We start from the raw sequence: 72,089 nt of genomic DNA, 5'->3' as shown, positions 1-72,089 counted from the left end.
AGAGGAACATTACCTGAAGAAATTTGTAAAATATTTTCCACTTATTAACTAAAGAGAAACAAATGACTGGACAGGTAATAACAGGTAATTTTGCAGTTCATGAAGAATGTAATATTACAATTCCTGTACCTGGAAATTGGTTTACTAAAGCCTAGCACTGGTGACACCATTAGAAAAAGTATCAGAAAAAATTTCTTTGCAGCCCAAAGTGATTAAAAATAATGGATAAAAAGAGATTTTTCAAGAGATATGAACTAAGCCGTTTTATTATGCCTGCAGCTAAGGGTGAGGCACTCTTCCAGTGAGAATGTATTTAAAGTAAAATGCAAATTTATGTCTTTGTGTGATTTCATTTTCCAAATAAATATAAAAATAAGCCAACAAATGGCCAGCTCAGGCTATCTCAGGGTGCTGCTCATCAGGCTCTTTTCTTAGAGTGCTCACCTACAATTTCCCCTCCTTTTCAAGGGCAGCAACACCTCACTAAGTCACCAGGACATCTGTTTTATTCCAGAGCAGGATCAACATCCACCAGCAGAGAGTGGAGGGGAGGGGAGCCGGGGGGCCAAGCAAACCTGGGCATGTTACGGAGCGGGATTCTGCGCCGGGATCGCGTGGGGATAAATGAATGCTGTATTTTCAGGGCTGCCCAAAACCCATTTACTTTGCTTTCAAAAGGAACAGTAGTTGGTAAGTGAAGATATTGTAAAGTACTTTAATTTGACCCCACTCTGAGTTTAAAAAGAAAAACTGATTCTTAAAGGTCTTCTTAAAGTGTTGTCTGATACTATGCAAAAAGCAAGTGCCGTGGCCTGAACACCTCAACTTAGGGTCTTACAAATGCCTTTACAAAGGCATGTGTTGAACCACAAAGCTCAGCTGGAAATGCATATCTCCCCCAGGTTTCAGTGGAGGACAGAGGCTTGGTTAGACCCAGTTAAAGGCTGGGTTAGACGCAGGCTAACTAGCTAATCCAGAAAGTACTTCATATGCTAACCACCCCTCTCCAGGGGCTGCGCGGTGTCGGGTTATATTGGACACTGTCTCTCACAGTAAAAATACAGCTATTTTTTATTGCACCTAGATATTTTTGGTTGCGACGTGTTCTCTTCCAGCTGCACCACCTTCTGCTGCTCAGAGACCTGCTGGTCATTGCCACTCCTTTGGGTCTGCAGGCTCAGCTGCTTGTGTGAGTCTAAAGGAGGTGAGCTCGCTGCACTGCTGTAAGCCCTAGGGCTTTGCCAATGCGGTTGTTTTCTCTAAAAAGAGCGTTACGGGGTTGCAAAGGATGTGTGGGAAATCCACCAGGAACACGAGCGTGTTTGCGAGATGAAACACGGGTCCTGTTAGCTCTGCGGGCTCAGAAAATCTCAGCACCGGCAGTGACAAACCTAGCTGCTTCCTTTGCTGACTGGAAATGTTCCTCATCATCACATCAAAGTCTGCAGTAGGTTTCCCGGGCTTTTTTCTTTTAGTGTCCTGTGAAAATGTCTCTTTTCCGCACGTGCCAGGCAGTGTTTCGATGTCACCTAAATCAGTACAACTCTATGAAGTCACATATTTTTTCAGACAGAACTCCCACCAGTTTCAGGCATAAAGAACCGGGTCCTTTGTCTTCAAACTGTGGATAACAGCAAAGATTAAATAAATGGGGCAGAAGGGATAAACCCTGCTGTCTTCTTAAAAGACTGACCACAACGGATGATATATTTGCCTATTAAAGTAGAAGAGAGGCTATTTTAGAAACAAATCAGCCACAGTATGTGGTTTGGTGTTTTATTAATTGAATTCTGCCCATATTAACAAATGTTACTACTTTTTTCCTTCAAATTATGCCAATTATGATTTATCTTATGAAAATAATGATTCATGTTTTAGATTGAGTTGTGTGAACATGAAACAAAAGCAGTATGGAGTAAAACTGAAAATAATTTTGAATTATTTCCCTCCAGTTTATCAGTACTTCAGGTCACAGTCCACTCACCAATTATCCAAATGGTACTCGGTCTCAAAAGAGCTAATAACTACTTAGTCATCAAAGAAAAGCTTCTGGTATTCACAAAACCTCCATAGCCACATCCTTACTTTAATCTGCCACGAGCTGTATCGTGGTACTGCAGTGTCACAGGCTGAGCATCACAAAAAAGCCCTTCCCTCAAAATAAAGGGATACATAAATACCATTATTCTTTCCTCTCCCTTGTGGAAATTTATCTCTTTCATCCTAGCTGCCCTTTCTCCTTTTGCCTTTACGTATTTGGCTGTTGTGGTATCTGCTACTCTGATCTCCCTGCCTTGCTCAGTTTCTTCCACTGAAACTTATTTCATCCCAACATTCATGCCGTCTGCCTCAGGTGTAATTCAGGGCTCCAGGTCTCCTTCCTCTAGGCATCTCTCCCTTTTCTCTAGGCTTCTAATTTTGGCTCTCCAATACTTGCCTAACTCATATGCCCAAAGCAGCCCCTGCCTGGGGACACCCCCAGCGAGTTAGGTGGTCCTGGTGGGAGAGCTGCAGCCTATTTAATGCTCTAGGAATGCTGTACTGTGGAACATACAAGGTTCAAGTCCCCTGCTCTCAAAACATTGGAAATGACAGGATTTTGTGCCGTACTGCCAGAACAGGCTATGGTCCCACCATCGGCTCCTGAAGAACCAAATACAAGCTCCATCCAGAACAGTAAAAAAATACTCTGTTTGCACCCAACAGAGGAAAGAAATGGAGTTACCCTCCAGGTCAATTTTACACAAGGGTGCTGGATCAACTTGGACTTGTGATCCTAAGTCTAGAAGTGTTTTAGCCCAAGGTAGAAGTGTCATATGGTAGCATCTAATGCATAAATTTTTTACACCTTGGGCTGTAGCTACGTGCATGCCTGTGATTTTGGATTGATTTTGGATCCAAGAGTTGAAAGTTCAGGCCTCCAGACTAAAAAGAAAGCCTTGTGGTTATGCTATAGCATCATGTGCAGCTTTAAAGTTATAAAAAATGGAAATATTTTTCACTTCATAGATTAAACAGCTGCTTCATGAGTTAAAAGTGACCTTGAACACCACTGTTGACTGCAGCTCAGTGCATTGTCTGCTCTTGGCTCCTTTTCAATGGTTTGGACAGCAATTTAGTGCCAGAAACTTCATCTCACATTTTCCAGTCAGGCAACAAGTAGATCAACAATAAAGCACGTTTACTTTCCCTTTTGGCTATCTTGAGAAACACACATCATCATTTCGCCATCTTTGACCTCTGGCAAGAATGCACAGTGGCCAGGTAATTTACTCCTTGGTATTGTTTACTACTCGAATTAAAAAAAAAAAAAAAGCCCTTGTGAATTTTACAGAAACATCAAAAATATTATGACTTGACTTCAAAATAAATTGTGTTCTTTCAGCTTGCCTAAATATTCAGCTTTATTTCCAGTGAAAGGGCTAATACCTGTATTTTACCCTTTTTGGATCAAGTTGTTGAAAGAGGCAGAGCTTCATGCACCATAGGAACCTGCAGCAGTACCCTAATGACGGCATAATTAGAAGTATCATTGTGGTAATGATTCTTTTCATCTGGCAAAAGGCTTTAACAGAAAAGATCTCTTATTCAGTAAGTTTCACCTGCCCAGCTCTTACCTCTGCACTGCTCCTTTTCTAGGGCAGCATCAGAAGTTAATACTGGGTGTCTGACAAGGCTTCAGACTTTGTGCTCATCAAACTAATTAAAGAGAAACACATCCAAAGCCTAGTGAATTATTTTACTTTTTAAAAATGCTGCCCATTCATCTTGTTTAAAGATTTACCTGGCTCAGTGGGTTTGATTAATGAAAAGGACAATGGGGCTCTTGTCAGTGCGACCTACAGTCACTTGGTTCAGGGTCAGCAGGTTGAGCAAGAGGCCTCCATGTCTATATTTAGTGTCTCTCTACTTTAAAAATCCAAAGGATTGAAACGTTACTGATTTTATCAGCATGCTGCAGTTTGGAGGAAAAGACAAGAACTCTCTTGAACTCAAACTTCATTCAACTCTTTTTGGTTTGTTTAAGTTAAGTAGCACACAGCTGATTCCCCTGTGGCTGTCCTGGATATATATATAGCTAGAATGGCTTTACATTAACACCAAAACCGAGTCTGAATGTTTTGGAAGTGGAGTATAGACTCTAAGTAAGCTTCAAATGTTGACCCTTATAAATTGCTACTGGGGAAAAGTTACAGTAATATTTGCGTAAACTCTGAAAAGACAAAAAAAAAAGGGGGATACGAGGTTAAATACTACTGAGCTTATCATAAATGCCTTGATCCTGCAAACATTTTTGCATACAATTAGCTATACTATCACAAGTGCTCTTATTATTGAACCGGAACATTGACTCTGCCAGAAATCTGAAACAAGGTAAAGACCCACATTCATGTAATTCCAGTTTTCTTCTAAAAGTCAGTGTGGTCCGTGGCTCCCCTTTGTTTCAACAGAAGGACGCAACGTCCAGCAGGCTTGCTGAGCTCAGACTACTCTGTGTCCTCTCAGCTCTGCTGCTGGTTGCGTTGGGAAGGGCTGAGCGTTGGCTCCCTCCGCTCCCCACCCTGCCTGCCTCCACCTGCCTGCACGCCAGCCAGCGAGCTGCTGAGAGCTGTTGCCTCCTTGTGACACAGGCAGCATGCAGGGATATACCCAGCGCGGATTATAATCTGCCCTCTAGTGATTAATACAGTTAAAATTTGGCAGCGTCATTAACATCATTTATTCATTACATAATTACATATTCATTACATAATTATTTCATTATGCAACAGTGATAATGCTCATGCTTTACACCTTTCTAAGAGGTTCTTGAATATAATAAATGGACTGAGCATCTAGCAGTTTGCTGATAATTATGGGTTATGATCATTAATAACTCCTTCTACTGATATGTTTACAGCCCTATCAGACACAAATCACGCCTACCATCCTAGGACAGCGACTGTTGCACAAAGCCATCTGCAAGCACACACTGAGGTTGTGCAAAACAACCATCCAGTTGCTTCACTTCAGTGCCTACGGCCAATGCTTTCAGTTGTGTGAGTTATTAAGCAATAACGCCCAGATCCTCTCCTGTGAGGCTGAATAAGATTTTCTTACTGATTTAAGCAACATAGAAACGGGGCTGAAACACATATCTTTGGCCAAAGCAGCAGCACGCCAAAAAAAGTGTTTGTGATTTGGAGGGCAGGGCATAGTCCCTCATGTTTAGCCTCGTAAGCAGTCTTTGACAAGTAGAAGGCTTTGTTGTGTGTTAATATACTTTGATTTTAGACAACCCTTGAGGACCTTCATCAAGAATTAATTGCATCATACCAAAATAACTCAATGGTGCCTCATGGCAGTGCTCCACTCCTCCGTGACGAGCTCTGCTTCAGGAGTCCAGAAGAGTTTCCATAGCTGCCCCAAATGCCAAGTCTTCTTAGGGCAGGCACCAAAACCCCACTGTTATCCTGCTAATTCAGGCAAAAACCGGAGAGAAGGCATCATGAGAGCCTTAGTCCTGGGTTTGTTGGTGATGTACACTAGTCCCCGTGTAGAAACGGAGGAACAAGTTCTACAACGATTGACCATGCCTGCAGGAGCGTTGGGGCACGATCAAAAGGAAGGTGTCTCCCTCTTATCTGCACCCAGCTCTTGTGTGCACACTCCAGCCTCAAGTTTCACCCAACCCTACTCAGCACCGACTGCAGCTGCTGGCTAGTACAGCTGTGGAAACCCACTCTCGTTCAACAGTCACTTTATTCTTGCAAATAAAACACTTATGGGCTTGATCATTTTATCTACCCTATCATCTAGGAAATGCATTTGGATAAAGGGACATTTATTGAACAGCCTTTTTATCACACAAGTATTTCTACTAAAGAAAGATTTCCAGGATTCAACTCCGTGTATTTAAAATGCAAAATTCAAAGAAGTTTTATTGCCAGACTTTCACTTCTCAATAATTATGTCTTAATTGTTCTACAAGTGTGCACTACAATTTGTCATACATTCAACGAATTAGCATAGAGGAAAATCCACCTTTCTGCTTAATAAATCAAGAAGTTGTATTTTTAATGCTGCTTTTTAAATGCAGCCATGTACTAGTGTTCTCCCTAGATTTTTAAATAGGTAAATACTACACTGTGATGTTTACAAGAAAAAACAAAAAGATAAAGAGAGATGTGATCACTGGGGGAAGAGAAGTGTCATCTTTTCCACATAGCAAGTTAGATAGCAAATAGAGTCAGCTACAAAAGAGAAGATCAGAAACTGAACTCAATTTTTATTGTATTAAATTTGAAATACCACATCTCGTCATTCCTGCGAGAGAACTTTATGTAATTTCACACCATATTTCTGCAAGAGCCATTTGCAACCATGCTGCCTATGGTTTCTTAAGGCCTAAATTTCTAATGTAGGGAAGTAAATTTTTTTAGTATGCCATCAGCCATAGTGCACCCACCCACTGAAGGTCTGAACACTTCCTGCAGCGGCGTGGAGATAAAGATTTCCTGATACCTGCAAGCCCTGTAAGAAAAATATTGTTTACAAATGAGAAATTCTGATGCCTGATATTCCAGGCAGCAGTAGGTGTTAGATCTTCTTTCTTGACATCATTACACGTTTCCAGGTGTTAGGTATTTCATTATTTAAGAGTAGGTAGAAAAACCAGACAATAAGTATTCATAAAATGTCAGACATTCTCCAAAGGGCTGTTTGAGTTAATATAGACCATAAAGCTCTCACTTTTATTGGGCTTGAAAGTGATAGTTATTTGAAGGAAATTATGTCACTACTTAAAATATTTTACCAGAAGAAACTGCTTAGTGCTATTTCTTTAAAACACCAAGAAAGAAACTCCAGAGAGTTTCCACTACATTACAGCTTTCCAACAGCTCTTGCTAGCTTTGCAAAGCTATACAGGTGAAATAAGAAACAACCTTCCTATCCGGGGTCAAGAATACCAAGGCCATCGACACCGTTGTGTTGCCCTGCTTGGTGACTAGCCATGCTACTAGCCCTCTAAGTGAAGTCCTTTGCAACCCTTCACCTGCATCTTGGTTTCTTCGGGGTACACGAGTTGGCATAGGGTCAGCTGAAGGCCAGCTCACTTCCAAAACACATAGGTAGTTGGGTGCACGCAAAAAGTCGGTTGAAGAGCAGAATCAAGAGCTCACAGGCAATACAAAATGGCTCCTGACACTACCCTGCGGCTGAAACAGTCCTTGAGTTGTTGCCTTCCAGCTACAGCACGCGCTTGCCTGAGTGCTAGCCGGAGCAGAGAGGCAGCAAGCAAAGAGGTTTGCTATAACAAGACATACCTGCAGCGTGGTTCTCTTCAGTTTCCTATTCAACCCCGTATGGGACTGGAGCAGCCAACTGGTTCAGGTGGGGCAGGTCCAGGAGTCAGCCACGGGCACTTCACCTCTGTCCTGTTACAGCAAAGGGCTTAGGGCGGCTCTGAGAGGGGAAGAGCCAAGATGCAAGGAGACGATGCACGTGAAGGGCGACTTAAGATCAAACAAACGGTGAGGACTGGGGAAGCAGAAACCATGTTAAACAGGTTCCTGCTATTGGTAAGGTGTGGCTGTAAAAACAGAAGCAAAATATCTGGGTTTGGACATAGAATGGGTTCCAGCTCCTGCTAGACTTTTGGGGCCGTGACAAATGCTTGCAGAGCGTATTTGCTTGAAGTCTGCAGATCAAAGTCAGTGCATAAACCATGCTGTTGCTTATATGCCTTCACAAAACTCCCAAGATACTGAAAAACCTGAATGGCTAATGCAAGAAGAGGAGTAGTAATTCTCTGAGACAGCTGAAAACTGTGATTGTATTTAAGGATTTCACACTGACATAAGTAGATACATTTTACCTGAACAGCTTTACAACACTATCAAGAGCTGTTCACCTCTTGGTGAAGGATTCTTGTTATTTGTACCCACACATTTTAAAATAGGGTGAACAAATAAAAAGCACCAAAGTATCCCATTGCTATCCATGTCTCTGACCTCCCAGGACAGGGTCAGAAATCAACTACGCTGCATTAGCACACTAGCTCATTAAGAGGGGTGCAAAGGGACATTCACATTATACAATATATATTTTCTGAACAGGGGCAATCTAACAGAACTTCTTTATCTGTTATTATAAAATACTCTGAATTAGCAAATAAATTCTGCAGCAGAGAACCTTTTCATCATGTCTGTTCAAGTATGCCATCAAAATCGTTGGTGTCACACTGGTTGTGATACAGCTGCCGGCTTGCCTTTGTGACTTTTGCTGGATCCTTCAATACAGGCATTCTGAAGGTCCCAGATGTTCAGTCTAACAAGTCGCAAGCCTTATTTGTGTTGCAAGCCCCTCACTCTTCAGTACGGCTGTGCTTATTCCTGTAACGACAAAGTCGGTATTTCTTTCAATAACATTCACTTGTCATTAGAAAAATATCCTAATTATGAATTCAAAAGTGACAGATTGTGAGATTCAGTTTGCAAAGATGATGTCACTGGTGGGGAATTGGTGGGTAACCTGCAATTACCTCTTTGAATAAAGACATCAGTGTTGTATCTCGAGAAATAATGGCTAATGATATGTCTTCCAAAAGGAAATAGCATTATTAATTACCTTACTGTGAACACACCACTTATTGACAGCTTTGAAGGCCATTCATCCAATTAAGTGTAATGACTAAAAGCTTCATTTGGCCTTCATGGTTATACAGATGGGCTAAGAACAGAGAGCAAGATCCTGATTTCATTTACAACCTTCATAAATATTCAGAGAAAGTCACAAACACCCATGGAGCTATCCTGGTTTCTATTGCTGCGATTAGAGTCAGACTGTGGCAGGTAATGATGGTATAGAAAGCGCTGTAAATTGATACCTCTAATACCTTGAAGACTTATTGTTGTGCAATAATACAATCTGTCGTCTCCTCTGATTGTTACTAAGCACTTTGCTTCCAAGCACTTTCCTATCAACATTTAGGGAGTTTCTCTTTCCCCAACTATCTTCCAGGCCTGCATACATTTCAGTGATAGATGACTTAGCAGCAAGCACAACCCTGAGTTACTTCTTACTAACAAAACTAATTTTTGCAATAGTTCACAGTTTTCATAAGTTTTTTCCTCCCTCAAATGAATCTAACAATAATTCTAAAAATCATTTGTTCGTATTATACTTTGCCTCAGTTTTATGGATCTGATTCTACTTTGTTCTGATTTTATTCACACGCTGCTGCAAGAATAATGCAACCAAAGCCAACAGAATTTCTTTGGATTTTCCTTTTTGTAAGTGAGAACAGAATCTGGCCTCGGGCATAAAGGATTGTTTTTCTGGGCCCATCTAGGCATCTCTACAGTCCTCTAACACGCCTTTTGCTGATTAATTATTTTAATGGATGGCAAGACAAATCCTAGTGTATGGCACAGCTCAGCTGGCATGTCTCTAAGATACGGCGTGGCTATTAACATGGCTTCTGCCATCACTGGCTTTTATCTTTGAAGAGCAACAGGTTGCTAATGATATGTGGTGATCGCTTTCAATTTTGGAACATCAAAAATGCTGACAGACTAAAGTGGCAACAGTTTGTAAGCGCTCAGGTAGAACATCAAAGACCTTACTAAAGGTTTAGTACACACCAGCAGTAGCAACAGTTTTAGATCTACCTGTACCACTGGTCTAATCACTCAGAAATCTGATAGTGATGCTCATGTGACACCCACAAAATGCTTTTTTTGTTAAATGGAAAGAACATTACAGCCAAATGGCAAAGCGTCTGCAAGCGCTTTGTTTCTATGCAACACTGAAGAGCCAAGAAACTCACAACCTTGTAACAGCTGACATTGTAGAATAACTTAATGCTGCCAACAGGTCTTGAGAGAATGCAGAATTATATGTAAATATATCAAGTAAATGTTTTTAAGTGATAGGTCTTCACCCTGTGCAAACAAGTTGCAACAGCAGTATTTATCAAAAGGGTGCCTGATGCAAAGGAGTCAGATTAATTGTTTATGCAGAGGCATTCGGTCTGCATTGCAATGAGTGCAAGCACAGGAAAGAAATGTTTCTAGAAACCACCTCCTCCATGGGAGTGACTGCGAATGAACTGAATATGGTGGCAGCAATTTTAAGCATGATTTTAATACCTTCTGCCACTCTGCATCGGCTGTGCTCGTAACGCTGGTGTACATTTAGAGTTGACACGAAGCAGGCCAGAAATATGACTGCTTTGTAGATGAGCCTCACACACGAGGGTATCAGACTGTGGAAAAACACACTCTTGCCTGAGGATGCCTGGGAACTCATCATCCCAGGGACAAAGTGATTTTTTTGAACTTAAAGCTAGTAGATATTGATCTCTTCTTCCTGCATTACTGTGTTTCTATTACTGTAATTAAGGTCTGACACTGGGACAGACTGTAAGACAGGCAGGGATCCTAAGGATCGGTCTACTTTGCTTTTCCTGGCTATTCTTCAGAAGTGACATCTGGCCCCATAGTTTCCAAGGAAGGGCAACCACTTCTGCTACTAGGAAAGCATATGTGGGGATAGTCAACGTACACATAAACCACAAACGGAGCAGATGGATCCAAGTGAGAGTCCGGACTTTGTGCAGAGTTACTCGGCACATGTGTTGGAGCTGTGCAGCGTTGCAGGGTCAGCTCCACAGCACGGCTTTGCAACCTGGTCAGCCTGGGTGGAGATTCAGACTCGGCTGTAGCGCTGGAATTCAGTGTGTTTTTTGTTCGAGACACCTTCCTTTTGTTTATGGAAGCAAGAGTGAAAGTCCACCCTGAAACATTCTCCGCAGCTTTGAAACTAATTAGGCAACGGGACTGTCAAGTGCGTTCACTTCTATCACGTCATGTGCCAAACGGCAACGAAGCACAGTGACTGCAGATCCCCTACGGGGATCTCCATAATGGATCTTACATACCAAAACCAGACAAGACGAAGAAGACATTGCATTTTCTTAGGGTTACAGCTGGTTGAAACTGAAAGCTGAAAAATGAGTCTAAAGAGCACGACTGGCCCCCCAAGGCAAACAGAAACACCACGACCTGCCTGTGTGTTATCCTGCTGCCCTCAACTCTTTCCATTCAAGGACATCACAGGAAACACGGTTTCTTTGGGTCGCTTCACTAAGGCTTTGCCACCTTCAGTGGCACACTTCTCTGGTTGTCTGTTTAGCCCATAGCCAATCAAAAACAATCCCCCCATTCCCCCCCATTTTTTGTATTAAATACCACTGGAGGGCAAAGTTCACACTGGAACTGGCACAAGTTGGGAGATGCAGATTCTAAGCATCTCGGAGAAAAGTTGAAGAGGACAAGGTGGCTGTGCTTCATAACATATACCACAAGCAAAACTATCTTTTGATCTTGCAATTGGTTACATGTCAGTAACTACAGATAACAGGGAAAAAGGTTCAAAAGCCTCATAAAATCATTAGAGGAACTGTTTTAAATTGATCCTGTAATTTTGTAATGAAGCTCAAGTAAAAGTCATACAAAAAAAAATCAAAACTTATTCTCAAGAAGTAAACAAAAAATATTTTCCAATTAAAGCATTTAATTATGACAGCTACCATGATGAGTAAAATAAAAGAACATTATCAATGAAAATCTAATTTCTCTATAGCATCCTAATTTGGGACCTCATTTTCCAAACACGTTTAACTTTAATAGCAAAAATAGCAGCACTGATTTCATATGTTCTTTTTTGTTACTAAAGGTAATCATGAATAGCAGCATTTTCAAGAGTGGAATTTAAAGTCAGCAAATACATGACAAAATTTAGGACTGTCTCCACAGTACAAAAAGAAAGAGAGCGTAATAACTTTCTACCTTCTACAGTCCACAATATTAAGGCAAGGTTTATGCAGGCTTTCAATTTCTTAAACCAAGTCACTCTCAAAGTGCCTTTGTGGCAAAAAATGATGAATATTTGAAGTTAGCAGAAAATATTGTAAGTGCCAATGTGAATGAAGAAAAAGTCCTTGATAACAGCAATCCCGCTGTCCCAAAATTACTCAACTCAGGGCCGGTGCACAAAGACGGCCATAACAAATAAAGTCAGAAGCAAAGCATAGGAGGAACAATCACATTTTATGATATACTAGTGCATGGCATATTACACACCTGTCATGCAAACACCCACCCCACATTCAATTGCATGTTCCTTACTGAGCACAATATTGCTGTTAATGTCCTATTAACTTTGGGTACCATTAAGTAATTGGAGGCTGACAATGTTTTAGAAAGTCTAATGCAATAGTTTGACTTCCATAATTTACACCAGCAGCCAGGCTATGTATTTATCATCCATGGCAGGTGTTAAACCGGGCCTGAAACAATAGTGTAGAAACTATACCCCAATAAATTATCTGCACCACATGACTGAGACAGAAATGAAAATGAAAAAGAGAGATAAAAAATTAAAAAATTTGTCAGAAGCACATTAAAAATAAAATCAAATCGGCGTTCTGTTTAATGTTCTTGCCATGAGAAAATCTCCTGGTGGAGTCAATGAGAGATTATCTTGGGCAGGGAGCACTGAGCTGGCCTTAACACATTAAAAGATAAATCATATATAGCTGATGCAAGTTGGGGGAGGGGGGTGAAATGTTACAGGAAATGTTTTATCTTTTCCAAATCTTTCTTGAGGGCAGTGTTAAAAAAAAAGGTTGATGTGATTGAAGCATAATGTCATTACTTGCCAGGGGAAATACAGGATGTTAAGAGGCTGATTAACCTGCCTTCACGGTGCAAGCACGTCGGCCCTAAATTTATATCGTATTAACTTTTTATCTTCTGAAGTTCTCCAACTGCAAATGCACAGGTAAACTCAAAAGGTACGTTTACTGCAGTTAAAGTGTGAGATGGGAGCTGTGTGCCACATTTAAAGCTAGAGCTCATCTGAACTTCTTGCAAATCTGAGGAGGGTCAGCCTCCAGGATTTCATTTAGATTCATGCTTAGCTAAAGGTAATTGAGGGCAAATTATGACCCCTTCACTCAGAGGAACTACAGAGCAATACTGCTTTTGTTAGTGGTGTTTGGGTTTGCACAGCGTTTCTTGATGTTAAGAACAGAATTTGACCTAAACCATGCAAGTTTATAATCCACACTCTAGGAACCGTGTGTGTATTTCTTTTATGGTTCGAGGCAGACCTGCTGCTAAATCACTATTTTTCCGTGGACTCCCCCAGCTTCGTAACTAACACTTTTCTTTGATTTACCAAACAAAGTTCTCACCTTTGGTTGTTAGGAGCTTCTATTTTGGGCTCAGGCAGCACTCCTGGAATGCAGCAGAGCACGACTGGGTGCTGCACCTTCGCCCTACTTGGGGAAAAGTCTCCCAGGAGCAGCACAGAGAGGTTTGAAGAGAGCCTAACAAAGCGCCCTGCTCCAGCAGGAAGTCCTGGAGGCAAATATATGCGTGCCAGCTCATGCCTCTTAAAACTGTAAGAACAGGCTGTTCCAGAGCATATATCATGAGATTCCCAACCTTGCTGACACCTCGATGCCTGCTGGAACACCAATGAACAGCATCATTACTCTTAAATTCATTAATAAGGCCACTTACTCTCAGGTGACTCTCCAAAGGTGTAAGCTTATTCACCTGCATTAGAGTGAGTTCATAACCCAGTTCCCAGTGCCAGTAGAAAATAGCCTTATGTTAAAATTATATCAAATTATAGATTAAGAAATGTTAGGAATATAAATTTATCAAGTCAAATGCTCCAAAGCTGAGAAATAACAGAACTAGGGTTGCCTTATTATTCACATCTAATTTTTTTCACAGGATGTACTGTGCTCACATTAACAGCTGAAATTATACCTCTTGCTCTCTCCCTGCCCCTTCTCAATTAACGAAAGGAGACAAGATTTAAAGACTCATTTCTTAGAGACTTTTATAGGTGCTCAACTGTCTTGCATCTGATGTTTCATACTCATTAACTAATTATTTTACAACATCCAAGTGGGATGAACTCGCCCTAGTGCCTCAGCAGCTGATGGGGAAGCAGAGCCCACAGTCGGTTCTGACTGACTGATGGAGGAACGAAGCAGAGATTTTGCAGGAAAAGGCAAAGCGTGTGACACGTAACTGAAGGCTCTATCATACTGGGAGAGTACGACTCTTGAGGCAGGTGTCCCGGTGTCCCTACAGGCTTCTCTGCCCTGTTGGACTTGTGGGTTTTTACCACACCTATTTGTAAAGAGCTGCTTGGTCACACCAGTGGGTCCTAATTAAGCCTTTTAGACTTCTCCATTGTGAAGGCCCTAGGATCTGCCATGGAGAGGATAACTTACAAACAAACCTGATCCTCTGCACAGGGATCATCCAGAACAGAACAGCAGGGCCACAGGATGATTTGCTGATTGTATCACTAGCCTGAAAGGTGGGTGGCTTTGGTTCAGTTTCCTTCTCCATTACAGCTTTCTGCAGGATTTGTGGCAAATCGCCAAAGCTATCACCTGCCAAAGGACGAAAGTACAAAAAGCAAGACAAGAATGAAATGTAGGCACTCGGGTACAGAAGTTTGAATCCTCAGGTCACGTGTGCACCTACGTTTTCAATATTAAACTTCCTCAATGTTTATAGCCCAGCACCACCATCATCCTCTGAGATGTTCAGTGCCTAGCTCTAATATTATGCCTAAACATGAGCGGCGTTACCTTTAACACCAAACATTCATCAACAGGTCTTGTGGCTTTAAGGCAGCCAATACTATCATTACTGAATTAGAGAAGGGAGATTCGGCCTCCTTCCCTTCCCAGCCCCATTCTTTGTGTGCTTTCTGCAATGCTGGCAAAGCCTTAGCTACAGAAGTGGAGTGTCCTTGAGCCCAGGACTATGACAGCCAGTGGCAAAAGCATCTTCTGGAAAGCAGATGGTTTGGACTTTAATACATTCATGCAGAAGAGGACAGAGAACCTGAATTTCTCACAGCTTGGCCAAGCCCTCTAATCACTAGTGTGTTCTTTATCCTGCTCACGTCTCTCCTTCCCTTCATTAAAATAAAAGACCAGTATCACTTCCATTTTTAAAAGGAACTTTTAAAAGCATCTTAATGACATAAGAGTCTAGCTCACTCGAGTCTACACATTATTTTGGCCCAGTCAATCAATACCCCAATACTGTCCTTAGGTTCACTTGCAATGAATAATCCGCAGAATATTGCAAAAACCTTTTCCACATACGCCACTGAATGTAAGAAAACTCTATAACTGTATACAAAGTGTGTGGTGCCAATCAAGTATTTTTAGTTGAATTTATAAAAACAGAAGTGGTGTAATTTACATGCTACAGTGAGCATATAAGTTACTTGATTATCAAAACCTTTATTCCATTTGCTGTAACAAAGGTTTCAAAATTGGAGTGCACCCATGGGACCACCGTTTACAAGATTCATTCAGAGATGTATCAACAGTTTGAGCTCACTAGGTACAGGAGAACATTGTAGAACATTCACAGTTCATAAACCCTAATACAACAACTGCCAAACCCTGTAATATCTTGCTTTCAGAAGAACAATTCACCCTTTATACATCAAACAGCAATTTTCTTAACTGCAGCAATTTTGTATGTGATGATAAATTCAGGTGGCAATTAGCCCAGTAGTTTCTCAGGAAAAGTAATGCAAAGAACTCACCACACTTAGTGGTGCATCTTTTTCAATATTCATGTATGATTTAAATACTTAAATATACTTGCAATTTTTTTTGGAAAAATTGGATACCTGCACTCTTGGTACTTGCGCAAGTCTTTCTCTCCCAGGATTAGTCTCACTGTAGTTTGCAGGATTTACCATGACTAGTTATAATCACTGGTTGAAAAATTGACAGGCAAGGTATTTTCCCCAAGAAAAGTACTTTATAGGGCTTAAGAAATAGATATCTTGGTAATCGAATTCAGAAAGGGAATGTGCATACACGTAAAGAAAGGTCATTGTTAGCTGAAGTGTGACAGATCTAGTCTGTATTAATCTATACTGACTTGATGAAAATCCATGACTTCACTGAATTTTGGACTGACTCCTAACAATTGCAGATGCCAGCCAAATATAACAAGCTCTCACTACAGCGATTTTCAGATTGACCCATTTGGGATAATACGCTTCATAAAAACCTAGACTGTAAAACTTAGGAGTTCTTTCTAGCTTAAACAGCTCCAAGGAACTGGACCAATTGCAATTTGAACTCTAGTTTGCATAAGCCTTTATGCTATCTTGAAGTATCATAATAAATCCTCAGGTTTTTAATTATTGTACATTAAGTACCCTAAGTCTCTCTTAGAAAAAAATATAAGTCCAGCAAACCCAAATAACAAAGTCTATTTCAAAAGGAGATTTGTTCTTTTCGTTTTACTTTCTCTGTGTAAAAATATCCTGCCTTTCTGAACCAGGAGTTTTGCTTCAGTCCAGTGACTTGGGATTTCAAACATAAGTTACAAGTTACAGCCTAAGCCTGTATCAGCTTACTTTAGGGGAGTTCAGAGGGGTTAAATAATGATAAATGCATGATAAAATGTCAGGATTAAAAATAATTTCTGTTTTATCAGCATCAGTACTGTGGCCAAATTCCACTCTTTTAAACCAAGATAAAATGCTTTTTACTTACTTTCATTCAGTATTAAGAAAACTGTGATTTTGCTTATATGGAAATCAGAGCACAGTTCATGTCCTCCTCATGCATGGTTTATATCTCTCCCCATTTAGCTTTTGTGGTGCTCGACCTTCCGGTTTCATCTTGAGCAGACTTTGCACTGGACTCTAACAATTAAGGAATTAGGTATCTTATGCTTCATACTCTTTGTTTTGTTTTCCATCTATCCACTATAAATTGGGGTGACTCACAGAAACAATTAAAGTTATACTTTAAAAAATCTTTCAAAAAGAATTGTATTTCAATAAATTCACAATAATTTTGTTAGTTCTAATTTCCACTATTTAAAATTAAGAAATATTCATACAAGTTTTCTCTAAATTTTGAAGAAAGTCAAGCTACTGAGCTAGTTGAAGTCCTGGCTAAATATCTGTATCGGTTTGTTGCAGTCTTAAGCCATGTTTTAACACTATCCTTTTCTATTGTATAAGTACTTTTTTTTTTTTTTCTTTTGCCTCAGTTTATTCCACTAGTTCTGGTTAGTAATTAGCTCATCCACAGCTGAAAAAAATCAAATAGGAACTGAAAAATGGAAGAGAGATTATTCTCTTCTTTCTGTCTGTGTATAACAATACAGTGTAAGAGGAAGAGATTTATCATCTCTAAAATTATGAAGGATAAGGATGAATGTAAGTAAATTGATTCAATTTTCTAATTAAATACAATATTCCCTTTGTTTAATAATTGAATTTAGATGAATTTATATTGTTTTCTTATATATCTAGCCTACTTACGGTAATTTATTTCGGTAGCATCAACAAGATTAATTCCTAGATTTTTTCATCCATTCAAATTATAATTTCTACACAAATTAGGATACAATCATTATTTGACCCATAATAAATGAAAATATAAAAAAAGTCTATACAAGGGCCTAAATTATAGATAGAAGATATAGTGTGCCCTACACATAAGCAAACCTAAGACAAAGTTATAGCAGTCTTAAAGGTGTTCTGCTTCCATGTTAATATTATTTAAATTACTATTTTGGTTTAAGTCATCTTAGCTTGGCTCACAGAAACATTTCTTTTCCTGTGGCTTGTAGCTTTGCTCTAATCTTATGATAGGTATTTGTTGACCTTCAGGTAAAAAAGACGAACTTCACAGAATTTTCCTTTTTAGAAAAAAAAAGTATTGGGTTATCTTGCATGAGCTTGATGAGCATAATCAAAACATTTGTTTGTAAAAGGTTTAACTTTCCTGGGAGCTCTTCACACCATAAACTCCCCCCCAACTACCATGTATTTTCAACTCATTGAGTAGATCAATTTATCCACACTCCACCTCCACCTGTATGAAGTCTTATGGCAAGCTTGAATTTGACTTTAGAGCTGCTCACTGCTGGAGGTCTCTCAGTATGCTGTCCTCAAACAGGTGGTTTCTTGAGGTGGTGACCATGCACAGAAAAAGGCCCTTTCTTCTAACACTGAACTGAAAGCTGCAGAGAACAAGAACAGATATATTATCTCTGAACGGCTTGCTTGGTCCTTCTAGGCTTAATTGAACACCTCCATTCTTACCAGAAGGTTGGGCTAGATAATCCTAGGTGCTCTCAGTGTGCCAAGCTCTTGATTTTGCTTCTGCTCCTGTTTAAATAATTCCCAGTTTCACCTCCTTAACCTCATTAGCTATCCTCCATTAACTATGCTGTATATGTATCGAGTATTTGGGTCATCAACTTGGGGCTTTGGTTCTCAAAAGTTCAGTGATATTTTGATATAAATTTTATATTATTATGATTTTTCCCAGCTTAAGGAATGCATTGCTTAATTTAAATTATATCCAGAACTTTATGGGATCCCAGAATATGATTGCCTAGCTTGGTTCCTGAATTCACCTCTTCACTTACACTCAAATACTTGTCTCAGCTCTGGCAGCCCAACTCCCTTTACCTCCTCTGACTTTTGGGTAAATACCCATACTCACAACAATTTAAATTCTTTGCCAAGTTCTGGTTGTTATAATTTTTATCTCTCTAATATCAGTAGATAAATCAATAGAGTGAATATTCCCCATTTTAATCTACATCTAAATCTGCTTATTGGCTCTAAGTGATTTTTAATTTTTTCTCCTTGTCAATAGGAACTTTATTTGACAGTATATTTAGATACAGTTTTATCCTTTTTACAAGCTACCAATTTCTAACATAACCCTTAGAGAATACATAATCATACAGTATTATAATAATTTTTTATAAAGTTTGTAGGTATTCTTAACACTTCAATAATAATTTTGCTGTTAATATAGCTTGAATTTTTTTTTAATCAGAATAAACCCATAAATTTTAATACTACCTGTTATAATAGTCCATATTAGTTTTTATTAAAGGCTGCTCTTGGATTTCTAGAAGTAGTACTCACTTTTAACATCAGCATAGAGACAATACATACCTTGACGTATCTCTGGGGAGGCCTTCAACATCAGTTTGAATTCATTATTATCAGACTAGAAGATGACCTAATCCCATACCCGTAACCCACAAACATAGTCCTGTTAACATAAATAGGACAACATAGAAGAATAATGGATTGCAAGGGTTTTTTTGTTTTTACATTTTAAAAGATGTTACACAGTTCAATTCTGCATTTCGAGATACAAAAACATGAGTCGGTTACATTCCTGTAAGAAACTAATTACCCCAGATTTCCAGGAAAGGTGAAGTTGCCTGAAGATATGGGAAGCTGGACTAGATGACCCAATCTAAGGTCCCTTCCAACTGAGCTATTCCATGATAAAAACATCCCTATAGCATTTGGTGAAAAGAGACATCACATCCCAGTGAGTCATTAGATATTTCAAAAATTGTCTGGGAATGTCTTTCCTGCTGGTGCTTCTGTTGTGAAAAAATAATTCAGCCTTCTTGGTTAGACTTGCTAACGGCCTTATTGCACAGACTGTTTCTTCTAGAGTGGACATGAAGAAAAAGGATGTTTAAACTCAACTTTTTCTTCTCTCTGAGGGTGTGTCACTATCTTCTCAGTGGCGGCTTTTCCTAATGCTTCACCAGACGGTCTCCTGACTCCACACGGACACACCGGTAGTAGACATCAGTGCTTTTGATGTGGGAGATCCTGGAGGGGAAGGAAAAGCTACTGATGGGAGGAAGAGCTTAAAACAGGATTTCACCTGCAAGTTGTGGAAGGCAGAACAGATGTCTTGGGGGCTAAACAACATCAAAAAATGACAGCAGATCCCGGAGGGTGACAGCAGGAGTTAGGGTTTAGAATTTACTTTGCCCATGACTCAATGGAAATTGAGTAATATCTACAAATACATACACTTTCCTCACACCAGAAAAGAAAAGGCTCTTTGGCTCGGTAGAACTGTTACAGAGGTAACCGGACAGCAAATTCCCACATACCCGGCTAATTACACAGAGAGATGCACGAGACCCTCCTTCCAGGTCTGCCTAGTAGAAAGCATCTCTGTAAAAAACATTTGAAGAATTACTGTAGTAAAATTGTGAGTTTTGCATTTCTGGGTTGTATGAAAGAGAAATGCTTTGCAAAAACAACATGTGGTTTTTTTCCTCATATTTAAAGAAGATATTTACAATAACTTAACATTTGTTCAAATGGCGAAAATCCCTTTCAAGCATGTAACATTTCTGAAAAGCTTCATAGCTACAATAGTTTTATGAGTCATTTATTAGAAAAGATTGAGGTTTTTAAGAGGATCCAGCTGTAACTTGCCCTGAGCACTGTACAAATTCTTTAGTAAGTGCTGATGACTTTTTTTGTGTCTGCATGATTGAAAAAAATGCCCAGTAGTTTTGTTTATCAATGCAAAAGCTTGTTTAAACATATTCAGCACTGTGTTCCTGTTTTTATTAAACATAATCTGTTTCTATTATTAAGAATGCTTTCATACAAATGATCAAAATTACAAAACCTTATACTTCAGATTCACAATTTGAGAAAATGTAATGGTGGGAAGTTTTGAAGTTTTCTGAAGGAGGAACACTACAAAATACCTCTACAGTGTTTTGGCTTGGGGATAAGTACTTTAAAAGCATAGAGCACACTGTTGTTTTTTCACCCAGAAAAGAGAAGTAAAATAGATTTTTTTTTTTTTGGCAAATTGATTATCCTAACTTCCACACAAATCATCCAAGTAAACTGAGCCTGACTTCTCCATTCCAGCCCTTCTGGGAGCCACTGTTTGGCACCACTGTTTGCTTGTGCCTTCCAATTATCTGAAGGAAAAGATAAAGAAAAAATAAGGTTAAGGGGAAAAAAATCTTGGAAAAAACCACTTCGCTGTGACGGTGTTTGCTTTTAAATATTAAGAAAATAATCAGTAAAATCTGCTCTGCCTTAGTGGGTCACCTGCTGTCCCTCAACTGATTTATTTCTAGATTCAGAGGTTTTGCCTGAATGTTCTACCTGTGCAAACCAATAAAATGCAACAAGGTGCCAAATGCCCACGAAGCCTCATGCTGGGTCTGCTGCCCTCACCAGTGATGCGCTTACTACATGTTCCTGGAATAGCAGTTTTCCTTTTGAGTTGCTGATCTAAAAATGATGAGTCCTGCCAGAACTGCATCGTTGTCTGCCAAGATTAAGGGAGAAACAAAAGAAAACCCCTTCTGAAATTCCTCTGATATTTTTACCCAGACAACCTCACAGATCCCAATGGAGACTTGCGGCTGTAACTCAACACACGATTTTGCATAATTGGACGCATCTTAAATTGCAGTCTTCTAGAGTTGCTAACCCTGGAGTCTGACCTTGGCTTTAATTTTTAAAAGTTTACTTTGCTGAAGCTTCTCCTTCTCGACTTCAGCGATATTCAAAACAATGACGGAGCAGCTAATAACTACAAAGTGGGCAAACAACAGAGCGCTCATCAAACTTTTTTGCACTCGGATACCATTTTAAACACGGGTGATATTAGGAACAGAGCATGATTTAAATGTGCTTTGACATGGGAGATGATACCAGGGAAGATAAATGTTTTAAATCAAACTCTATTTAAGATAAGCACGGCATACAAAGTAGCTACTTGACTCTTGAATTTAAAAGTGCAGTTATTCAGATACATACTTAAATACACAGAACTGTATCTGGAAAATATGTTCAATGAGCAATTATATTAGTAAAGAAAACACAACGTGCTCAGGCAGTATGCCATTTTATTTATTATTATTCTTCAACTGATTTTTACAACTTGAAGTGCATGCTCTATACTGATTTGAAGCCAGATTGAAAGTACAGGTGCATCCAACACGTAAGAAAGTATTTCAATAGCTGAAGAAAACACTTACACTTCGAACTGAAGCTGTGTAAACTAATGTCTTCAACCGCTTAGCTGTGTGCCAGAGGAAGGGAAAGCCTCAGAAAGAAACACTGTTGCTACTGCCATCTCACAAAAATCCTGGGCTACAAACACGTTATTTTTTGTGTAACTTTACCACCAGACAAGCCAAAATATTTCATTGCAAGGGACCAGGATTTATATTCAACCCCAACTTTTCCTCTACATCAGCAAAGCTAATTGCTACTTTGAAAACAGGCGTGCTAAGCATCTGCTGCCCTGGATGTAACATAGTCATTAAAACCAGAGCAAAGTGGGAATAACTCTTAATATTGGAATTTAGTAGCCTTTTAAGCTCATTTTGACCTGATATAATGTCAAAATTTGGCATTAATGTCAAAGCTTGAAAAAAAAGAATTATGTTTATTCAGAATTCCACAACTTTCTGCTTAGTAAAGGTCTAAAGACAAAAAAAGGAAAAAACTTTTTAAGAGGATTGAGTCTCCTGAGTTATCCCTGCTCATGAGAAGTGGTCTGAGAACAAGAGATTCACGTTTCTTAGCAGATACGCTGCCAGCTTTTCTCACAGGCAGCAATAAGCAGTGTAAACTCCAGGGCCACATCTAAAATAAACACATTTTATACCTGTGGGATGCAGGAAGGTTCAGTTTTCCAATGGTCTAAATAATTAATATCCAGCAGTTGAGAGATACAAGCTGATACAATATACGGTGGTGCCATCGGGTACCGTAGCAAAAGGATAACAATAATCCAAATGTCATGCTGAGAATCTGCTGCTGTGCAAACTGCAAGGGCTACAACCAACTTGCTCAAAGGTTTTCAGATGCTGACTCAGCTGTCCAAGTACCAGTCATCAAAGAGAAAAAGATGAAATCCTAGAAATTTTATAATGTGATGATCTTATCCCTCAGTATCTTTTAAAGTGCTCTAATGAGGAAGCATTGCCTTCTAAAACACTTCAGAAAAAGAATCACTTCGTATTTGGGATTGCAGTGAGCGGTTATTTCAGCTGGCCAGTATTACGCCAGTAACTCTTCCCAAGCTAGAACGATGGCTACTTTGCATTGGGGATTTATTGAGGGAAGGATGTTTCCCAGGACATCACAAAAAAAAGCGCTCCTCCCAGAAGACCACCATTTTACTGAAAGATTTTAATTTTAAAAAGAACTCTGCTAGCCCGATATCTCCCCTTTATAACTGCATCACTGTTTATCAGTCTTTGAACAAAGCATTGACTCCACTAGCCTGTAGTCAGACTAAAATCCGTAATTTTTCTCCCAAAGTCAAAGGAATCAAATAAAGCAGTAAAAGATTAAATATTTTGTCTATCTGCTAATTGTCCTTTGGGTAATAAATAAATAAAACCAGGGGCTTGTAATCAAGCAATTTACTTCGGGGGAAATTTGTTTACTTTTTTCCAGGCACTAGGAAAATCTGAGAAATCTGTTACTGTTTGTGTTCACAGCATCTAACACACTCCTGAAATGTGATGCTTACTGTAGCTAGTTAGTTATTGCCGCCTGTCAGGGAACAAGTTATTGCTTCTCATGCCTACCACAGGAAAACTCAACAAGCTCATTCTTCACCTTCCATATTCTGAAAGAGAAGCTGTTCCCTTCCACAGATACCATATATCTTCGTATTTGATCAGTCTTCAATACTATCGAAAAACCGTCTTACTTCTCTCCTAAAATTAACATTTCTGCTTTTTTTCACTAAACGCACAACTCCCAATTGCTAAAGACCATCACCACTGAATGGCTTTCTCCTACTATTTCTGAACACCTTCGAATCTTGGGACGTGGAGAGATACTGTGGTTGTGAGAGAGGCTTAGGTTTTCCACAGAAGAACTCTCTTTTCTCCAACGCCAGCTTTTTTTAACACACATGCTCAACCTCAAAGCACAGCTATCCACTCAGTTACAGCAGTTGTCTTCTGCAAGTCTACATGTTTCTTAGAAGGATACAGAGAAAAATGCGGTCTCCTCTTTATTCAGATGAACTGGCTGAATCTAATGAATCGAAGCTGAATGGTCTCATATTTTCAAGTTAGATGAGGAAGATAACGACTGTATTTAACCCAACACGTCTCCAAACTTGGCAACTTTTCAAACAAGTTAATGATGTCCCACATGACATTATCAACAACTGTCACTTTTTACTTCGAACGCTCTTTGGCTGACACACTTTTGCGTAGTAAGCCGAACAGGAACAGGAAAGCTTTGTGGGCTAGCAGATGAAGCACAGCCCGACCAACCCATCCTGATAGATATTCATTTGGAAATTCATCTGTTTCTTTGCTTCCTTTCCCCTAAGACTACAGTAACTGTAGTATATCCCCACACCCATATTCAAGAAATCTGTTCTCACCTTGACGTTTATTTCACTATGTTTTGCCCTATCTAGACTGTAGCTTAGAGTCACCCTTCCAAAGTTCAAGAAAGTTTTCCAATGAGCCCTTCAGAAACTTGCTTTGATCCCAGTTTTGGCAGTCATTTCTCGTCACATATTTCATTTGTTACTGTAGACATAAGTCGCCATCCGAAACAGTCCAAGAGCAAAGAAGAGGAACAGCCTCCAAATATGGTGAGAGCTAGGCTGGTTTCTGGAGTAGTTTAGCACATCGGCATGCGTAAGAATGAAGAGAACTGGAACAAGTTTTAAATAATGCTCTAAATAGACTGTGGTGAAATGTGCTTAACTTAAAACTACATAGAAAATCCTGAAACAGATAAAAGAATAGCTAAGATCCCATTAGTAAATATAACTGTCGTGATCAACTCCAGCAATAAAATATTGCTTCAACTCTCTGAAATCATGTCTGATGAAACAAAGGTTAAGCACAAGTCCTCAACTTAGTATTTGGTTTGTAAAGAGCTAGTAACATTTATACCATCAAACACAAAGGATGAGGTTTTTTCCAAAGCAGTTATGCTGGACAGTTATAATAAAAATACTTACCAGAAAAAACACTCCTCAGTATCCACCAACTGAATCTTAATTCAGATCACACAACTCTTTTGCTTTTAATTAGGATCATTTTATTTCTCCCCACTGCTGTTGGATGTTCCTTTCATTTAGTCTCTCAACCTCAAATTCACACTACTTCACAGTATTCTATGTGTGGATTATGAGGAGGTCAATTACAAGAGGATCTCAAACAGCAGTAATGTTAACCGAGTGAACTGTTACATGTATTGTAGCCAACAATAATCTGGCCCTTAACAATAAAGAAAAAGTTATTTCTACAAGTTTCTAAATGTAAAAATAGAAAAAAATAGGAAGTTTTCTATATCTGATCGTGGAAACATGTAAGCCTAGTATTCACACTCAACATACTTCACACCCCCCAAAAAGTCAAGACCATATCTCACAAAGCATCAATGTTTTTTTCCCTGGTGCGTAAGAGCAGCACCTAGCACCTGTCGTAAACTGATTCCTATTCTCCTGTCCTCCAGTTTATAAAGAAATAAAGCAAATTTGATGCTAGCCTATTGGATAAAAGAGCACCTGAGGCTACATACCCAAGTCTAGCTGCACTGCAGTTCAACACAAAGGTTTGTACAACTTTTTTAGGATAACCTTATCTCTCCCAGAGCTCATTTTTAACTTTTTAACAATACACAAAAGAGTCTATCAGATACTTCAGCTCTGTATACTTTGGAAAAGAATAATTTGGAATCTCACAGTATTACCTTACAATTTAAAATATGTAATTGTGGTAGCTTTTGAATCACAAATATAAAATACTGGAGCACATATCTATTCAGGAATTACATGAACACCTTAGATTTCTTCTTGTTATACACATTTAATGGTTTAGTTTAAAACAGCACATAAAAACTCCTTAAAAATAGTGTATTGAAAAATGCTTATCCAAATGCAATTGCTATGCACAAGGCAAGACTTTTATTTTAAAAAAACCTGACATTTTGCATTTTGTGCTTCAGTGTTCCTTAAAAATAAGTACTAAGTAATCTACAATTAGCAAAATATAAGCATATTTAAGCTGTGAATTATAAGTTAATGCAATAAGCAGCTTTAACGGGGAAAACATTCTGTTAGGAAATAGAAAATACTCATAGCTGGAGAGTCAGCAGCTGCTTTTAAAGGATGTCATTAAGCTGCCATTATTTTGACAAAGCTCTGGCCTCAAAGAGGCGGATAATGCATTGTAGAAGTCCTTGGTAAATTACATAATATTCATTAAATTTAAATGTAGACTCTTGATGCCTCCTGTAAAGATGTCCCAGGGAGTCAATTTTCAAGGAATTCATAATGTAAGCAGCAAGTTATCGGAGAAGGAGACATTCATCACCTAAGAAGGCCCTGAATGAATCATTTAGAGGAGGTGATATGACACATTTTGGTGGTTTATTCGTTAGATTCCACAAGACCCTAAGCCAGACACCTACTTCAAGGAACAACTGGCTAGCCACGCGCTGCATACACCAAATTTCCTCAGACACTTCCTAACTTTCCTAGGAAAGTGGTTCGTTTAATCCCTGAAGTTACACTAGGGAACTGAAAATGCAGAGGTGACAGCTGGCTAAAGCACTGTGCTTCTGCGTGATGCCTGCCTCACGCCCAACACCTTGGGAACTAACTCCCACTTTTTTGGGGGGTTTTCATCCTGACACTGATCTCGCTAGTGAAGGAGGCTGCGTTAATTCTTCTTGTTACAAATAGAACCTGGCACGTGCTGGGCAAATAGATCCCTTAAAATCTTAATCCTAGTCCTACTTCTTGTTGTTGGTTTTCTTGGATCCCAATGGTGGAATCTCCCCAGTGTTGCTTCCACTCATTCCCTCTATGTCACAGAGCAGATATTGTTAAGGCTGAAACTAAAAATCATCCCATGAAGTCTTCCCCCTTTTTAATATTCGGCTTCATTTAAATGTTGCATGTCCCTAAAACCTGTTTAAGCTGCTTACTTTTAAAGTATAAACATGTCAGTATTTAGCCACGGAGGTACTTTTCTCTGCTAAATCATCATCCATTTATCAAAGACCGATCTACGTTGCTAAATGCTGTAAAAACACATTATAAATACATTGCAGTAATCTCCATGTAATAGCCATTGGCTTCCAGCACTGACTATACAGATATTTATATAAACATTACACAATGCCACACCATTCTCAAATTGGACTGTACTTAGCCTTCTATCATCACTACTCAATAAGCAGTACAGACAAGAGAAAGCAGCTTCCTTTAGTGGACAGTCTCATTCCTATCTCTCCTAAAATGGCACTATTACAAAATAATCCAACATTTAATTTATTAATGCAGAATAAGAGACGGGATTTGTTTTTCATCATCATTATTTACAACTTCACTAACGTGCCCAATGTTACACAAAAGCGCAACGTATCCCAAGTGTGCTGCAGCCAGAGCTTGCGCAACACTCCCATAAAAACCAAATTAAACAGCTTAAAAGATGGAAATGAAATCCTGATTTTTGCTCTGTATGGTTCCATAAAGAATTAACACTAATAAACATAACTGGAGAGAGAATTGTCCTTAATGATCCTTCTAGTTTACATCTAAATATTTCAATAGCTCTTTAACTGCTAAACTGTATTTAAAATATCCTTGAAAACCTACGGGGTCGAGATGTTAAGTAATGAAAACTCAAAAACCAACTCCATGCTGGGGAAACTGGAAGCTCTTTAATCACGCTGGGCTCTTACCTTGTCAATAGGATTACGGTTGGTATCAACTAACAAACATTATGCTCTGAGGTAGGGAAATTGCGCTGGCTCCATTTTCAAATGGGTATAGGAACTGAGATTAGTTACCAGATGTGAATTACAGATGGAAACCTGTATTTAATATGCAGCACGGTGCTTTCAGAAACCTGCCTTCCTCCTCTGTCCTCATTCCTCCTCCACTCACTCATCGGCACACTTGCAAAGTCAGTGAGACATGGGGTGAAACAACTGATGGAAACCTGCATAACAAAGCATGTGTAAGTACGTGGGCATCTCAAAAATTGACTACTATTTCCCGTAACCACCACATTTCATGGATACTTCAAAGAGAAGAACCCTTTCTAAACCTCCTAAGCCCATAGCTGTATGATGACGGACCTAGTCACAGAGAAATTAACTGCAAGGAAAGGAACTGCATCCCAGTGAAATTCAAGCCTCCAAGTAACCGGGTGAACTACTCACAACGTTCTTCTCCTGAGCCAGGATCACCCTTCGTATCTCAGCATCCAGACAACCTGCTATGGTCAGGTGACGGACTTTGGTGTCTTGCTGCCTCAAGGAAGAGGAAAAGAAGACAGGCAAAAGAATTTTTTTTTCTGAGAAGAGTGTTGAAAAACTTGTGGGAGCATTGAAAAAAAATACCTATGGGGCAGGGAGGTGGGGGAGAGTGCTCCAGTTTTCTGTCATTCTGGCTCGGTTTTATTCTGTCAAGCATGAAGACAAATATGCATCATGTTTTCCATATCAAACTTTGCACAGTATTTGCCCGCATGCTAAATGCAGTTCTGGTCTGCAGTGCCAAAGATCTCCTAGTTATATTTACACAACCACAGAATCAGAGGAATGGTGCATTTAAAGGGACTGCAGCTGTCACATAAAAAAAAAAACAGACATACATATTAGCATATTTAAGAACATGCCCTTTTTTTTTTTCCCCAGTGAGTTTTGGATACTACTGAAGAAATTTCCCCTAATGGCTGGCTGCCCTGCAAACAGCTGGGACATTAATTTAGAGCTGTCCTTAAGGAGACATATCTCTCTACGGTCTGAGCATCTAAACAGCATGGTTCTTATGCACACACACTTAAGCGGAGCTTAGGAGTTGCACGCTTTCCGTAACACAGATTAATATCACAATTCAAGAAATATTGCGGTAGTGCATTGTGGTGCTTTATTAGTGTTAGACATGCAATATTTATTTAATGAACAGAAATTAAAATATTAAGATAACATTTTAATCAAATTAAAGGAGTTGAAGTTGCAATAATGAAAACAAAAATAAAGTTTTTCATGCATTCTAAGTTTATAGTTCTCACATGTGCATATAGTCGTGATTCTGTACCATTATTAAATGTAGACAAACTACCATCGATTGCACGAGACAAAATCAACCCTTAAGTTATGAGTAATGATCTTATCTTTCTTCCTACATAACTTGGATCTTCAGCTTTTTATAGCACATTGTAATACAAGACATCTGGAAGCTTCTAAGATGAATAGGAATGGCTCTACCATTTGTAACACACAGTGGCTTCTTCAATGTACAAACTATGAAAGGTAATGCAAATGCCCACCATGACTTTTTCAACAGAAACAAATCTCAAAACCCTTCATAAACAGATTAAAGTGCTACCTATTGCATATTAAACACTTCCAGTGACTGTATCTACATTTAGAAGTCATAAATCCCTGAAAATAGGGTTTCATACCAAAAGTGCTGACAGACCCTTAAATTTAGCATCATCAACACAGCAGCGCTATAATCCTTCACCATGTACTTCAAAGAGAGGAACATGCTTCAAATATCACCATTTTAAAAGCCCACAGCTAATGCCTCTATCGTATCTACAACAGTAATGGATACACAGAGCAAAAAAGCATGAGCTTACTTTGCACACTTAACGTAGAACAATAATTTTTCTTTAAAGCTGGAAGTGTAAATAAACCTCCAGTGCAGCAGTAAACATATTAAGACAGCAGTCCTGTTTGTTTTAAGATGCACCTAAGAAAGGGCATTATGTACAGAAAGAAATGCAGACTAGTACCTAACGAGCATGATTTTCACTAGGTCCCCAAACCATGAAACCTTTCTAAATGCAAGGCAACATTTTCACAGCTGGAAGAATACAAATAGTTCTTGATACAGAGCCAACAGCAATAAATGTAGTTATGTATAATCTAGGGAGAATGCTACATTCATTACTAGGTGGAAAACCAAGCTAAACTTAAAATACAGCAGCAAGAGGTAACATATATAAATATTAAACATCATTCTTGAATGGCAGAAAGTTTAAATTTGTTACCTACAACATTAAAGTATGGCCTTGATATTTGTTCTTTAACGTAAGTAAAGTACACAGCTATGAGCCGAGCTGTTTCAAAGGATAATTTCAAAGTATAGCGTGTGCACGGATGACCTCTTATGCCAATTTTTGAGAGAAAAAAATCAAAATAATGTGGAGATGTCCAAAATTTTCATCCCTACATTGTAAAGGGCAAGAAAGACTGATCATAAGTGGCAAGCTATTATGGTTTTAAAATGATCTGCAAGCAAGTTTATAATTTTATCCTATGGGAGAAACAGACCTTTCTTTGTTTTCAATTACTCTGTATGAAATGTTTTCATTCAAAAGCTGCGTGGTTCAAAAAATACATGTGGGGTGAAGATGCTTTTCAAAAATAATCTCAAAATATAGAAAAATGTTAACGTTTTCTTTCTAAGCAGAAAATGACATGCATGTAGTATTTCCAGGACTGCTCCAAAAGCAGCCTATATCTTTAGTTATAAGAACTCTATAAAAATATTTTCACAGTTCTAAATGCCCCATTCTGCCTCTCTTAGTAACTTTACCTTTTCCTAAATTGCATTTGTCGTTCTGCCCTCTTTCTTGACAAACTGTTAGAAACAAAAGGTGCTTTTATTCACTTACAGATCAGATAAAGACTAGATAGCACATTCAAAGCTTCACTAAATTTCTTCACTAATGCACAAAAATTGATCTTTTCGCTACCTTTAATCTGCTTATCGTTCTTGGTATGCAAATATGTCAAATGATCTGCTTTTAGTCAATTATGCAGTTTGATATTCTACATTTACATTCTAAAAGAAGTGATTTCAGAGGTGCTAAATATAGTAGAGTTTCATTTTAATAATTATAAGTTGGCTTGCAAGTGAAAAGTCATTGGAGCATATTCTCTGGTTAGTTTACTTGTTAAACCCTATCGGTGTGTATGATTTAATCATTGCAGATATGGTCCTATACCAGTTAGTTTGAAAATGACTGTGGAATTCAAAAGAATTGCACTAGACTTCCCCATTAACAATATGAGAAAACCACTTGCTTTGGACAAACACTTGAAAATGTGTAAGAACTTCTATGGAAATACTGAGTAAGTGAAATACATCTTGGTTTAATTAGGAAATTATAATCTAATTGAGTGCAAAACCTCACTTCCAACAGTAAACGTACCATAACTTAGTACATAACCTTTGGCACTTCGAATATATTACAACAAATTTACAGTCATTTAGATCTTAAGTGGGTCAAAAGAACATTCACGTGGTTTATGAGGTACCGAACTTGATAAACCCTTAGGTCGCCAAAAGAGAGACCACCTGACGAAGTGGGCCAGTTCCTGTGCTACAAACCTCTCAATGCTCAGCGCTACCATTAGGTAGGGCTTCAATCACTCGGGCTCTGTACAGGCACAACGATCTACCGCTAAGGGATCCCAACGGTGGGCTGGGAACACTCAAACTGCATACATTTCGGGGGCACAGCGCTAGGGGGATGGGAGGTAGCTGCTAAAAAAAGAGAAGAAAACAAAAAGAAGAAAGACGAAAAGAAGAAAGAAGAAGAAAAAGCCAAAAATAAGTAAATCTCAGAACAATTGTACAAAGAAATACTTTTTCTGACAAGACTAATTCTGTGCTGTTATACAATACTAACATTGTCAAAAGCATTCAGTAGATTTTTTCAACTTTTCCAGATCATAATTATTCAAGATATTACTAATTTTTGAAGTTTTAAAAGTGAAAACATATTTAGATCTTTTACAACAATGAAAAGATATTGGAATTTAATTTCAAACTTTTTTTTCCTCCTCAGCAACAGCCATCACATGGTGCTGTAAGAAAAATAAAACCAGATCAGGCATAGAAAAAGAAAAGGAGGAAGAAAAGACAGTTTTCTTGAATCCAAATCTAAAATATTCTCTTTAGTTTTTTTTTAATATCATCTTACTGTTTCACAGCGACAGACAATCCAACTGAGACTCTTATGAAGGAAATTAAAATCTAGTTATGTTAATATTGTGAGGATCCTCCTCCTACAGTATTTTCCCATTCTACTTTCATCACTGTATTTTGCCAATTTATTGAATAACAGATACTTTTTTCATATGTCATTTTACAAACAATTATTAAATAATCAGGAAGACATTTACTACATTCTTCTTTCATTTGCCTCAATGAAAACTGACTTTTAGAAGTACTTACAAGGAATACAGATTTTTTTTTAAATGAAAAGCCTTTCTAAGTACTCTATATGTGTTTAAGCAACATAGTCTATTTCTAAAGGCAGATACGTCGGTGTCATAAGATTTAAAAACCCTAAACCAGATATCTATCATGTAAAACTCAACCTTAAATTGAGTCAGTTCTATATTTTTTGAATTATCATTTCTATTTAAGTCAGTCTGTTCATTTCTCCTACATTTTCACTGTAGTAGACTTTGACTGAACAAAGTATTTATATCTTCATTCCATACTTTTCTCCAGTCCTACCTCCGACTCTATTAACACTGTTCAAAGTACTTTTAACATATAAAAAGGCATGCAATAACTTCATACAAAAAGATCCTCAAAACAACCTTATGTCATGAGCTTACTACCAAAGTTCAATCATTATACACAAAATCCAGCATTTAAGTGTAAAATAATTGATTCCAGCATGTGCCACTACTGAAATGGCATGGTATTTTTCACATTGTTATACAAAAAGCACGTTGTACAGAATACAGCATTTACTCTGCAAAGATTGTGCATCACTGTTTTCCTCTAATACATGTAGAACAAACTACATTCCATTGCAACAAGCCACACTTAGGTTTAGTAAAGCGTACTACACTGGCTTGAAAACAGTGGTCTTGATGGCATGCTGTAATATCAGAATCAATATATTTGCATAATACCAATAATCACTCAAGAAAACATTCATAACAGCACAGGCTTCCCAGTTGAAACTGCCACATGGCGAATATGAAGCTATTATACAAACTGCATTAACATATTTAATGTGTATTATTTACTCTAGTGTAAGTATTCTGTACCTAAGGTGTTTTCAAAAAGAAAAAGTTATTTAGCTAATCTAACAGTAACTTTTGGCAGTCCCTGCTAGTGTTCAGAGTAAAAAACAAATGAAAAAAACCCCACGTTGTAGTCCTGTCCTCTCCTGATTCCTGGAATTTCTTAGGCAAAAAGGAATGAAAAGTCAAAATGTTAAAGTGTGATTTCCTTCCACTAACGTATTCAGCAGAAAGTACCATCTTAGCTTTTGGAAAATTTGCCAGCTTTTCGAGAAGGTTCATATGGCACTCTGAGAATACTAGGTGTTTCTTCCATTACTCGTACAAGAAGATTATCAATGTAATCCTCAAGTTCACGAATATGGGTGTCCTTCTTCTTAAGTTGCTCTTTATGTTTCACCAGCTCCTGCAAAACCTCTTCGTAAGTAAGGTTACGGTATCCTGCAGTGGCATCGAAAGGATTTCCATCCTACAGATAAAAAAACCACCAGATTTTGTTAAACAGTTCAGTGTTCTGAACAAATCGATGGGTTATTGCTTTTCATGTATTGCTCGTGCACCTCTTGACAGAAATGACTTCTCTTGGACAACTTACGTCCATTTGCTCAAGAGCTTCTGCCTCCAACACCCCCACTGGAGCAGAGAACTGGAGATAGCTTGCCCAGTTCGAAATAAGTTTCCTATGCTGTCACCTTAGAAATTAATATTTTTCTCAGTGAGATGTATACATAGTTAATGACCGTACGAGCAGTAACCTCCAGAACAGTTAGCAGGTCCACTTAAGGAAACCAACTATGTGGTAACCTTAATTATAGAAGAACAAGAGAAAGAGCCCTGAGAATTCAAGTCCTACTTTAAGTTTCCTGAGTTCTCACCTTTTGAGCATATCACAGCAAAATATTTCCTAACTCTAAATGACATCAGCCCTCATTTGTCTTTCATATTCTACTTTTAGTTATCAGTGGTTCTCCAGGCCTTGGCCTCTGAATCATATAATAAAACTTTCAATTTTAAATTTCAAGTGAAGGTAAAAGGCTGCACCTTGTTTGCACCAAAGCCCTTAAGACACAAACGTGTTCTACTAAAAGATCTTGCTTGCCTGCTTGTTTGCTTTAAAGCAGAAGAGGCCCAGAATTAAGCAGTAGGGAAAACAGAATTATTTCTGTAATGATTTCTGACGACTCAGTAAGTACAGGTATTAGCAGAGATGGACAAATTAGCTCCCTTAACAAAGGGCAACATGTGAGCATAACACTATAAACCTGAACGTCTTATTTTGTGTGAAGAAGAATTAGCTGTGACCTTAAGTAACCAGATTAAGAAAAATCTGGAAAGGTAGAACTGAGAAAGACTGTGAGAGTTGGTTTACAAAAGAATTAGCACTGTTAGACATGCTAAGCAGTAAGTTATCTGATTCAGAAATGGAGACATTTAAAAGATATGGAACCTCTAATAAAGTTAAATAATCTAACCTCTCAAATCCTGCACCTCCAACACGGCAGAAGAAGAACACAAGATAGCTTTTGTTTACAGTAGAAACTTGTCATTAAAAATGATAAAGCTTGCACAGCTAGGAAGCACACCCCATAATATAGTCATATTAATTCCTTTTCCATGCTCCATGCCTTTTCTCTCCATACAGCTCCATATTTGCACATTGGCATATGTCGAATCATTAAAATACGCAGGTGGCCAAAGTTTTCAAATAAACCTAATTAAACGTGATGGTGCACTGCAAATAGGCTGAAGCACGACAGATCAATCAGCTTCTCTCCATCAATTATATTCTAATAGTAGCTCTTGAAAATGTCTGCTTTTAAGAGTTTCTCACTACTTTTGAGTTATTTAATGCCACGTTTATGTACCTGCATTCAGTATTTTAAACTTATCAAGTTACAAGATTGTAAGTGATCAATAACTCCCACTTTATTACAATGGGTAACTTGATGAAATTTATAAATTGGTTAGTAATTGATTTCCATCAAGTATGGAAGAGAAAATAACTTCACTTTGGGGTCATTATATTTTTAGCACATTTTCTTCTACAAGAAGGAAGTAAAATTTTCTCTTTATGGTACTACATTTCTGTACACTTTGGAAAAGACATCATTAACACTTCCATGTCTAAAATACAGGGTTTGCCCAATTTTCTGATTTGGCAAAGGAACAGGGATTAAGATGCAATGATGCCTTTAATTATTATATAAAGTTTACTGGAAAATTGTGTGTAATACATATGCTTTAAAGATGTTTTGTCATACGTATGCTCAATATGGAGGGAAATAACCTATCCTAGTAATTACACAAGAAAATTCTCGTTAAAAGGATGTTAATGCTTAGAAATAAATATTGTTAAAGTTAAGAAGATTTTAAATGTTCAGTTTGAGCAAATAAGAGATACTTAAATGTATAAGGAACAACTGTATCTTTACAAAAACAGATACTACAATTTTAATACAAAAAATTAATCTTATAATGAATTATTAAGGAAAAAAAGATTCTTAATAACAAGCTAGGCAAAGAATGATTGTCTCAGCTACAAAATACTGTTGGGGTATGCACTGACAGCCAGAGGAAATGGAGTTAGATAAAATGAAGGCCTGGCAATCTCTGATCATCTCTTTATTGTTCTAATGAGGAATTCTGCTCTGGGAATATCTTCTAAGCTACTTTCACATCTTTTGTCCTACTTACTTCATCTTCCTTTCAGTTCTTAATTAGGCCTTAAAGAGCTCACGCTGCCCTTTCAACTGGCTACTGCTCCCATTTAAACACTTCTTTCAGAGACAGGTGTTGGCACCAGAGTAGAAGGCATACAAACATAATTACTAAATGTGATGCACAAGGAAGAAATATAATAACTTGGTGAGGGCTATTATTGCAGAACCCAATAATAAATTACTTCAAACACCTTAGAAAGCAATCTTGAATATTTAAAAAAAAATATTCAAATGGTTTCATTCAAAACTATGGTTGAGATATAGTTTCCTCTCCTAATTTGTGTTTTGTATTAAATGAGCACCACCTTATAATCCTACAACTGACATTTAGGATAGCGGGTATTCTATAAGAAAAATCATCAAGGATTTCTTTTATCACCTTTAAATCCTTTAAATAAAACAATTCACATCTTATTTCTTAAAAGAATTAAACTGATGCTTTTACCAGCAATAAATTACATGATTTGCAGTAGCACATTTGCAAGCACATAGAAACTGTAATTATGGTTACTTTACAGACAATAGCTGCTAAGTTAAATCAATTTTTTTGATGTCGCTTTTTGTCAGAGATTAAGTAACCGCCTGGTGGAATTCAGTTTACTATCTGATCAAAGGCAGCCTTCATATACTCTGACATCTCCCACCAGTTACTTACATTATAAAAACTTGGGCATTTACAATAACATCAAATGTTGTTACAAATCATTTACATAAACCAGCAAAACCCAAACAGTACAAAGCCGTATTTGCTTGTGACATTTGTTTTCTGTAAGTTTTAAAGATTGAAAACAAACTCAGTTTTAAAGATTTCATCTATTCACAGAACAAATTCTAGTAAGACCACATTTTCCTTCAAACTAAGATACTGCATAGGAAATCTGTGGATTTCTTTGGTCTTTTCTTAGTACACAATTTATTCTAGGTACTTTTAGAGTCAAAGTGTATTTTGAATAATAATTTCGAGTATGTCTATTTTTAGTGTTTCCTGAGAGGCTGTTCATTTATTATTTGTATTATTAATTCCCTCATTTATCAGTTCATTACTTCCATTTTGATTTGCCATCTAAAGACTGTCCTGAAGTCTCCAACTACAGCAACAGGAAACTCCTGTTAGGTCAACTAATACACCGCTGCCTAATGCAGAGTTCCTCACCTGACTGCTACTTCTCTAGTCATCTGAAACAGCCCAAAGCAACAGTTTTCATTTTCTGTGCAAAGATCTGACTTTTCCCTTCTTCTCTATATCACACCAGAAGCACACTGCATATTGAGTGTAAAACTCCTCTTTATTTCCAAATTTATATTATGTCTGTAATTTTCTAATTAGATTTTCTGGGTATGTCAAAAGAAAAACAAACACCCCCAAACATTTCCTTATAGGAGGTTAAACAAGAATAATAGCTTATATTGTGTCAAGCACCAATTAGCTGGCATTTACTGACAGCTTTCCATAACACTTCATAACTCACCATTGTTTTCCTGAGGTCCTCAATGCCAGAAGGATTCATAGTAAAACTGTAGGAAAAAAACAAACCCCCAGATATTAGCAGTGCATACTTATCTGACCAAATCATCTACTACAAGACACTATTGAATTAGGTACATATCTAGAAAATATTTAATATTATTTACTTTCTTGATTTGTTGAACTTAGGAAAAGTAGGAAAATATTCAAAGCTAAGGGAAATTTTCATATAGTCTTTGCTCATAATTTTTTGTATTTTTCATATTCTTTTTGTCATAAAATTTGAATAAGTAATGAAGAGGTGCAAGAAAGAATATTATGGATTGGGCTTCCTTAGCTCTTCTCTTATCTCTAGACTTACCTCAAGCTTCTAAGCAAAAAGAGATACTTAAATGAAATATTCTGGAAACAGGACCCTGGGATGAGATTGTTAAAAAACAACAAAACAACCCTGTAGACTAACATGTATTCCCAGCTTCCTTGGCAGCTGCTAGAGGAGAAAGGTCCTTTAGAAATGCCAGTGAGATCACCAGCTTAAGTCAGAGCTGAAAAGCCATCTTCTGTCAGCAATATTTGTTTTGTAATTAAAATTCAATAAATAATCTGTTATTTTATAAACCTAGTGATTGTCCTACCATACCGAAAAGCAAAGCTATTTCATGATGTTGTTGAGACTTTTTCTTCCTCAACTGCAAAAGTGCAGCTGATGTTGATAAAAGCAGCCATCGTCTAAGCATCAGGTCTAAGAAACGGACCACTGGTCTCTCAGGTTGATGTAATTATTAGCAAATATCTTCAAAAATCAGTGCTGCTATGTTCTTACGTACTTGGTGCAGCAAGTTGGGAGAAAAAACTCTCTGAAAATGCGTTCAGAACTTGGATATGGCTCACAAATACTATTTCCTTGGTAGCATCATAGCAGGCATCATTTTTTCACATCACAGAATCTACTACTTAGATTGCACATACTGGCTGTCCACGGTGATGTTTGTTGACTGAGAATAATGCAAAAAGTTATAGAAATATGTTTAGACTTTTTTATTTTAAAGGTAGCTTAAAGTAAGGAACATGTATTTCATGACTGTTCATCACTGTTATCTGAATTTATAAGCCATATATTTCATGGTGTAAAAGTCGAAGGGATATCATTTACAAACGTAAATTACGTCAAATGTAAAACCTCTTTTTTTTTTTTCTGTAAAAAAACTTCATTTACATTGCTTTTTTTTTTTTCTTATGTTAAAATTTTTCATCCTGTAGAAGTATTTTTCCTTTCCAAAGCAGGCAGTCTTTTGCTCATACAGAAGTCCTGTGAACCATCTGCTGGACCGAGGATATTAGATAAAGATTGGATTACACGAACAGTCACAACTAGAAATCAAGAGGTGTCTGACAAATCAAGTTCTGGCTAATTCCCATTATACCTGTTTGTAACAGTGATCCACAGCAGTCTGCCTAGTTTGCTGGAGACCAGTTCTGAATGAGAGGCCTCTTTCATCGGGTATTGTCTAAAAGCTAAAGGCAGGAACCCTCCCTCACAGCCCGCCTTTTAGTTTCACACTGATGTGTCAAACACATGATGAACTTACTTCATTCATGGCTGCCTTTTGTGATCCGAGCACAAAAAAAATGAGTTAACTGAACTGGATCGAATTAGCTTGGTGAAAACCAAGAATGTCTCTATTTAACGAAGTGTGGCGTTAATTTGGGATATCTTTCTTTTGGGACTGTTTCCTCATGTTAGACAAGATATAGAATAATACGGCCTGACTGCTCAACTGAGTGACTTTCCGAAAGGTTAAAAAAGCAAGATCTTTCAGGGCCTTGAATGACTTTATAGTTTCTGTGAAATAAGTTCTAGGACTCTCATAGCAGCAGCTTAAAAGAAAAGCAGCAGTCCTGGCTCTGAAAAGTTATGTTTGCAAGTTAGAACTACAAATCAATCGCAAGGCGGACTAATTTTTTTTTAGCTAAAAAAACTGCAATCATTTCCGCAACACTGTGGACATTGTAACCACAATTACAAAAGAGAACATCTGCGTATTTTACATGAAGCAAACTGAATATACTTGCAAAAAATGTAAAACTATTAAACAAACTATTCCCCAATAAAAACCCCAACCCTTCTTACTCATATTTAAAGAGATATGTGGAAAATATACTGCTTCTCAAAGAAGAAACAGGTGCTGAGATTGCACATAACATTTTTCTGTCTGCTAAGGAAGGTGGGAGCTCCGCAGCCTCGCTGAGCCCCGCAGGGTTTCCTGCCAGCGATTCCAGCCCGAGGTGAGCGTGAGCAGATGCAGGCCCTCACCGCCGTACCCGTAATTCACCGTTCGAGGACCAAGTAATACCTCAAAAGAAAATACTGTAAAATTACGAATGCATACAGTTGGGGCAGTTGCATGTGTGGTGTACTAAAATTCATGACAGTGTTTATTTTTTAATTTAAATTTCATCCCTACCTTTACACCCCTAAAGTTGCCATCTCACTTGAGTACTGGTAATAGCTTACAGAAAACACGCCTCTAGGCCTACAGCCCGCACACTCTACAACCATCACAAGCCTCCTTCAAGCAGCCATTTTCTTGACTTCCTGAAAGCACTCTGAAATCCTTGATCTAAGAAATTATAAAAAAATAATGTCATTTTTTACTGTCTCAAAATCACAGTTCATGGTGATAACGCTAGTTATAATCTGGTCTCTGTTTTTTCTCCAAGGTTTGATAAATTGGCAGGGAGCTTTTGCTACGGAAGCATGAAAAAAACATGTTCACAGCTTGGGAAAAGAGTTTTTCAACTTTTTTTTGAGCGCAGTTTTCTGTGAACAGTGATGGTATAAAAAAGTGGCATTGTGGAATTCTATAATCATTGTTTCTCAATTATGCCCAAACTAAATTTGCTCATTTTTACTTGTAAAAAGATGTTTCTTTTCTAACAAATGGACTTTCTGCCAACTCACTCAGAGAACTGCAGTCAAATTGGGTTTCTCTGGCTTGTCGTCACTAACACCATGTGTAACTCCCAGGTGCTGTTATATCCGAGTATAACGCCTCCTCACTGGACACACCATCCAACCTACACAAACTCGCTTGACTGCTCCTCTTTCTGCTCACTGAAAAGAGCTCATCTACCTTCTTGTGCCTGTGTCCTTCATCATCTCAAGGAATCATGTCATTTTCTACCTCTTCCACTTATCCAGACAGGGCAAGAAGCTCCCCTCTCCACTACTGTGGAGTCTAACATGTCGCAAGGTGATGTCCCAGGTTCCATAGTGATTTATAACAGTTTGTCTCTTACAGCTAATAAACTTTCATTTACTCTGATCACCTTCAAGAAAGCTAGGAACTAGGTAAATCACACCAGCACAGATTCAAAATCAGTAGCTACCCCACTACAGGTAGAACAGATCTCTTCAATCTTGCACAGCAATTAAGTCGTGTCCTCCATTTCACTCATCTGGGAATTCAATTAGTTTCCTAAACAGTTACTTTATATCAGGTATTTTTAACAGATTAAATCATTATTTTATTGCTTGGGATATAACTTTTTCTTTACATGTACATTTTTGCTCAATAGTAAAGTTTGTTTGAATTTCTGGGGGTTTATTAGATTGGATTTCCATTTTAGCCCATCTGAGACGAGAAACCTTTCCTATCATCATGTTGCTGGGGGGAGAAAAATGCCGAGAAATAAAAATAGTATAAGGTAATAATGGAGACAGACATACTATAATGCTGACTCTGTAGAGTGTTTTGGATGACTATTTCATAATCATAGCGAGTGTATTATTTTATACGTTCTTGTTATTTTCTCTTTTTAAATATGTTTGATTAGAACAACATGAAACATACTTTTTTTTTCATAACACTTTTTTGAGGTAGTTAAATACTCACATTGCGTGCTGATTATCTGCAGTTTGTATAGAAACTTCATCACAGTGGAGTTGGGTTTAGGATGCATCACAAGCTCAAATTTATGACTGGAGCTTGTAACTTTGTCTTTTGAAGTTTAATGGTAGTTAAAAATTCAAACATTAGGACTAGTGGCTGCTTAAATATTTAGCTTCTAAATACCTAGAGATTAAAGCAATGTTTAAAAAATCTTTTCCTACAACTGATTTAAACATTCTACTGCCTGAACCACTTACTCTGACAACATAATGAATGGGAATCAGACTCTTAAATTAGGCTGCATGGAAAATGTATTTTCTTAAGGAGCAAAAGCTTTTTACTTAGCTTTTGCTATTTGTATTAGTTACTCGAGCATTGTATTTATACTATTAGAAATTAAACCCAGGATATTTACATTAATCATTACTATTCAAAATACTGAAATCTTCTATGTTAACTTGACATCCTGCAAATTATCCATTATACCAATAAGCTCAGTGTGAGCTTTCAGGCTTTTTCCTTTAACATGGAACGTCTGTGTACAGGTAATTAGCAAAACTCCACCATGTTCATTTTCCATTAGAGTAGAAATATTCCTATTCCTATTTCTTGGTCTTTGGACTGATTCTTACTACAGTGCTTACGCATTTTTCTTTGGATTCTCACAAAACATCTCAAAATCTTGAAATACTAGGATGCAATTTAAGTTATTACCAATGACTAGAAAAACAAAAGAAATTAATAAAATCAGAGACAGTTAATGAAACTCAGAAACTTAGCTTTCCATAGAATATTATTAGCCTGCTGTGCCTGGCAATGCACACACCACTTTATACTCTGAGAAGGAATGACTGTCATGCCTGGCAGCAAAGTAAGTATACGGAGTAAGCATATTACTATTTATTTCCCAATCAGATTCTGGGGAACATCATTTAAGAGACTTCACTGTATAAACTGTCCTGCTGTCAAGCCATGTTCCATGGCCTTCTGGAGTTTGTGTAACCCCAGGAGGACACAAAAAGAGTATCAGGTTTTGCTGCTATCACTGCATTTTCTTAATATTACTATAAAGTCTCATGCCAACTGTTAAGAAACGACCAAAATCCCTGAACTTTGAATGTAAGACAAACTTTTCTTGCAAATCACTTGTTCTCATGCTACATATTCTTTACATAGACTCCTTTGGAAATGATCCGTTCACGAGTATAGTGCTGCACCCTACGGAGCCCTTCAGAGATGGCAGAAGGTTCCATGAGATAAAGAAGTTACAGTCTCAGAATACAGTGCTGGGTAACGGTCCTGAACAATGTGTACTTCAAGGAAGCAGCCTTTTCTCTTGTGGCTCACATATATTCCAAATTTAGTCCAGTAGAAACATGACAATGCAACTATATAGAAGCACAGAAACTTGCAGTTAAAATGACTCAAAGAATTGAACAAAATTTTGGCTTTAGGTATAAACACCTTCATTTTGAAAACAGATGTGAGTTTGGATCCACAATAGGCTGGTGACCAATTCTGAGGTGTCTGATACTGCTTGAGACACATCAAGGGAAGTGGCAGCATACAAGGGTGTATTCCTGAGCTCTACCAGAATGCCAGCCTTCTCCTTCCAAAAATATAAATATCTTAAAACAATGGCACTTGTACTTGCACACCGCTGGACACACTGCTTGTGCAAATTCATTATTATTCAGGACTTACAAGGCACTCTAAAGTAAAGGATGATCTCACACATTGTACTCAACTGAATTTTAATTTAAGTTTCTGGAAACAAACAACAGTTTTACATAAAAAGTTAGTATTTTTAAGCATTCAAATACACCTCCTTTTACCAGGCAGTTGTGCTATGGCTAAAAAACTAATGAAGTTTAATTCTCAAGAGACTGCTAAAGAACTGTTACACTAAAAGTTGTGCCAGCATCTCCACTAGAAGACCCTACTATTAGAGATCTATAAGTCAATCAAAAAAATCAAACAACCCTAAAGCAAAATATTATATTGAAACTTCCAGAACCACTTTTAAATGCTTAAAAAAAATAGCACTAATTTTTAGTTCTTATAGTGAAACAGAAAAAGAACTTAATCAATTTTACATAGCTTCTGCATTTATTAATAAATAAACTGGATATAACTATTTGATTTTTTTTTTAAAAAAGAAAATAGAACAGGTAGTGCATTCCCCCTCGGGATAGGTAATATTCCTCTCAAAAAAGATTTTATATGCCCTAATGTGCACCAAAAGACAATGAAAGCTTGAAAAAAACCTTGTCATGCAGCCAGCAGGATGAACTTCCAAAACCATGTTTCTAAACCAGACAACTAATTAGGAGTAAGTGATTGCTGGTGAAGAGTCTGCAAAAGCCAAGATAAATACTAAGTATTACCCCAAATACTGTGACCATTGCTCTGTAGGAGCTTTGCAAAAGATTTCATTTTTCCTTCATCACATGCAGTGATCTTTCTAAATCAGATGACAACAGTCCTGGCAGGAAAGACTAAGAATACTTGCATGACTTCTGCTTGTTTTGTAGTCAAGTCTAGTGAAATTTCAGAAGAGAACTGAAAAAAAACCCCTTTCATTTCAAGAAAAGCGATGCAGAAGTACACTGTTCTTAAAATAAGACATGCTAACACTGAGAGAGGAAACAAAATTCAGAAAATAGCATAGTTCACCTGATGCTATTTTTTGACTAACAGAGAAATAAATATACATTAAAATGCCAGAACAGACTATTACTCCAGCCAGCACAGTAACAAACTTGTTAAACAGATCAGCACTTCTGAAAAATATGAAAATTAAAAAGTGTTGTATTATACACTGAGAAGCATGACCTATTTGATAAGGAAATGTACGGCCATTACAACCCTTTGGTCTGATCAGGCAACTTCTGGGGTTCATTCCAACGGAGTGTGGCCAGTAACTATATGCCTCTGGCACACGTAACAGGCAAGATTGAAACCATTTGGCAGTCATTTATCTTTGATGATGTTGAAGTTATTGCACTAATAACTTACCTCCACGGTGGTGTTAGCTAACAGGTTTTACTTCACAACTGCAGTTTACTAGAGCCAGGAACCTGGTCTACTAACATCGCTCAACTGACAAGTAACCGAGAAAATCAGAGTAACACCACGATTTTCCAAAAGCTTCTGTAACTCGTTGACCATCACACACACAAAATTTTAAAATTTGCTGAAATGTAACAGACCTCAGCTGTTCTTTAGACTTAACAATTCCATGTGATCTGAACACACCGTGGTTACAGAGAGCCTCATGTTTTCACGGCACCTCACTTTGCTTTTTTCCAAATCTAGTAATGAAGATCTCAAAAGGCAGAGACATTGCATCCGTTGGGAAAGATGAAACTGCAGATAGCGACTTGTTTGGAGCAGGCAATGTTGGAGAGGCAGGCAGCTCGGTTGGCTGCGTGTGATGACAGCATGGGGGAGAGAGGCTGAAGAAAATAACCACGTTCGGAAACGACAGGCAAAGCAGAAAGATGCAAAAGAGATCAGTTTAACGGTTGGGTTGGTTGGGGGGTGAGTTGCAATTTTTTAAAAAGGCCAAAGCAATAAAAGAACATAGCACAAAAATTAAATAATATTTTTCTATTTTATGATCCAACTGACCAATAACTAATGTTATAAATATGAGCCTTATTCATAACTGTCACAGTGAATCCTAGTAAGATACATGTTCCTTTCTCCGCCACCACCCCATCTTCCACGTTGCTCAGAATGTAACATATTTATTGCCAGAACTTGAGAAAAAGTGTAACCAGTATGTAGGCACAACCTTTATCCTCTTTTCTCTAAGTTTAACAATATTTAGGTCATGGAAGTGCTACTTTAAAAGGTTTTTTTGAATGCATCTCTCTCTATACATATACATCTATGTATATACAGATACATATTTATATTATTTATGTATATGTATGTATTTTTTTATATACACAAAATGTTTCTTAGAAAGCTCCCAAGCACCTAAAGTCAGTTTCCTAGATCTGGAATTTGATCAGACTAGTAACAACCTGTCAGCTTTAAATATTGGACTATTTGTTTCCCCGTGTCCAGTGCCTAAGATCTTGTTAATTACCTAAACTCTCTTTCTGTAGGTCCTGTTAATTACCCGTCTCCTGTCTCAGAGGACCTTGTTAATAACTTGTACAATCTCTCTAAAAAGGTCCTAATAACACATTAAAATTAAAGATGCTTTTCTTTTAGCACTTGTCAAGTGGTGTAAATTGAGAAATTTTCACATCAGTTTATTAGCCTACTGTAGTGTATTTTCCTAAACACAAACAATTTCAGAGAAAAGATGCATAAGGTTTGGTCATGGCACACAAAAAAAATAAATCTTTGTTTTCCAGGATTACCCTCAGTTTCTTTAACTGTGTTCAATACAAAATCCACATGGCTCCTGACTGCAAATTAACCTCTTGAGAGCCATGACAATAGCAGTAATTGTAAGAATGAATGCAATTTAAGATAACATTAGGTAAAAGTTTCAAAGCAGTGGATTAAGAAGTACAAAGACAAAACCATTATTGGTAAATGCTGGCTAAAAATACTAGACATATTGTGTGCTTAAAAATTCTTCATTGGCTGTATGATATACATCCTCTGGAGCTAACAGATTTTGTAATAATTGCAAAACCAGCATTTCTTGTTTCACAACGAGACTGCAGCATTTTTAAATTGTCAAGAAATTAGCTCATAAATATCTATGTTACACCTACAACAGACAATAAAAAAACCCCAAATAAATCAATCTTAACACTTATGTAATACTGTAACACAGTATCTATAAAACCCTTAAAAAAATACTAATTTATCCACTCAGCATCTGTAAGAGGTAACAACATATCATCCCCATTTTACAGACCAGGAGCAGGGAGACAAGTGATTTAGCCAAAGACACAGAACAAGCCTTTGCCAGAGCAGAGATTAATAGAAATTAGGGGTCCATATTTTGTGATTTCCTAGCAATTAGTATACATAAACCAGGCAGGTTTTGTTTTGCTTTTCCAAAATACTTCTTAAGCCTTCTTGAAATAACAAAAATAAATAAAAGTAATAAAAATAAACAATAATTTTCAAATAACCCTGGGATACTTCTTGCTTTTACGAAAAAAATTCCTCTAACTGTTGCTGAACCTCTTCCACATTTTCTGCATCGGCAGCTGAGAAACATGTGGAAGACGTATTTATCTTCATTCTTTCAATTAGTAAATAAGAGTAATTACAGGATGCATACAGCCAGTTAGCACTTCACGATTGGCTGGGTGAAGGGCTATTCAGCAACTCTTCTGCAACTCACCCAGCCATTAGTCAGTGATGTTACAGCCGCCGTCCTGCCCATCATTACTGCGTGGTCAACATGACCCAACACAATTAATTAGGATGGACTTGAGCCTGACCCAAAGCCCACCAGAGTCACTGAAGAGACTCCCACTAACTTCACAGGCACAGGTTCACTGGCGTTAAGAACCTGACCTTCACACTCCGCGCATGATGGGTTTAGTAATTTTTTTATTTTTTGAGGGTGGGGAAGAGTGTTGCTGTGGGGTTTTTTTTCCTTCCACTTTGCACTCTCTCCAGCCTGATCCCACAGACTGAGCACCCTTTCGTGGCTACGACGTGTCTCTGGAACACATCTTCCCGTCGAGTTTCATCAGACAGGAATCCAGTTCACATGCCCCAGGACCATTCCATCGCTCAAAGAAAGGCTTAGCTAAGTGGGGTTAACTGGGAGATCCACCTGCAAAGCAAACTCCACATCCACACCAGAACACTGATTTCGGACACACCTCAAAAAAAAGATACTGCCTGGTTTGCTTGCAGAAATGGTTTCTAACCAAAAGAGCTTAATAGCATGTAGAGTAAATAAAAAGCAACTCAAAGTCTAAATTCTCTGTGTACGCTTTCTGCGTTCTGAATTTGTTACTCAGCCTCATTTATTTTGTGCCCACAGATTTACACAATTTTTCTTCACAGTATTACTAGTTTGAAAAATTAAAAATGGATTCCATTCAACAAACCCTCCCCAGATAAAAGATAAACTTAAACTGTAAACTTATTGAATATGCACATTTTGTATTAGTTTCTACTTCAAAAGAAAATCATTGTACAAGACACATTTGAAAGAAAGTGAACATATTCTAAAAGATTCCCACAGAACACAATACTGAAGCATATAAAAATCAAGAGCTTCTAACTTAAACTATTGCATGCTACATATTATTCCATAATAGCTGTCTTATAGAACAGGTCAAAATGTTTACTATTTTTGGCTTTTTGAAAATAACAATATCTATTTGTCTTATCAAAAGTTTCTGTTTACATAAAAGTCAAGAACTAGTAAAAGAGACTCACACAAAGAGGAGAAACAAATGACTAGAGTCCTTCTGAATGGGCACTGTGATGAGCTTTTTAATTACAAAATAAAGAAAAAAAAGTCCATCATGATTACAGTCAAAGATTTATATTTATCAAGATCTGCTGCATTCAAGAACTTCAAAAGATTTCACTACTTATATCTAGCATCTGCCTGAATACATTTTTTCATTTTAAAAAAGTTAAACACTATGTCATTTTAATTGTTATTTAAATTACTTCTCTTTTAAAGGAGCTTATTTAAATGGAAGTTTAACTTCTGACAAATCAAGCTACGTCCTAACCTTACTCTAATCTAGAGAAATCCTTTATTAAATAAGTAATATTCTAAGACTCTGTCTGTAAACATGTTATTTAAGACAGTAGGAACTGACTTGACTCGTAGAAGAAGCTAAGAAGGTAATTCATTGAGGTCTGTGTGAGCTTCTGGCAACAAAATCTTTTCTAGAGCAGTTCCATTTCAGTTCATTTATCTAATTCACATCCATGATTAGTTGAAAATGACTGTAAGTTTAAATCAGGAGTGCATGCATTCTAACCCTTGAACAAAACTGAGTTTGGATACAATAAGATCAATCTGTTCTAAATTCTTAAAGAACAAGATAACACAAAACAAGAAATTTTAAAAAAGAAAATACTACTGTGTCATTAATAAGGGATTAATAGACAGGGAAAAGGCAAATTCGTTAGAACCACGTTTTCTGTTTAAAATGGCGATTTATTCCACAACCTTAAACTTCCAGTTTGGAGAATTTTAATTCCAAATTTAATTTCTATCAAACTTAAGTCATTAAATAGAAATTAATCATTACCTTGGAAAAAAAAGACGGTTAATTTCTGGCATTAATATACAGAAAAAAAATGAGAATGCAAATGGATAAAAGTTAAATAATTAACTGCTTAAATATTTATCCATTTGGAACAGTATATGGGTGGGGGGGTGTATATATAGAGAGAGAGTATATTTTCCTCACTGGCAAACAAAAGCCAGAAAGGAAACAACTGTGTGATACTTTTTTTTTTTTTAAGGAAAACAAGTTAACTGTTGATAGACAAACAAAGATTAAAATGGATTACTTAAATCAAAGTTTCTTATCAGCTCCTGTAACGTAATTCACTCTGCTTAGCACAAACTGCTGCCTTGTGCAACGACTTGAATACACAGGAACTCTGCAAAGCTACAGTGAGTCAAAGGAATCCAAGCCTGCTAAGTGCTCATGTGGGTGCTTCCATTTAGAAACAGAATGGTCTTCAGTTCTTGTGCTTCAGTGTATAGAATCTAAACCCATTTTTTTCCCACATGGTGACATCCACAGGGTTTGTTTTTATTACTCACATCTTCTTCACCCTTTTCTTTATTCTGTTTCATCTTTCCCTTAGACTGGAAACCTTTCCCTCTAAAACCTTGACTCAGGGCAGTGTAACAATTAGCAGTGAGTGTTCAGTGAAAGCAGAAGACTTTCAGGAAGAACCCATTCTGATTCACGAACAAGGTCTTACACAAATCTGAGTAACCAGGAACATTCATGGTACACATTAGTAATATAAATGTAACTTCAAAATGAAATAAGAAAAGATCAAACTACATAAAAAGTTCATAAATTTTACTTAGAAACAGATAAGCAATCTTATAAACGTATATAAAGCACAAAGACTGTGTTCTTCAACACTTCACATTTTCATTTATATAACATGTTCAAGATATCAGATCGAAATACAGCAAAAACCTACCTTGAAGATGGCAACATGCTTGTAGGCTTGAAGTTTGTCACAAACGGATTAGTCGAATCATAATCAAAACTCTCCTGATGAGTTTCACCAAACGCACTAGGTGATTTCAAGTCAGCAGAACTGTCTGATCCCCCATTGCTAAGTTTATCTGACCTCCTGCTATCTTTTTTTCCAGTCACTCTTTCAAAAAGACTAACTTTCTCTTTTTTCTCTTTTTTAATTTCTTTTCTGATTTCGACAGGTTTGGAAAACAGACTTATGTTTTGATCCCATGTTGCTGGGCTTTCTTCAAACGGATTCTTCTGTCTTGGCAGTGTAGCAAATTTTTGGGGTAACGAAGCACTCACATTGGTAAATGGGTCATTTTGTGCTTCAAGTGCAGTTTCATCAACTGTGCTGTCAAGCTGGTTCATTTTAGGAGTATCAATGCTTAATGTCCTTCTATGTGGAGATTTTAGACTCCCTGCAAACAATCTGTCATTAGTATATTATCAATGAGACACTGTATCATAGTTTATGACATGCAGAGAACCCATTTTAGCTTAGGTCTGGAAGCTTTACAATTCAGTCTCAGCTCAAAACACTGCTGAGTAACAAAGCTATTTTTTAAAAAACAAACCCGCAGCTGTGGCCTTCACTTCGTGGTTCAGAAATGTTTACGGAGAGACCCTACAGCAAATTTCTGCTTCTTGTGTGAAAACAAAGTTCTACAAAGAAGGCAGCTATGACTAGTGTGCCATTCCAGAAAGCAACAGTAGTCTATTGCTGCATAATAACTTTGAACAATGCAAAGTATTTTCAGTTCTTCATATAAAACAGGTTTAAAACTTTGGTGACGAAAGTTTTCAACTTTTTAAACAGACTTTTATTTTTCAGAAGACGCTGTTTTGCCTGGAGTTCCCTCTAGAATGAGATGCTTCAACTACAACATACTCTCAAATGAGGACATAAGAAGAAAAATGCTAAATTACCATACATTATGATCAATTAAGTATTTCTTATGCTCAGAAACAGCAATTATGAGTTACCTCCAACTAACAGAAGTGAAAAAAAAAATAGGCCAGCAATAATTTTTAACTTTTTGGCCTTGTAATTGCCTCATAAACTAAAAAACCAGACTTTTGAATGCTCTAACAGCAGTAAACTGTAATAATAATGGTTACGAGTTTTACTTACCACCTTCATCAACCGAACCAAAAGATTCTAGCTGACGCCTGAAAAGATGAGAGTAGCCAACTGTGCTGGATTTCATTTTTTCTGAGGAGACATGCGATCCCGTTAAATCTGACATTGAATGAGCTGAGGACAGTCGCTGAGGTCCCAAAAGGAAAGGTTTTTTTGGTTTTGATTTCATTTGTACTTCACCACTACATACCTCTACATTTGCATCAGGTATGTGAGTACTTGGGATGATCGCAGAGGATGTATCTAAAAACGTCCCATCGGTTTTTCGACCCTTCATTTTGTCTTTTAGTTTAGCAAAAGGGGATTTGGTTTTGTCCTTCATTGACAAATCAAACATACTTGCTGTCATGTTATTCCTCATAAACTGAATATTGACCTTTATTTCTCCTCTGTCTTTAGTTCTCTTCCCTTGTCTGGACTCTAGGTGAAACCACCTTAAAGGAGAAAAAGAGCAAGTTAAGTTGTGTTTTCTGGAGGCTAGTCATTTAACTCTGGTTAGTTGGTTCATGTATCTGGCTAGTATAATTTACCATATGAAAACCAAATTCCATACCAAAAATTAAAGCATTCCTGTACTGAAAAACTTCTTTGCCTGTATTTGTTTTTGAAGAGAAAACTTAATAACTAAGCAAGCACAAAGCTCTTTGCAGTGCTGACCTGTTTCAAGAACCAAAAATCAACTCTGGAAGCTTACTAACTTCGTCAAAGCTAATAGGCTCACATCTACTTACGAAGGAGAATTTGTATCTGATGTTAATTACCAATAAAAATACATTTTATTTTGCTATTTAAAAGGACACTTGATATTTTTCAAGCGGCCTTTATTTAGCAGTGATGTGTATTAGCTGAATGTATACTATGTGGCAAATATTTCATCTGGTAACCTTTTCTCCTTTGATTTTGCTCAGGTTTATACCCTAGCAAACATTTTTCCCCCTCTGTCCCTTCCTTTTAACCACTGGTTAAGAGTTATATCAACTGCACTTGCACTAGCAAAGAAGTATCTGAGACCCCTGCACAGTCAACTGTCATTTCAGTGCTGCAGCTGCAACCCCTACTGCCAGTAACTCCACAAGCACGGGTGGCAGAACAGCGAGCCCGTAGGTGTATCTAACAGCCATCCCTTCTTTTGCAGGTCACCAGTAGCAGTAACTTCAAAAATATTTCCACAGGCGTTGGAACCATGACATAAACCCTCGCCCCTTGAACAGACATCAAAGTTGTGATCATCTATTTCAAAAACCTTCTTTGCCAGGCCCAGCAAAGGCTTTACCTGTATCCAAGTGTCTTATTCTATCCCTATGGCGCTCCACCACCCCATGGGAGCATCTGCAGAATTATGGCTCAATCTTCCCTCCACAGCTTCACCAAAAGGAATCACCAACAGACAATGCCTCCTTCACACCCATCACCAACAGCCTGCTTCTATTCCAAAAAGGGTGCAAGGGCATATTTCAGATCCGCCAGCTCCACAGAAGTGCTCTAAACCCACTGGCAGGAGAAACGCACTCACACACACCAACACACCAGTGCATTATCATGATGAAGTAAGTTTTGAACTGGAGACTACGAAATGAAATTGCTTATTAGCACAGATGCAAAATTGATTCTGCAGTTATACATACATTATTCAATACTGCCAAATATAGAAAACAAAGTCAGGAAAGGAGAAAAATAACCCTCAGTTTCCTTTCAGATTTCATAAGTATTTTTAAAGGTGACAGCCGAAATCAAATTTTCAGGCAGAGATAAGTATTTTTGATTTATAAGGATAAAGAGTATTATGACTTTTTGTTGTTTCCTTATGCTGTCCAAAAGGTTTTATATCCCATACTAAACCAGAAAAATTAAGAGATGTCAGATCTTCTCTGTCCCAGCACTGGACAACATGAATCCAGACCAGTAGATCCAGAAGTTCAAACCAACAGGAGCACAATTAAACCTTTAGGAAGAAAGTTTTTCTTCTGTTGCGAGGTAACTTCATTTCTGCATTTTAAATGAAATGCGAAACCTGAAATATGTTACCTGTCTGAAGAAGATGGATCATTTTTCCTTTTAGTTAATAACATTCCACTTCTTGGTAACTGAGTCATCTATAGAGTCATTACAGAAAACACACAACAGAACCAAGAGTAAATCTTTTTTGTGATATATAGTATCACAAAAACTGGAAGACAAGATAGCCTGCTTTCTTTAAACTCTTCTTTAACAGAAAATATGTTCATATATTCTCTTAAAAGAATAAAAACAAGACACGGTTGTAGCAAGCAAGCCCTTGTTCAGACAGATCTTGCCTGTACAGAAAAAAACCAACCAAACAAACAAAAAACAAACCAAAAACTACCCTGAAACTAAGAAAGTCCTCCCTATGATTCCTTAGACACTAAACATAAACATAAATATAAATAAGGCTTATGAGTGTTTCAAGAGGCTTAATAGGCAGAGAGGACCTCACTTTTTGACATTCAAATTTAATGGCTCAGCCTACACTGTAAGAAAACATATTCCGCTCCTCCCTCTTTCCCTCCCCTCACAGGTCTCAAACATTAATACTGTATCTCTGATAAGATCGCTGAATTTTCCTGTGGTTCTATTTAGGAATTATCAAAACTTTAAACAGATGTATGACACTTGCTAACTTGTTTTACAACAATATCAAGACATAAATTCTTAAATTTTTGCTGTGTGGAAGAAAGTCTTTTCTCTTAAAATTTAATTTAACTCAATTATTGACATTCTTATCATGAATCGACAACCACTCCGCGTCACTACCAGCACTCGCCTGCTGACGGCATACCTCCGCACACTACTGTGACATTCACCAGGTCTGAAGGAGACAATTCCAGCATACAACTACTACACTGCCTGTGCAGCCTGCACATGTGCTTTCAAAGTAGACCTCGAAGAACTTGACACTAAAAATAAGTTCAGTTGGGAAAACAAAGAAACTCTTCTTACCCTAGGAAGATAATGGAATGGCATAAGGGACTGGACCTCATGCCTGCTGGGACCAGGTTCAACACTACTAGATTCCAACACAATTTAATCATAAAATCTTCACTCCAGCAAAATTCCTCTGGACTTCAGTGGAATTTCTGTATGAATAATGATTGCTGGATCAAATCTTTGTATAAAAGACAGATATTTAACTTTCATAGGCATTTCAAGGAGGTTTCTTTGTTACCTTGGAGAGTTTATCTTGTTTTAGTTATAATGAAGGTTCCATATGCTTCAGCTCACAACAAGACAATATGAGAAGCAGACTCAAATCAGAGTTTTTTTCAAATTCAAAGGCCAATAATTACTTTTTTAAACCGATGAGAACAAATGCAGGCAATACATTTGTGTGGAGCTCACGTGAACGAGCAACAGAGTCTGTAAATGTTTCTTATTAGAATCTGTTTCTACAACACATGGGCGTGAGCAACAAATAGAAAAAACAGCACCGTATGTAATAGAAAAAAGAATTGGAAAATGAAGTCCACTGTTTTCAGATAACAACATTTGAGTCCTAAAATACTAAATTCCACTATACCACTGCCAATTTAAAAAATTGTAATGTATTATAAAAGCCAATAAACCTTGCTATTTTGGTTTTGTTTACAGTACTTTTAGCCACAATAAATGCTCCATTTGTCAGGCTGCCATGCGCTTATTCTATAGAAAGCCTGTACAAAGTAGGAAAATAGCCAATAACATACACTAACAAAACAGGGTGGCTTTTATGAGAGCAGATGCCCTTTATTTAATAACCAAATATTACATCCAGTCTTGCAGACAGTCTTTATTTAAACAGACCTTGTACAAAGTCTGGCAAATTTTCCCAACTTCAAAGGAAGCCCTATTGCCTTCTGAATCACATTCATCCTTCTTGCTCTCACCTTCAAATGTTCTGTAGGACAACCACCTCCATACACCCTCTAATTTTGACTTTTCCCCTATGGTTTCCATCAGAACAACCCTTGCTTCTTTTTCTCATCTGTTTTTAAGTGCGCTAACGGGCTTCGCCTGTCTTGCACAGGTTTCTGATTATTTTTGTCTTATAAGTATTACATAAATTGCCACTCTCTATGCTGACAATTTTTTTGAACACATAAAGAGAAGACCGACATTCGAGGCTGAATAGGAAAAATCCTGCTGACCAGCCAGCCCTGAAAAACTAAACTCTTATCTGAAGAAACATGACTATTTTCTAACCGTGAAAAATTACTCAATTTTAGCCATACCTACAATTAGAGGTGGAAAAAGCAAACTCCCTTATTTCTAAGAAAGACAATAACCATCTTCTGCATACTATTAAAGTAAATGGTGTAGTATTAGCAGAACTGAACCCTTCACCTTAGTAAAGACAGACAGGAAGAATGAAGGAGAAAACTGAAAGAAGTTACTCTAAATGAGCAAGTTACAAAATTCTGGCCTGCCTATTACAGCTAAATAGCTAGTGTTCTACAAACTTACTCACATTTTCAACACAATTTCTTCAAGTGTTCTTTTCCTCCCATTTTTCTGATATAATTTTTTACCCATTAACTTGGTTTTCCAACTCACTTTTGCTTATCTATACTATTCTCACTACACCATTCATCCTGCATTTGACAAATATTTTGAAATCACTATCTTATTTCCCTTTTCCTAACAGCAGGAAGCTGATACTGTCGTGTCTTATCCTCCAAATCTGCCACTGAATTTGACAGCTCCAAGTCTTAGTCCTCCTTCTTCTTTGAAGAAGCATCACTCAGCCTATTCTCCTCACCATGTAACAGTGAGCAGGACAGGCTGACAGTATGGGTAAAAAAAATAGTAACAGTATGTGTAAGAAAAACCACTATGTAACTTTAGCTACATTTTAATTATATACTTAGAACTTTAAAGCCTCCAAAACCACTAGGATACTTGTCTACCCGTTTCAACAGGAATTACAAGTCTTCTAGCCAGCACGTTCACGATCGATGACCTTCTGACTCCATCTTGCCAGTGCCGAAGATAGAAAGTACTAAAGGAATTTTCCCACTCATTTTGCTGCTTCTCAAATACGCCGCTCTGCCTTCACTCTACCAGTAAATATCTGTGGAGCTGATCTAATTTTGCTTTGCTGAAATCACTAGACTGCACCCAAAGATTTTTGCAAGACCTTGATTTTAATTCACAAATTACTGAAGGAATTCTGTAGAAAGCTGCATAATCATCACAGCATTCACAAGGCTTCTAACCTTGATTTTACAGGTAAAATCAGCATCCTGATCTGCTAAGCAACTTTGATCTGCTACACAGCAATCAGGAGAATTATCTACACCCGCAGGTACTTCTAAAACTACCCCTACAAAAGACCATCAAAATCCCAATGAGAGAACATGTCCATCAGCTGTCATGGAAAAGTAGTCCTTCTTCATCTCAGATTACTAGTTTCAAGCTAGATACACTGAAGAAACTTGCTTCACAAAACCCCACTAACACGGATGTCCACAGCTAATGGAAGAAAAACAACATCCAAAGCCCAGAACTGTCTAAGATCTTCATTAGCAGCAAATGCACTTTGAAAAACGCAGAAGTATGTTTTGTGATAAATCAGTCAGATGCTATACCGAAAGACTGCCCCAAAAGTCAGCAAGTGGGAAAATTGAGGCAAGGTGCTGAGCACAGACTACATCGTACATGAGGGGAAATGAAGAAGAAAACAGATTATTTATTAAAATAAGTGGTGACATTCACAAAGATGAATACTATTACATTCTGGAAGCCAAACGAAATGAGATATGCAAAGTAGAGTTTAAAAATAAATACTACAGTGACATCGTATCACCACAAAACATATGGGAACTGACACATACCACAACACCCTTACTAAGGGGTTAGCTAACATCAACCGGAATCAAAGTAATTAAAGTGGTCTTAGTTTACTCATTATTTTGGCTAAAGATTATGTGTGAATACTTTTATTTTAGAAACAAAATAACCGAAGGTATGAGAATTAAGGCCTGTTATTTCAGTTGAGTGTGTGTGCAAGCACGCGTGTGTGCGTGCAGAACATGGAGAAGTATTTCAATCCAGATGGCACTCAGACTCTGACTCAGAATTAGGACTTATTCAGAGGATGTGCTTGCATTTGTTGTCAAAATGTAAATGCTGGGAATATTACTAGATAATTTGAAAATATTGCCGAAATCCTATAAAGCTATAACTGGGAACAACTTTTTGTTTTCCCCCATAACCACCTTTCTCTTCTGTTCCTTACTACTAACTTTTCTTTTTTTTTTTTTTTTTCCTTCACATTTACTGAGTAGTACCACAAAAGCAACAGCAGAAATCCGTACAAATCCTCCAGGCTGCTCATTATTTCTGTGTCTTTAGCAAATTTCTCAGTTACTACTCTTCCCACTCTTCACTAGAGTGGAATGAGTTTTTTCTCTCACTTTAACCACAACATTTTGATAATTTCTGTTGCAGCCTGCCATTTCCACTACTATTGAGTTTTATAACCTAAAATGCATTTTTCTGGTTTAAACGGAATTTAAGACTCAAAATTAGTAAATAATATTTATAATGTGTTACGTTTCGTAGAATTATTTTTAAAAAGGCACTATTCATTAACAAGCACTGAGCCCATGACATACTATCTATTTACGACTTGTTTGCTTGTTCATAATTCAAGTTGTGTTTGAAGCCGCCTTCTCGAGCAGTTGTGTCTCGCTTATGCCGCTACAGATGAGAGAGAGGACAGGGCAGAGGCAACCGAAGGAGGAACCTGTCCTTACCCAAGAGGGAGGCCGCCAAGAACGAATTCACCATAATTTGGAGGAAGTCACACAATTTTCATATCTTTCAGGAAGTGCAGCAGCACTACAGGGTAAGTGCTTACAACACAGGGGTATTGATCGTGGTCAATCGTTAATGCTTTTGGTTGGTTTGTTTGCCGAGAAGCTCTTTTTGATTATTTTACATGATTGATGCAAGCAGAGAAGTATCCTAGATAAGGCCAAGATTCCTTTAGTGTATTATGCTCAAATAAGCATTTTTTACTACACTGCTGCAATTGGCGGGGGTGGTGGTGGTGGGGGTGGTGTGTGTGTGTTGTTGCGGTATTACAGAAACCAGGAGACGTGGAATTAAGTCACAAATAAAAGACATCTTCTCCAAAAAAATTTCCATAAGAAATAATAACTCTACCATTGCCTGCCCTCCTCAAATTTATAACATTCCAGACAAGTCTTGCATCTTAAATCAGCTGAACATACAATAAAATTAGCTCTCCAGGAAAGCTAATAAAGGAACGGACAATAAATAGAGTGGAAGTATAGAACAACAAGGACGAAGCAAATGCTGATGAAATAAGTAACAATACGGTGAAAGCTAACGGAAATTTGTCTTCTATTGCTGTGTTCATTTAGCACACAGGAGAAAAAAGAAAAACAGACTAAGCACAGTCATTAAGAAAAACTACTGAAAAATACTTCAATAAATTAAGACGGTTTTTATTCCGCGATAATTCAAAAATTCATTTTGATACTACGCATTGTCAGATCATCAGCAGTATTAAGGCAACTATGAATTATAACTGAATTGAAATTATTACAAAAATGTGTATATGCTTTAAAATAACACATTCATTGACCATCGTTTACATTTGAACTGCAAAAGAGGTGTATTTATTCTGCAACAGCAGACCAAAAAAACTGTCATGTATTTCTCAGGATGAATTAAAAAAACCCACAAGACTTTACTGCAAAAAATAAAAACCATGTCAGAAATCTAAGATCTGAAAATTTACGCTAAATATACCTCCAATAAAGTACTATCTTCCCAGCCTTTTGAACTGTTAAAAAAGCTCGGTAAAATCTCTCAGCATCTGGAGCCTAGTTTCCAACTCCGCAGAAAAGAGCAGAAGAAGTAAAAAGAGCCTGTCCATTTCCAGCTACAGCAGAGATGCCAGAGACACAAATTTACAAAGTTAGCGCAGTGCGATGGGCACTTTTGCAGCAAGACAGAAAGAAAATGAACTAGGATCCTGCAGATGCTTTGGCCGAAGTCTCTGGAAGAGACCTAGTAAGGGACCATCTGAGCCACATCTGGATCTAACCATTCCAGGAATTCTCACTTTTAAGAATTCAAAAAATCATCAGTTTTAGAAAGAAAAAGGAAGGACGTTGCGTGATGGTGCGTACAAAATTTTCACTATAAAATTATAGTAAATATACTTTGTTTCATTAAGTCTTGTGCCAGAGCAAGTTTATTAGAACACAAGTCGTGCAAATCCTGTCATGAGGCCTCTGCCTGAAAAGTTTACTGCAGAGAGTATTTTTCATGAGATGTGACAAATAATTAAAAGCTATACAGAAAAAAGGACTGTTTCTCCCTAACATAATGTCTCTGAAACAGCAGTGAATTTTTAATTTATTTATTCCAAATTAGAAAATACTAAATAAATATATATATATATATACACACACAAAAAGCTGAATGTCACGCACCCCACCATCTTCCTAGGAGTTTAAAATCAGCTGGTAGCCTTCACTTCTCGTACCTCCTTACTAAAAAAGCACTAGGGAATTGCTGACAGGGTTCAGCATTGTGCAGAATATTAAATATCTTTTTTGCAATACCCTGGTGACTCTTGAGTCTGTCTCTTACAGCACCATATGTACAGCTGTGTTGGAAAGAGGAAGCTATTAAATATATTAAAAAGTAGAAATATTACCAATAGACACTTCATCAAATAACTGGATCTCATTCATCCCCAAACAAAGCAAGAAATGTTAAGGTTACATCAACATAAGAAAATAACTCTGGATTTAATAACACCATGAGCCTGTTGAACATATTTGAAAGTAAAAACATTGCTTAATAAAACAGATTAGTGTTTCTGAAACAATGAATATAGCTTTCAACCATCAGAATGCTTTGCTAATAAAGACATTGGACTTGGTCTTGAAAGGCACTGGGTGTCTCAGTTCCCACACCACAGCCACGGCTAGAAGGTCTTCAGGTCCAAATATATTACCCTTAGTTTACTGCCAACACAGGACTAGGAATATCTTGTATCAAAAAGGATTTAATAAAACGGGAAAAAAAAAAGAAAGAGCGTTTTGTTTGAGACCGCATTTGCAACTATATTCCTGAAAGTTTGCCCTCCTCCCATATACACATACATCCACACCTCCAACTAAGGCTTAAAGGAGACAGCAGCCACATACTCCCGCATGGCACCAAGGCACACAAGTGGGCAACCCTGGTAACTTTTCAAAAACATCCAAACGCTTAAGGACTCTGAATTATTTTTTCAAAAGTCAGTTTCAAAAAGGACATTTTTCTAGGTTTCTAAGCACCTAAAGACCCTGACAGGAACACTGGACTTCCAGTGACTCCTATCTCTCATGATTTTAAATCGGTGTTAAGTGAGTATGTGCTGCCAAAAATCCCGCTAACTGCCCAGCCACACTTTTACACGTACAGAAGACATCTGCAAGTACGGCCGAGCAGCTCTAGAAGCCTAACACCCATCAACTTTTAATAAGATTTGCAATCTTAAATGCTCAAGTAATTTCTGAAAATAGGACTTGGGCTGTTTGTACAATTTTCCCCAGCGGCCCCCATCTTCTGCAGTAGAGCTCGCAGGCAAAGCGCAGCGTTCTCGGGGAGCCCTGGTGATTTCAGCGGTGGTCTAGGGAAGCACTGCTGCATGGTTTACATAGCGTGAGCTCTTCTCTCACACTACAGAGCAAGAAATGAAAAAATAAAGAACACCTGTGAAGCCCTGCTGAGCACAACTTCACATAAAAATACTGAAGAGATCTGAACGTTTATTTAACTATCACGAGGACTATGTTAATTACCCCACTTGCCCATTTTTGCAATAATTTTGAAAGACTCCAATACTACTTTTGCTAAAATTGGTGCAAAAGCGTATGCTTCCTCAAAGGGAAAAGAGGTTTTGTTAATCACAGTAATACATGAATAATGTACATATTTTCCTCCAGTTTCTGAATACATATTTCTATGTAGATTTACAAAGTTTTTAGATAGCAGCGTTTCTACTTCATTCATCCACCTTGTTTTCTGTAAAGCAGCTACGTGTTTAAGGCATTTGCCTACTGACTTGCAAGATAATTACAACTGATGATTAAAGAATATTTAAGATGCATGTCTAAAGAGCACTGAAACTTCTTGAATCAAGTGTAAATAGAAATTAAGACCCTAAGGCTACAGGCATAACCATGTATTGCATAAGATAACTGGTTTGTCCTTAAAGAGATAAGCAATTAAAAAGCATAATACCTCAGACCATGAACCCACAAGAGATTCTGCACGGGCACGTTCTTTCCTATTATATGGTGAGCGAACATACTGTTTTGTGAAAAACTTAGTTTACAAAAAAAAAAAAACACCCCACACCAGGGCAAAGGCAGCTTTGACTTGTCTTTGGTGCTCCTCCAACCTCAGCCACTGCACACAAGCAGGACCAGGTTTTGAGATGGTTTCTGTAGAAACAGTTGTCTGATCAACAAGACCTGGCTGGTATTGCTGTACTGATTCCCACCTCCAAGTGCCCGCTCCAGCTCTGCTGGAGGTTCACGCCTCCCCTGCACAGTCAGCAACAGACACACGATGCCAGCCTCTTCGTCACTTTGATGCAAAGCCCAGCATCCTACCACAGGCCTACCATCACCAACAGAAGAAATACCAGACTTTAACATCTGAGATTTGGGCTCAGGAGCCTTTCTACTCCATTGAAGAGTCACTACAGGAGGAAAGGCACCTGGGGCAGGAACTTTTTAACCAACGCAGCCAGATTTGTCAGCGCTCATACGTCACTGCCTCCACATAGCTAGCTTGGAGGTCTCCATGCTGTTCTCGGACTGCTTCTGTGGGACAAATAAATACAAATCATGCACTCACTGGCACGCCTGTAGTATGCTTACACCTAGTTTATTCCCATAGAGTTTGGAGGATAAAATTGCATTGGTACCAGACATCTTCATGCAACCACGTCCTAACTAGAAATTATAACAATTTTACTAATGTAGTTGAAAAACCCAGGGAGTTAGATACATTTACAGTACAGCCTAATAAACCACTATGATGCTTTTTTTTTTTTTTCCTCCACATTCCAGTGCCAGAATTTGCTGGCAAACTGCATTTTTATGACAAAGGCTTATTTAGGTAATGATGAAGGCTACTACAACAGCAGAAATTTCTCTTCAGTCTTCTCTGTTGAGGCCTGCTATACAGAGCAGCCTGCACGATTGCGGCCTAAGACTAATCAGGATCAGAAAAGCACTGTGCTGCTGTGGTGAGCCCTCATTAAGTCACAGTTCATTGACCGCTAAAACATAAATACAAAATACTTAAAGACACTTGGCTGCAGCAACTGAAGGAAAACATTTTTAAACAGAACGACAGCAGGCTTCGAGGCAGTCTGAGTCGCATACATGGCTCGAGCTGAGGCAGGAGTTGAACTGGCATATGGGCCTGAGCAGAATGAAGAAAAGTCTTTAGAGAAACAGACTGGAATGTTGCACATAATAATTTGTCAAAAAATGTTAACATTATTAACAGTCCTTCCCTGTGCAGGATGACCACTCTGATTACAGTAAACTTCTCTGGAAGAGGTCAGGCCACAATGACAGAACTGTATACGTTAGGTCCTTATTTCATTTCAAAGTATGCTGACAGTAAGGCTACTATTTCCCACCCTCCCCAAGTGCAAGTGTACAAGAAATACAAATTGTAATGAAAAAAAAAGAATCATCACTTACTCTGTTTTCCGTCTTTGCTTGTCTTCAAATATATCATTCAGACTTATTGCCACCTGTCCCAAAAACTTGTCCAGCCCCACCAGCGACCTGTGCATGACAATCAGGTACAGGATGTATTTTTCTGGATTCTCCTGCATGAGTAATCCAGGGAGCTCGAAGGAGGCCTCTTCTTTCCAGACGGGATCCAGGGTCTTCTCAGCCACTGAGGTGGAATACTTCTCCTTGCCCAGCTGTATGATGGTGTAGGCATCGTTGCTGCCATTTTTACCTTTCGGCTTCAGACCTTTGGCTTGAAGGACCGTAACTTGCACGTGAGTTGGGAACCACTTCTGGGCTTGCTCTGCCAACATCATCTTTGAAGATCGCAGCAGCAATAACAAAGTCTGTAAGTTACTGCGTAAGGGCACTTTCGGCGGAGACACCTGTCAGGAGCTCAGCGTGGTCCTTCCTCCAGCGCTCCTCGCCGCGGGTGGCACTCACCAGTCCTCAGGTTCCCCCTCCCCACGCAGCCCTACCTGCGACTCCATGGCTGGGGGCTGCAGGCTCCCCCCGCAGCATCGACACTACACCTCTCCAGCCCTCGGCCTCCTCCCTCCCGCCGGCCCCGCTCCCCTCCTGCCGCTGCCGCCGGCCCGGCTCCCCGCCGCTCCCAGGGCATCCCCCGGGCAGGGCCCCTCCGCCGCCCGGCCCGGCCCGGCGCGCCGCGGGCCCCCTCAGCGCGGCCCGGCCCGCCGCGGGCCCCGCAGGCCGCCGGCGGCCTCCCCCTGCCCCTCGCAGCTCGGTGCCTCAGGGCGGCGGGCAGCGCGGGGGGCGGGGGGCTGTGTGTTTCGCCGCCGTCCCGCTCCTCGCTGGGGTGTCAGGCCGGGCTGCCGCGGCCGGCGCGGCCGTCACGGCGCTGCCCTCCCGCCTGCCTCAGCCTCTCGCCGCGCTCCCCCCCGCCCGCCGCCGCCCGGCCTGACGGGCCGGCTCCGCCGCTTCCGCCTTCCCCATGCTGCCGGCGGCGGCGGCCTCCGCGGCGGTCAGAGGGCAGAGGGCAGGGTTCGCCCCCTCCCCACCGCAGCCGGGGAGGGCGGCCGCCTTTCCTCTCCTCTCCTCTCCTCTCCTCCCCTTCCCCGCCGTGCCGCGGCCGCTCACCCGGGGCAGGCGCTGCCGAGAGCACCGGCCACCGCCGCGGACGGACCGACACCCCCCGCCCCAGCCCGGCCGGGGGTGCTGCCCGAGGGCAGGGCGGGGAGAGGCTGGGGTTCCCCCGGGGGGGACGGAGAGCTGGGCCCTCGGGGTCCCCTCCTGCCTGAGATCCCGGTCTCGTTAATTAATTCATCACTATTTTTATGTGTAGAAGGGAGAGAGAGCTCTACTGGAGCTGTGGGGAAGGGGGAGCTTCTATAGACATCTACTGTTATTTTTATAATTATTAGTTAATGTTCTATATTAGGGGCTCGGAGGCGGCTCTGGAGCCAGCTACAGACTTGTGCTGGTCTGGAGCAAGCTCTCAGCCCATCCTGCTGCAAGCTGCTTTGGGGAGAGCTCCTTTATTTTCCACTGCATCCACCCTGCCCTGGCAATTCTGTGGGATTTAAATGAGAAAGTGAAAATAATTGTCAGATGTTTTGAGGACACATAACTTTGTTGATAGTACACCTGGAGGCTGTGTGTGTGTGTACATGCACACCTGTAAGCAAAGTCACGGGTATTAACTTTGTTTCTGCAAAAAAGGAGGAGAAGCCCACACACAATTAGGGTTGCAAGGCAGTGTATCCCACCACCGCAAACCATAACAAGCAGGGAAATCAGCAGCCAAGTCAGATAATACTTCATCCACCACCCCTCACTCACGAGTCCCTGGCCCACAGCTCATGGGTTAGTGAGCAACAAAAAGCTTGGGAGACCTTCTCATACTGCTGAGACCTACAGGAAATTAAAAAGTTAAAGCTGAAGGCCATTAGGGAAAATAAAGCATGATGCTGCCCACAACACTTAATGCTGAGCGAGTTATTGTCCAGGGTCAGAGAAGGTTGGGGGTCACCAGTCTGCACATAGTCATTAGTCTGAATCACAGCTCACGTTATCTCTTACACAATTTAAATAACTACTGAAGTGACCCTTAAGTTTTGACCGGGAATGATATTTGTCTGCGTGCTGTGATAATTAATGCAGCGCTGGCACATCTTTCCTCTTCCACATGGTATCTGATTTTTGTCAGTGTTGGAAAATAGATGATCCAGTTGGAAATGACAACTTCAGGATGTGTCTTGGGATCATATTTAGACAAAACCATGTAAATGGATTATCTAGGGTAGTAATTTCTTAAAGAGTTATAAACGCTACGGTTATCTGCCTTGGTTTGTGTTGGTGAGATACTAATGCTGAAACTAAGGCTGCGAGTCAACTCTTTGGGATAAGTTACCATCCCTCTCACCTGAAAATCGCCTCCCTTCCTCTCCAGCTGCCAGAGTCCCACCTCCTTGGGTATCTTTCCCAGATGTTTTGCGACAAAGCTCCCAGGGTGAACTGCTGTACTTGGGGAAAGAGTAGCAGTATTTCAGGCTAGAAGAGCCAGGAAGGATTATGGTGACAGTATTCTGCAGGGGACTCAGGCCATGGGGAAGCACCACAGGGTTCTTGTTGGAAACCAGGGAGACAGACGTACATCACATTATTTCTTGAATGAATTTTACCACATACAAATTCTGTTTTAATAGAATATTCTTCATTGCACTAAATCGAAACCAAGCATGATGCACTCGTCAAATCAAAACAAGAAATGAATTTTAGGTAGGCACAATGTATTTATTTAATCAGAGATTTAAGTCAAACATCATGTCTTGCACGCTGTGTCTTAGGAAAAGCTTTATGCATTCTTGTAACAGGCAGGATTTGTGCTTTTGCCTTGTCTTTTATTGGTATTCTATAATTTCTTATTATTGTCTCTTCCTAAACAGAGGCTGACTGGAATACATATGCACGCGGCTGAACGGGGGAAGGTGGAAGAACTTTTGTACCTCCACATACAATATATCAATACAATACCCAATCTGCCTTTCCTGCTTTCAGAAATAAACAGATTATTAGTCCTCTAGTCCTTATGCACAGTCTGGCATGTGAGAAGGGGAGAGTGAAGCCCTTCTCCCTTTCTCATGTCTCTCCTCTCTGCTCAGCTGGCGGAGCGGGCACTGGGGAGATGCCCTCCCAACTCCCTCACCCCTATGCTTGAAGTGAATTCTGCTCAAAGGTGCACCAGCTATATTTTATTACCTCTTATACCCTTCTAGGGTCAAGTTGCAATCCGGCCTTTTGATTTTGGCCTCTTTGGAATAGGGACATTGTCATCTTCTTGAATGTAATGTGCAACATGAATGACAAAACATCTTAGAGAAAGAATGATATCTCCAGCAGCACAGTGTCCCCTGGCACTATGTTAGAGCATTAATCCAGAAAGGACTCAGATTCCCATTTACTAAACCACTGCCACAGCTCAGTGGCTGCATGCACTGTAGGTTTTGCTCATCACTGTCCATGATTTAGTGAATATTACATTAGAAAATCCATTTTGTTTTCTACGCACCATTTTGGTTATGAGACCGTGCCGTTCCTTCGCTTTTGCTTTTCCCCTCCATGTTGAGATCAAGCGTTGTGGATGCAGGACAAACAGTGCAGGAATATCAGTGGTCATTAATATTAAATACTTTGCCTTAGCAGTAGAGTGGGAATGCTAATGAGGATGACTAATCTTTGAGAAACCATTTTTTCTGCCGGAATTTGAAGTGGGCACTAACCAAATAACAGTTCACGTGGGGAAGGGTACCGTGAAGCTGACAGAAGTGATGGACAAATTCTGTTTTCACTGTCTCTCTGCTGATTAGAAAAAGCAGACAAAAATAGATACAAGAGAAGGAAAGTCTTGGGACTCTGCAAGAGATAATTAAAACTCAAATGTCCCTTGGGTAAAGGAAGGAATTTTTCTTAGATCGGGTTTTGGCAAGATGTGTGATTCATGCTTTCCCCGTGAAAAGGACTTACGGCTTTTAATGGATCAAGGTCACTATATTCCTTCTTCTGGCTAGCTCATGTCATGAAAATATGTCTTAATCCCCCAAGTTTGTTTATTTACAGTGGTTTGTTTAGGAAGGAATAGCTAGGTGGACTAACAACAGGAGAGAAGAGAGGGACGTTATCTACAAGGAGAGGGGACGTTGGAGTAGCCGCCAGGAGCATAGGACAGATACTGCAGATTGGAAATGTAGAAACAGTTCTCTGAGGCCAGAGGTTCCAGCTTTGATGGGTTTTTCTTCAGCAGCAAGGATTCTGGGCTTGTTTTTCTCAGCTGTCTTTCTCTAACCCTACATGGGTGGTGGGAGGACAGGGAAAAGGGACGAGACGGAGAACGATACAGGAGCTACCAACCATCTCAGGGAGAAATCTTTTTACCACAATGTATCACTCAAGGGAGCTACTTTTGATAGTAAGCTCCAAACATTTTGAGCTCAAAATCCTCTAAAAGAAACAAAACCAAGGACTGGAAAATTCGTGATAGAACATCCTCAGAGAGAGTGGACTTGGACAGGAAACATGACACAGTGATGAGGGTGGGTTTAAAAAAATGATTGTTTATCAGAGAACAACAGTGGATATCTATGGTGTATTTAATAGGGAACCTTAATCCTCGTGTGTGCCATCTATCTCTATTACATGCTCTTCCAGGCATTTCTGGCCCAGGATATCTATGTTGTTTTTATGAAGAGGGAATTCCAAGAATTATGGTGGATTTTTTTCAATTTCAGTAATTTGAAATACCCTCTCAGTTCTCCCTCCTGAGCCAACAGTACATCTGATTAAACATCAGGCTTGATATTCTGGCTGCCCTTGCAAAAGAAAATGCAAGAAAATCTTTTTGCCTGTGCTGCTGAGACAGTTCCATGCTCTGCTTTTCATTTCCAGTTGCGTACTTGCTAAAGAGGATCAGAGCAGTTGTGCTTACAGTGGTAAACTGTAGCAGATAATTTGTTGATTTAATTTCTCCCTGATTTCTGTCTATGAAGTAGGAAGCATTTTGTTATTTTCGTGAAAATGCTATCTCTTCTTTGAAATTATTTACTGAATAATTCTTTGTTGGCAGGTCTTGAGCGATGTGTTTTGAACGTTATGGAGTTGTGAGGCACAGGCTGGTTTTGTCTAGACATGTAACAAGCTTCTGCTTTCTGCCTAGCTGACTCAAACTTTCAGTAGCTGTTGCAACTGTCCAGACTGCACATTTTCTGGAGACACTACGCAAATTTTGAGACTGAACATTGTTGTCTGTTAACTTTATCTTAGCTGTCGTTATTTTTTCAATTAGTGACTTCTTCAGGAATTCACTAGAATTAATTGATTGCAGAAATCAAATAGCTGGACTCAAACCCACCACTGTGAATTGGAAGGTTTTTCTCAAGCTACTGTTTTTGTCTGCTCTCTTGGTTTGAGAAGCATTCATGAAGCTGGAAGTATTTTTATGTAAATATTGAAAGCTAGATGAATATTCATCACATTTCTGTCCCAAACCCAAATTTTGCATCCCAAAACGTTCAAGGTTTTCTGAGGCTGGGTGGGTTAGGCACTGTTCTGCTCTGCGTGCTCTCTTTTACTTTTCACACTCACTCTTATGGAACATCTCCTCAGGAGGAGACGGCTTTGGCCTCAACACCAGGGCTGAATGTTCTCCGATAGCTCTTGACAGCCCTACACACACCTCACCGATACTGAGCTCTCAGGTACTGCTGCTGTCATTGCTCCTGGGCCGTTGTTCTCTCCACCCAGCTATGAGTTTATCCTACCCTTTGCTTAGGGCACAATTTGTGTCTCCCCTGCCTCATTCTTCGCTGTCTTTCTTTCATTTCTGCAATAAACAGGATCATCCATACAAGGAAACAGCAAAGAAAACGTGTCTCTGAATAGAGGAGTGGGGGCTTGAAGTCAGGCAAACACCCATAGAATTGCCTATTGTTCTGATAGCAATGCGGTACTTTTCAACCAGAAACGTGGCGTCACAGATTCAATAGGCCTGTGCAATATCAGCCTTCAGATAAACTCCAGGTACCACTAAAAGTGTTGGAAGCATCAACTTTTTTTGTTCATTTTTTAGCTGAACTTGTTTCACAGCGTTTGTGAAGCCACCGTGAAGTTTGAAGAGACTTAAATGATGTAAAACAGTCATCAAATGCTATAATTAAACTTGCCAGACATCCAGATTTGACCCAAACTGCCTGTGTCTCAAGATATTAGTCAGCTGCCTGGGTTAGATTTCAATTCAGCCTTTTAAAACCATGCAGACACCTAGCTCCCAGCAGGTTTAGAACAAACTGTAAGCAGGCAAGCCATTTTGCTCTTCTGCCAAAGCATCCCCGTCATGCAAACTCCTTGAGCACTTCTTACCTCAAATAGCCATGGGATGCCTCAGGTACACTGGAAGGCCATCGCCCTGCCCTAGATCTGGTAGGATTCAGACTGCCTTCAGCAGTACCTCCACGGGGCACAGGACCAGTCACATGCAACTCTTGTCTAATTGCTAAGGGTTAGATTCAGATTTACCCTTGGCTTTCCTGAAACTTCATGGAAACCTTCGAGTTGACCCTTAGAGAACTACCCATTCAAAAAAAAAAAAAAAAATACAGAAACACAAACTGGGGCTCAAACTAAAGAGTTACGTTGGAGATGGAAATTGGCTATATGATGTCTATTTTCAGACTTAAATATGCACATTCTTTACTTGTTTTCAGTACATGTCTGATGCTTGAAGGTCACAAACAACTTTTCTGCATCGGAAATGGACATAAATAATATAAGGAGAATCAAGGATAATTTTGCCATCTCTGCAGAGAATAATCTTTTTCTTGCTTGGCAGAACCTAATAAACATTAGCAATAGAAACAAACAACTTCAACATTTTGACCTTCTTTCTGGTTTGCTAGTGAACTAGGAAGGAAAAAAAAAAAAAAAAAAAAAGATTTTTATCATTGTCTGAGTGTAAGGCTTCTTCAGAGGTATTTTTCCTGGGTTGAAATAACTCATGCATTTATTCTCTCTTTATAGGTCTCCAAGGATCTCAGAAACCATTACCTCAGAAATTATCCAGTTACCAACTCTCTTAAGGAGAATCTCAGCAAATACCAGAAAATTATGTCCTGAAAAAGTTCTTAGTAATGAAGTTCTGAACTTCTCTCCTTCTTTTCCCTCTCTAGGACCTCAAAGTGCTTTACAGGACCTACACGTTCAACATCAGTAGGCTGCCGTATGAGGGCAGACAAAAGGGAATTACTTGCAAGAAGATTAAATTGTTATACTTACATCATTCCTGTGTGTACTAAGTTAGCAGTTACAGCAAGCGGGTAAAATACCTACCCACCTTAAAGCACAGTGTGCTCCTTGAAGCGAGTGAAAAGCCTTCCTTGAAGTTTAGTCTTCTTAACTAAAACAACACATTTAAACTTCCTGCTCATTCCCAAGACTTTTTCCCAGGCTTAGCTGCCCCCAAAATTTCTTCCCAGGGAATTTCTTCTGCCAGAGGACTACCCCGTGTCTCTTCTGTTGTTGAAGGGTCTAATGGAATCCACCTGCAACACTGAGTCAGCCGTGATTAATCTGCAGTTAACTGCAGGGTCTCAACACCTCCTGCGTGTTGGTAACAGGAGAACCCTTCTTCCATGATAATACACACACAAAAAAAAAAAGTAAAAAAAAAAAAAAATAACATAACATAAAATGTTTTAGGGAGGAAGGAAAGAGGGTTGATGTATTTGTTACACTTAGACTTCACATGTCTCCTTTCAAGCCCGGGTAAACCAAGACATGGATTTTCTAGCTCTTCACCCTACACTGCAGAGCTGATATGAAGCCCAGAACAATATTTGATATTTTGGGAGAATTTTTTTCTCTTGCTGAGTTGATGAATAATTCAGATTTTATATTATCTTTGCCTCCTAGCAATATAAGTTTCAATTTGGCTTCAGCAAGGTCTTAATATAAATATGTGATTAGAGAAGGAATCTAAATTAAATTGCTGTAGTTAAGTTTTATGTGCGTTAAATGTATGTACTCCAAGCACTCTTGTCCAATGTTACTTACAACCCTCCTTTCTTTGAAGCATGGTTTATTCTTAGAAAACTCAAGCTGCTCCTAAATTTCTGCTCTCAGTAAGAGACAAATTAGATAAAAACAACTTATTGAGAGGAGGGAGCTTGCAGAGCTCATGCAAGTAGACATGGAGTGCTGCTTGACAGCTGCCTATGCCTTTTTTCTAAGAATTATCCAGTACCTAGTCATATAACAGATAAAACTGCACTTTTCCACAATATCTGTACTACATCTTCTTCCCAACTTCAAAAGTTGGAAGGATTGTGAGGGCTGTGGGAATACTGCAAATTTATTTTGGCACTGCCTAGTGCTGCAAGCATCCTGCAAATCAGCACTGGGTATGTTCTCATAGTCTGGATGTAAATTAGCCATATGTGCATTAGTGGCATTATTTACAGATTGAACTGCGCAACTATACTTAGGGCCTTAGATAAATTATTTCTATATTGAGTCCAATTTTTGCTGTCATTTATGGTAATAAAAATCTAGGATCACTCCACTGAAGTCAGTGGGGCAATTACTTTGAATTTTCTCCAGTGTGATGGAGAGCAGGATTTAACCTCTGATTATTAGTTGCAGCTCTGAAGCCCTTTCCCCTACGCTAGAAATCTACCGAGGCTCTTCTGTCACTTTGTCCACTACTGCTTTAGAATTGTGCTCAGAAAGTGTACCTGCTCATGAAAGCAAAGCAATGCAGTCAAATTTAGTTCTTTTTAGAGTCTGAGTAAATAAAAATGAAAACAGTTACCTGGTGTTACAGTCTCCTGTTGGATATATAGCTTTGCTCTTCATGCTCTTTTGTCTTCTAAAAGACAGGCTTCTAAAAGAGGAGCTGCTGTGGAAGTTTGCCAGCAGAGCTATCTCTGGTTGAGCCTCACTAAAAAAATCAGTACTAACAGTGTTGGGATATAGACGTCATCCTTTGAGCTCTTCACCCACCGCTTTGAATGGTCCTTGCGTTAGTAAAAGTGATTTGTTTTCTTACTTTGGTCATTACCTTAGGGTTTTCACTGCATCTTCATGGCTTAAGCCAATGATGCTCCCTCTTCTTCCTCTGATGTTTGACAGCATTGTCAATCTAACTGTGAAAAAGCAGCAAATAACCGTAAAAGCTCTCTAGCAGCTTTTTTGAAACTCCCATCTGCTAGAAAAATATTAAATCAAAGACGGAGCATACCAGTCTCAATAGAAAAGTAGAAACCATGCTAACACACCAGCAATTGTGCTATAGAAACACTCTCACTACTGTTGGAGTAAATATGGTTGTCCATGTAAGAACACAGATGTCTCATCATCCAGCAGCATGTGATGTTAAGGCATACCAATGCTGGATGCAACTTCGTAGCTGTGGTTCGAAAGCTCATGTAAGAGGAACACACTGGGATACTGGTTATATCTTTTTCAACTCAATATTTCTAATGAGAAGAAGATGTCTGAATGTATTTTATGTAAGTCATAATCATTTGAAAAAATGCATTAGCAGGCACAGGTCTCGTAAGTGATTTTAAATCATCTCCATATTTTGTTTTCCTCCAGCTTCTCCTTTGTTTCTTTGCTGCTGCTCAATCTCATTTTTTCTCTCCCCCATACTACTGCGACAGCATGTCCACCTTCATTTACAGGGATAGAAAATGCCATAGAAAAGGCTATATAATTAAATGCTCCACTTTGGCAATCAGATGTTCTTACTGATTAATTTGTCTCGGGATCTTTTGTTCTGCCACTGTGTGGGTCCTTCCATCCCTAGTGACAATATCGAGAGGTCATGGAAATTTTTAGGGAAGGTATTAATAATTGCACCTTTGCTGGGTTTATGCAGCATGATAATGCCTCGAGAGTGCTGACTAAAGAGGCACAAGACTAACATTACTGTACAAATAACCTT

General features: G+C 38.7%; 1 protein-coding gene across 1 annotated transcript; it reads right to left on the bottom strand.

The window, feature by feature from the left end:
* Window positions 1-33,196: 33,196 nt before the first annotated feature.
* On the bottom strand, window positions 33,197-62,451 carry RAB11FIP2 (RAB11 family interacting protein 2). Its single transcript, XM_009952222.2, has 5 exons — window positions 62,099-62,451; window positions 50,340-50,782; window positions 49,164-49,626; window positions 37,145-37,190; window positions 33,197-33,424 (listed from the first exon to the last, which is right to left on the bottom strand). Exons 1-5 carry the CDS (start codon window positions 62,449-62,451, stop codon window positions 33,197-33,199), a joined length of 1,533 nt encoding a protein of 510 aa, XP_009950524.1.
* Between the last annotated feature and the right edge of the window lie 9,638 nt (window positions 62,452-72,089).

This window comes from Leptosomus discolor, chromosome 6, assembly GCF_034619465.1.
Source record: "Leptosomus discolor isolate bLepDis1 chromosome 6, bLepDis1.hap2, whole genome shotgun sequence".
Classification (NCBI taxonomy): Eukaryota; Metazoa; Chordata; class Aves; order Leptosomiformes; family Leptosomidae; genus Leptosomus; species Leptosomus discolor.
This window is presented reverse-complemented; position numbering and strand designations above follow the sequence as displayed.

What these genes read in the sequence shown, in the direction of transcription:
- RAB11FIP2 (XM_009952222.2), bottom strand. Translation starts at nt 62,451, where the DNA reads ATGATGTTGGCAGAGCAAGCCCAGAAGTGGTTCCCAACTCACGTGCAA. An exon ending in AAGCAAAGACGGAAAACAGA is followed by an intron (nt 50,783 to 62,098) that starts GTAAGTGATGAT and finishes TTCTCCTTTAAG; the next exon opens with GTGGTTTCACCTAGAGTCCA. An exon ending in TGGTTCGGTTGATGAAGGTG is followed by an intron (nt 49,627 to 50,339) that starts GTAAGTAAAACT and finishes GATTGTTTGCAG; the next exon opens with GGAGTCTAAAATCTCCACAT.